This window comes from Enhydra lutris, unplaced genomic scaffold, assembly GCF_002288905.1.
Source record: "Enhydra lutris kenyoni isolate GAN:26980312 unplaced genomic scaffold, ASM228890v2 scaffoldscaffold1, whole genome shotgun sequence".
NCBI classification, from domain to species: Eukaryota; Metazoa; Chordata; class Mammalia; order Carnivora; family Mustelidae; genus Enhydra; species Enhydra lutris.
In genome coordinates this window covers 20,114,801-20,186,889 of record NW_019154085.1, presented here as the reverse complement: position 1 = coordinate 20,186,889, position 72,089 = coordinate 20,114,801, and positions in this window count along the sequence as shown.

Here is a 72,089-nt window from a genome sequence, read left to right as displayed (position 1 = left end):
CTTTCTCAACCTCAGCACTATTTGACCTTTTTGACCACAACACTCTCTGCTGTGGGTGGCTGTCCGACATTGTAGGTGGGATATTTAGCAACATCCTGTGTATTACCCACCAGAGGCCAGGAGCACTCCCTTCTTCCTTCCCCACATTATGACAATTGAAAATATCTTCAGATACTGGCAAACATCCCTGAGGGGGGCAACCTCACCCCCCCCATTGGAAAGTACTGCTCTAAAAGTGCCACGTGCTTAACATTCTCAGTATTGGTTACCCCACTGCATTAATGGGATGGTTTGTAGGCTGTTGGGAACTGTAGAAATTCCTCAGAGATGATCCAGAGTCACTCAGACAGCCAGTATGAGAGAAAGGCAGTCTTATTTCCCTGCTGCAGCCAGATCATTTTCACTTGTATCTATTTTATATAAACTTTATTTGAAAACAGGATTTTTTACCAGGTAATAATAATTTTAAAAAATATTTCAAAACCATTGATTTTAGGTATTGTGACTCCCCCAATGCCTTTTAAAATGCAAATGCCTTACCCACTAACCACAATACATAATAAAATTGTCATTTTTTTATGTATTAGCATTAATGAATTTCCCAGGACAGCTAGCTAATTTCTTGTGAAAAGATCTTGAGAGAATGAAACATAGGCCTGATAGATTTTGCTATGATAAAGTCTGGAAACATTGGATCATGGCACCATGCCAAAGAGAACAAGAATGAAGTGAATACCACATGGAAAGTTCTGGACAACCAGAGATTAGCTTATGAAAAGTGGGCCCAGGAAATGGGGTTTGAAGAGCTGGCAAAGAGAATGTGCTAAAAGTGGGCTTGGACAAATTCACAGTCTGGTCCAGAAGCAGATTTCAGTTTGGAGCTCCGGTTTGAAGGACCATTTGTAAATGGTCCTTTATGCTCATTACTTGAAAATGAAATTAGGGATTTATTTGTTTATTTTTCTTAACTCATTGAGGATTAGTTCAGTTATTCATGATGCTTTTTAAATTTCAACTTTACCCTCTATCTTCTGACATATAAAGCTTAGAACTGAGTAGATTCCCTTTTAACTAAAACTTTCCAGGAGCCTGAAAATGAGTAGCATTAACTTATACATTAGTTAGGAAATCAGGTGAAAAATTTTATTACTGTATGACCAGAAAGACAAATAGTGTGGAAATACTGGACACAAACCTTAGCAGGAATATAATGTTTTTTATACCACCTGCCCCCAAAGTGCTACTAGGCCCTTAAGCATTATCTCTAAGCTCTTGGGCAAAAAAACCGAAACATGAAAATCAGTCCACTAAAAGATAGTGCAGAGTAAAATGGGAATTAAGCCCGTCAAATAAAGCATGCAGTACTAAGTATGGCAAGAGAATATGAAGAGTTGAATGGCCGGGCTCTTTCTTCTAAAGACTTACAGCATGTTTTCCCAAAAGGATCTGGCAAACTTTCTTCCAACTGACTGCTTTCTTATTTGAGCCTTTTGATCAGTGTTTATTTTCCCAAAACAAACATCAAATAATGAATTTCCTAGCAATTGTATTCTTTCCTAAAGTATTTTTAAGGCCTCCTGTGGATTAAATATTACAGCCAACAAATTATAATTCTACTCTAAATCTTAGGCTATACAATGAAATTCTGTAATTGACTTTGTTTCCATAAGAGGCAACTGCAGTCCCCCAACACTGATCACAGAGAGGTACCAAGTCTCAAATGAGCTATGCAGAGAAATACCAAGTGCTGTTAGCCCCAACGGTAATTAGCTGAGGCAGAAGTGACTCTGTCTGCCACAGTTGTCATTTATCAAGATCTTACAAACCATCTGCAATTTAATATAGGTGTTTGCTTTTAGTAAATTTGTAGCATTCATGCTAATAGCAGAACATAATTTAGAGACAATTCACCTTTGATCAGTTTGTGATAGCTGATGTGAAACGCAGACTATACGAAACACGGGTGAAAAAGTCCACCCTTTGTGTCAGCATGCTGAAAGAGATGCTAAAAATTAAGTAAAATTTCCAATTTCAAGTTGGGAAGAAAAAGAAGCAAGAAGAGGTCCATTGCATCCAATGGATTTAAAGATAGTTGAATTCTAAGTACATCTGTGGTTATACAATATATATATATAAAGATTCTGGCTCTATGATGCCTGAGGAGAAAATAAAGTTATGATTAAAGATGTAAGATTATTTTTCACATTTTAAACTTGCAAAGCTATTTTTTTTTGCCAAAGGATTAAAACGTAATACATTTTAAATATCTGATTTCAAGTAATTCAATAAAACCAAGAGAAAAGAAATTTAAAAAATACTCAGGGAGCAAGATTGGTCAATATTTTAAAAATTATTTTTATTAACATATCATGTATTATTTGCCCCAGGGATACAGACTGTGAATCATCAGGCTTATACATTTCACAGCACTTACCATAGCATGTACCCTCCCCAATGTCCATAACCCAACCACCCTCTCCCTACCTCTCCTACCCCCAGCAACCCTCAGTTTGTTTTGTGAGATTAGAAGTCTCTTATAGTTTTTCTCCTTCCAGATCCCATCTTGTTTCATTTTCCTTCCCTAACCCCCAAATCCCCCGCCCTGCCTCTCAAATTCCTCTTATCAGAGAGATCATATGATGATTGTCTTTGTCTGATTGACTTATTTCGCTCAGCATCATACCCTCTAGTTCCATCCACATCATTGCAAATGGCAAGAGTTCATTTCTTTTGATGGCTGCATAGTATTCCATTCTTTATCCATTCATCTCTTGATGGACATCTAGGTTCTTTCCATAGTCTGGTTATTGTGGAGATTGCTGCTATAAACATTCAGGTGCACATGTCCCTTTGGATACCTACATTTGTATCTTTAGGGTAAATACCCAGTAGTGAGATTATTGGGTTGTAGGGTAATATTGCTCAGTATTTTTTTATCAGAAAAAAATTTAGCCATTACCTTTCTTTACCAAAGAGTCAATAACTGTTAAACCAGGAACAACAGCACACTTCAGACAAAAAAAAAAATTAAGGCCTAAGCAAAATAAAAACATAAGTCAATGAATATTGCAAAAAATTCATGATTCCTATCTTGCCTTCCATTTGTTTGTGCTGTTGTCACTCACGTCTAAGAAACATCAGCCCTTTGACAGAGTATAAATAAGAAATCGAATAATACTGTTGCCCGAAGAAATCTTTGCCAATTGTTTTCTTTTTCCTCTAAGAGCTTTTTATATGTCAACATTAAATAGATAGTTATGTAAATAAGCCTCAGTAAAATAGTCTGCATATATTTTCTGAGAAGGAAAGTAAAAAAAAATACTTCTAAAACACAACAGAGGTTTTGTTTGTTTGTTTGTTTGCAATAGGAAAATGCAAAAAATATTGGCTGCTAGAACAGAAACTTCATACCACATTCTTAAATTAAGTAATATTGGGTCCTAAAACCCCACAACAGAATGTATGACACTATATTTGAAAACATTTATGTTGTGATACATAACAACATAATGTATAACTAAAATACGTTTCATTTATAATTAGCTATATGGTAGTAAGTAACTCAGAAGGCCTCTCTGGTTTCCTTTTTCTACAAAATGAGGGTGTTCAGTTTAGAGATTCCAGAAACTTTAGAGGTCACCTGTAACATTTAAAATTCTATTCATCACTAAACAAGAAGAGGTAAGTGTCAGCAAGTGCAAAATAGCAAGACTGGTTGTATGATTCGTTTTTATTTTAAATTGAAAATTAGGATACTGAACAAAAGATACACCAGACTTGTATTTGTTTTCTCATATTATTATTTAGTTTAACAGATAAATTAACTATTCATTCATATGCAAATAACCTTAACAGAGAACTATTGATCCTTAGAGGAATTTATTTCAAAGACTGCTATCATCTTAATGTCGAGACAATTAACTCACCTTGTCTTTGAGAAAAAGAACATAAAGCAGCAGCTAAAATAATTGAATATTTCTTTCCACAGTCCCATTCTAGCTAATACCTAATTTCTAAAATCTGTCTCAAACATTGTCTTCTTCCTATTATTTTTAAATCATTTCCATCAAGACAAAGTACACCTCAACTATTTAAACTGGAATTAAATCACCATCATTATAAAACCTTCTCAACTGAGGAGTTAAACTTTATTCTTTTACTATTATGATTCAGAAAGAAAAGTTTACTCTTAATCAATGTTTATACTATTCTTCACCCAGTACTATTCTAGGTGACTGGAATATATCACTGCACAAAGTACGCAGAGATCCTTACCTTCTTCAATTTTATTGTAGCCAATAGAGTTAGAGTCTGAAAACAGAAAAAAATAAGTGAATTTTTTTTTAAATTTTTTAAGGTTTTTTTTTTATTTATTTGACAGAGAGAGATCACAAGTAGGCAGAGAGGTAGGCAGAGAGAGAGAGAGAGAGAGAGAGAGAGAGAAGGAAGTAGGCTCCCCGCCTAGCAAAGAGCCAGATGCAGGACTCGATCCCAGGACCCTGGGATCATGACCTGAGCTGAAGGCAGAGGCTTCACCCACTGAGCCACCCAGGCGCCCCTGAATTTTTTTTTTTTTAAGTAGGCTCCACGCCAAGTGTGGAGCCCAACACGGGCCTGGAACTCACAACCCTGAGATCAAGATCTGAACTGAGATCAAGACTTGAACACTTAACCGACTGAGCCACCTAGGTACCCCACCAAATTTTATTTTTAAATGTGATGACTTATGTGAAAGCTGGTTTTCCACACTGGATGGCAGGATCATGAACTGATATTGTCCCTCTGGGAGCTCCTAGAACCAGTGAACCTGCTTTTTTGTATAGTTGATTCAGGATTATGAAATATTCTTGTTCCACTCTATATTCTTTTCCTCCCTAGATTCTGGTGAAAAAGCTGCTGTCATTCCTATGTTTATTCCTATGTTTTCTCTGATGACATTTAAAATTTTTACTTTATTATTTTGTTTCAACAATTTGATTACTTTATGCCTTGGAGTGGTTTTACTTTTGTTTATTCTGCTTCAAGGTCATTGATCTTCTTGGATCTGTGCATTAATAGTTTTCATTAAATTGAAAGTTTTAAGTCACAATTGTTTCTAATTTTTTTATACCTCCTATCATCTTTTGGGATCCAAAGAATACACTTAATTAGATTGCTTGATATTGTCCCCCACATTACTAAAGCTCTATTTTTTTTTCAATCTTATGCCTCCTTGTACTTTATTTTAGCATACTTTATATTGCTGTGTTTTTGAATTCATTGATCTTTTCTTCTAAAGTATCTAATATGCTATTGGTCCCATCCAACACACTTTTCATTTCAGATACAATGTGTTAGATCTTTAGAGGTTCCTTTGAGTCTTTTTTATAACTTACATTTTCTACTCTTTATGTTCATTTTTCTCTACCATCTTTAACTTATAATAGCTCTTTTTGAAGTATCTGTGTCTGTAATTCCATCAGTGCTATCATTTCTGGGTCTGTGTCCATTTACTGGCTTTTATTATAATTATAAATCATATTTTCCTCCTTCATAACATGCCTGATAGTTCTTGATTGGATGCCAGACATTGTGAATTTTATATATTGGTGAAGGTTTTGTGTGTGTGTTCGTTTGTTTTGGTTTTTTGCATTTCTTTAAATAGTCCTGTTTTTTGTAGTTATGTTGTATTTATGTTGCATGAATCAGGTATGTTAGAATCTTTAAAGGAAACTTTAAAGGATTACTTTTAAGCTTTCTGAGAACTGAACATCTGCTGTATATTATGCCTTTTTTTTTTCTCCTTTGTCTGATGGGAACAGGAACTGTAACATTCCCTGTGTGATATTGGGAATCCTGTTGGCCCTTAGTTACAACGTTCCTACACAAAAGTTTGAATTCTTGTAGAGCTCAGCACAAACCAAATATTAAGATGCATTATGTGTAAGATCACACTGATTTTGACAAAACTTCACAATTTTTTTTTCATGCCTGAAATTTATGGAACTCACTACTCCCACATCATGATATCAGCACACAAATGCTTTTAACACTTGTATTCTGTGTTTTTGAATGGGGACAATAGAGTGGAATTGAAAGGCAAAACAAAACAAAACAAAAACTACTGATGTATCTTCCCCCAGTTTATTTCCATTCATAGTAGGAAAGGTGGCACATTGCTATGTCTTCTGTGAAACTTTCAAAGAGTTTCTAGAATACTCACTGTTACCACTCAACAGTGTTATAATGTCAAAAAGTAAAAAAATGCTAGAGAAATGAACCTCCCAGGAACAGGTCCACATACATTTAAGAAAATAAATAAAATGTTTTCTCAAGGAAAAAGAGTAGCTTGTCAATGTTTCAATTAAGTCAGCCCATTAATGTCATAGATGTTCTCTTCCACACAAGAAACCAAATGAAAGAAACTTTATGATTATCAAGGGAATAAGAAGTTCTGGGAGCTCCATGTTATTATCTATTTTCCTGGTCCAGAAAATAATTACTGTGTCTTCAGTGGGTGCCCCAGTACAAAAAAGAAAAAAAAAAAAAGCTAATAACAGGAAGGAAATAAACATAGTTGTAATTAACGAATATTCCTCAGAACAGGTGAAGGGCTCTAGCAGGGGCAGATCTTGTGTTTTAAACTGTCTGCTTTAGACAGACATTTCTAGGATTTTAAGTGTCATCATATGGCCATTGAGTACCTCAGTTTCATTAACTATAACATAGATATGGTAATATGATATCAAAAATTTTTAAAATAGAATGCAGACAAGATACATTTGAACACAAGTAATACCTGACTCACATTGGAATAAATAATGACACTTATCTTTACATAAATGTAAGGCACTCTAGAAAAGTATTTCCCTTAGGGAAATACCATACTTTGATTAGCATTAACTTAGGTTCTGGGGTATGGGAGAAAGAAATTACTATGGAACTGGATGAGATAAGAATTATCTTTTCCTTAGTCATATCAATGTTATTGGAGAGGAGTGGATTATTAAATCCCATCACTACTCTGCTAAGAGCAAGGTTGAATAGCTGCTGGTTTTTGTCCATTATAAGTGTGACTATGCCATTACAGGTAATGAGAGTTAAAAACATTCATGGATATTTTATAAAACATTGGCAAATTTAATTTGAATCTTCCTTGAGCTGTTTCTTGTAGATGGTTCAATTACCATACTAAAAAATAATATCCTTTCAAAAACATAATTTTACATTAAAATCCTTTAAATGTCAATCTCCCACACAATGACAGTTACTTATTGTTCCATTATCTTTCTCTCAGTATTAATTAATTAATTTTTAATTTATTTGTTCTGGTGAAAATATTATGCAGATCATAACCTATATTTATTAAATTAAAAATAAAAAAGTAGGATTCATGATTTTTGTTTTTCCTCAAAGTTATTTCTCTTTGTCAAGCTTAACTGAAAATCTAATACGGTAAAATGAAGTTAACTAAAAGACATGAGGACAAACTACTTTGAAAGTAAGCTTCAGATTACCTACAGTTATGCAAATGTTTTCTGCTTATTTAGTATATCAAATATATTGTGTACTATATTATTACCTTATTGCATTATATATTTCTATTTATAATTTCTGATGATTATGGTGTAGGGGACTAATGAAATCAATTAGAACACGTTATCATCACTCTTTAGTTTTTGTTTTCCTTGAAAAACTGCCGGAAAATATTATTCATGGAAGTTTGCAAAATTACATTTGCAGCCTATGGAATGTACACATATGAAGCAGCTAAAGAAGTGAATTTTGTTTTTCTAAACTTGAGTTGTATTAAACAGGTCAGACTTCTCAGTTATCCTGACTCTCCTAAAAATGGAGACTTTACTGAGCATGTGGGTAGCCTAGAAGCAAAGCAGTAGGAACAAGAAAGGTATTAGTGGGCAGCCTAGTCATTAGGATTCTACAGATCACCCAGGGAAGAGTTCAAATTCAGACCTGCTTTTGTAAATAACATTTTTTTTAAAAGATTTTATTTATTTGATGCAGAGAGAAAGAGAGATCACAACTAGGCAGAGCAGCAGGCAGAGAGAAAGGGGGAAGCAGGCTCCCCGCTGAGCAGAGAGCCCGATGCGGGGCTCGATCCCAGGACCCTGAGATCATGACCTGAGCCGGAGGCAGAGGCTTAATCCACTGAGCCACCCAGGCACCCCTGTAAATAACATTTTATAGATAAGTGTTTGTGACTAGAGCTTTGTAGTCTACAGAGTTATTTAGCTATTCCCACATTAGTGCTTATCCTTTTTATTACTTCCCCACCAACCAAGGTTCAGATGCTTTTATTCTTAAACCAAAAGCAGAAGATATACCCTTCAGGAATGGCTTCTCTCTTTTGCTGCTGAGGGCTCCAGGAACATGTAGACTTAACTCAGAAACCACAACATAATCATAAGGCAAGAAGGCAAAGAAAGAAGAATCAGCAAATTATCTTGAATGGATATATTTTCTAACTTTTCCTTCCCGATAATGTTTTTTTTTTTTTTCCAAAATTCTCATTTTGAACTTCAGTTTGCCAAATGGTGTCACCTAAATTTTAACATTTCCCCACATTTTTCAATGTAACAAATAAAAAAGAGAGCAAATAAAACCTTCTACCACAGAGCACCTGGTGGCTCAGGACCCTGTTTTGGTCCCTGCTCAGCACAGAATCTGCTTTGGATTTTTTCTCCCTCCTCCTCTCCCAACCCCCTCTGTTCTCCTAGCTCGCACTTATTCTCTTCTCTCTAAAATAAATAAAATCTTTAAAAACAAAATAAAACCCCACAAAAAACCCAAAACAAACAAACAAAAACACCTTCCACTGCTATGCCTTAGCCAAACTAAGAAAGGAAGTATATTACTTACTTTAAATTACCTCTAAGCGGTAAATCAAAATCCAAAACCCCAGATCTCATACCTGCACAGAAAGTCTTCAGAAAATATACAGCATGTTTGGAAAAGAGGAGTCAGGTATGGAATTGCTGGGGGTGGGTGACAGCAATGAAACACAGGTACAATCAACCCTCCAAACCAGCAAGTGCAACCCTGGGAAAGAAAGTGCTCAGAGAAGCCTGGGCATGTCAGAGCCTTGCGCATGGGGACAAGAAGGAGGTGGAAATGCACAGAGTTTGATGCATGAAGTGGTGCCCTTGCTTCTGGGATAGAAAGACATTTTAACAAGGAAGGAGGAGAAGACCTAGTAGAGGTGGTCGTCAAGGAGAACTACATGAGATGGGAGAAGTACGTGATGGGAAAATTAAGGATCCTGCAGAAATGGAAGACAATCACCCCACCACACAGAAACACACACACACCCATAACAAAAAAAAGCACCCAGAAGACATTGCTGTGAACAAGAAGCTTAGCCTTAAAAATCTGAGTCAGCTGTCTCTGCATACAACTGTTCTGGGCTAGTTAGGAGGGATGGGGATACAAAATGAGGAGGAAATACAGACAACATTCATACAAAATTATTAAGGAAACAGACAATGATAATCAAGAAATTTCAGTGATAACAATACTGCAACAACACATACCTTATGAAGAAAACCAAATACATCACTCAATTAAAATTAGAGACTGACAAGATATTGGAGATATAAAAATAAATAAAAATACTTTTAAACTTGGAACATTAGTGAACCAAATTTTCGGGTTTGTTTTTTTTGTTGTTGTTCATAATGATACTCAGTTTTTAAAAGTTGGGGAACAGAGCTGTAAATCTTATGTAAGTGTTTCCAGGAAGGAAACTTTTAGCAGCTGTGTCCTGCTTTATTAGGTCCCCAGTGAAGCTAACTTTCCTTTTTTTACACAATAGTCAAGAATGGGTAATCGCTCAGAAAGTTGCTTTAGATGCTAACACATCCAGGACCGAGCTGGAATTTCTGCCCAGGAATAAAAGAGGCAAAGGAAAATCTGAGCTGGGCATGGTCCTCCAGCGAAAACTGATTGAATCAAGTTGACTAAATAGCTATCAGGCTAGGAAACCATAGTTGAAGGTATTAGAAATGTCTAGCACACAGCAAAATACAGCAATGCATGATCTCATAGCTGTGTTGAAATGTTGTAAGGAATGTCATTATTATGAATGAGCCCAAGTGCAGAACTGACAATATGACTAAAGAACAGGGAAACTGATTTCAGCTCAAAGTAGAGCTTCTAACAAGTCAGGTTGCCCAGAGCTGGCATGGCATACTTTATGAGGGTGGGAGTTCTTCCCTTCCAGGAGAGACGAATGAACATACTTTGTGTCAACAATCAGCATGAAGAGATGGATGGGATTTGTGTCTGACAGATGGCTAGACTATGTTGCTTTTAAGAACTCTTAACACTTTGAGATGCTAGAAATTCCAAGAATGGTTAATTAACCCAAGAAAATATGTGAACCGCTCTGTCCTAGTTCCAGAGAAAGGAGAAAATTATTCTGTATTCTTCAAGGTACCTAAATTCAAGCTTATAAGGGACAACTGGGGCCAACTAAAGAAACTAAGGCAACTGTATTGTGTACAGAGTTTTTAGTAATTCATTTCTCGGGATAAATTCTCTATCAGCAGAATACTCTTGAGAATTGTGAAGTGGGAGAGAAGGTTGGAGGTTCTGGAGAGACAGAAAATGAAGCCATGACTCCACTTCTGCCCAGTGAGGAGCACAATGTCATGATTCCAGGGCTAAAGCTTTGGAAAGATTTTGGTCTCCCCCAGTTAACAGCCCCCATCTCATGCTCCCCATCTTTATATGTGAAGTTCAAATACAATTTTGTTCCTACAAATTCCATAAACATATATATGGGCTAAAAATTAAGAAGTTCTTTTTAAAAAAATATTTCTAACTACAGAACTTCTGGATAACTTTACCAAAGTTGAATTGGCCTTGTGTGTGTGTGTGTGTGTGTGTGTGTGTGTGTGCGCGCGCGCGCACGTGTGCATGCGCGCACACGTGTATGTGTGTCTTCTTAGCGGCTTCCCCAAGCATCACATGATTCCTTTAGGTTTTGTCGGAAAAAGGATATGTACTAATTATTTAAAATAATTTTTAAAAATAATTCTGTGTATCAGTCTCCTTTTCCTGTCTTATATAAAAGCAATGTTTATCTCAGTGTAAGGTATGCAGACTCAGGTCTATATAATAAGAAATATTGTTTTGCTCAAGCACAAAACATTAATACATGAAGGAGGCTAGCTGTATATCAGCATAAGCTAAGGTGCCTGCACCACAGAGCACCTGCTTAGTGGCCTTGCTTTTCGAACACTGTACAGGCCTATAGGACCAAACTGAATACTGAGGACTGGTTGACCCAAGGATCACTGGTATGCCACAAGATGGTTTCTAATATATCTTTCCCCCTAAAAATGAAATGAGGAACTGCTTAGCAAGAAAAATTTTCTAAATTTCTCCAAGGTGGAGGAGTAGCAAAAAATCCTCAACAAAAATGGCTGGTGATTAAAAGGCTACATGAGCTGCTGTGGCTTTCCTCATTCAGCTGCCTCTGCAGTTCATGATCTTGTGCTCTGGACTGTGCAGTGATGGTCTTGGAGTGTTGCAGTAGAAGGGGATTTGGAGATGCACAGACCAGAAACCTCCATGTGAGGGGTCCTCACTTTTACAGATTCTGCTGGAGCCCAAGTAGCCCAAGTAATTCTGAGTGACATGTGCCAAGCACCTAAGCAAGTTCACAGCAGGACCAGGTCTAGAAGCTAATTATCATGTGCCTCAGAATAGCTCATTATTTGATATTAGAGGCTGTCATATCAATTCACTCTTGCTTTTCTTCCTACCAAAAAGGAATTCGCTTCAGGGGAGTGAGTGTCTATGAAAATCATTAAAAATCCACTTGGGTCCTATCCTTTTTGGTCAACTAGGAAGAGAACATCCTTGCTGGAAGCTACTTGAAATTAGAATTTCATTCGGTCTGTTGGTAACGGGACCAGGACATTAAATAAGAACCAGGTGGTAATTTTGGTAGATGCTGGAAAACAGGGAGATACCTTTTTCTTTGTTTTGTTTTGAACGTCTACATAAGTGTTTTTGATGCCTTAGGGAAATATTATACCTCTGACATTTTTGCCAGATACAGGCAACCTCCGGCAATACCTGTAACCCTAACTTCCAGATGGTTCTGTAGTCTCTTAGTCAAAGAGACTATCATTTAGTCTAATTCCTGGTAAGATTGTCCATGGAGTCTGTATGTTCCCCATTATCTCCATTGCCTAAATTAATGACTTTTACTTTTATCACAGACACTGGTTTGATTAAATATTGTGTTTTCTTGGGGTGCTGGGTGGCTCAGTGGGTTAAGCCTCTGCCTTCGGCTCGGGTCATGATCTCAGCGTCCTGGGATCGAGCCCTGCATCGGGCTCTCTGCTCAGCCGGGAGCCTGCTTCCTCACTCTCTCTCTGCCTGTCTCTCTGCCTACTTGTGATCTCTCTCTGTCAAATAAATAAAATCTTTAAAAAATATATTTTGTTTTCTTCCATTATTTGTTGCAGAATTGCAAGATCCAAAAAAAATAAAAGGCTTTCTGTTAAATTGTATAATCTCCATTTACTAGAGCTATCTCTCCTGCCAATTCATGATGAAGGATATTGTTGTGTCATTGATGAATATTGATTAGATTTTCTTACACCAGATGCCAGTAAGTTACATTATGAAATTTATAGCTGAAAGTTTAGGCACTAGTCTTAAGGCATGTAGATTTTCTAAGAACAAAACTCTTGCCATTACTTAGGTCTGTTATTTCCAGTTGCCACTATTCATTCACTCATTAGTTCTTCTCCAAAGAATTTAATGCACTGAAAAATCACATTATGCTTCTTTCTAGAAAACATTGAAAATATTTAAAACTAGGACTGTGCATGTGTTTTGATTTAATTAAGACCAACTAAACTTTTATTACAGTTGATGAATTAAAAAGGCTTCAGACTTTCATCTGTTGATCCTGGATGATTTTATAACAATTTTGTTAAATAAGAAAGCTTCAGAAACAACTGCCCATATTAGATTCAAAATGTATCAGACAAACATCCTCAACTGTGGGGCATATTGTAAAAAATTGTTCCACTAAAAACAACAAAACATCCTCTCTACTGATGATGTGCTCCCTGTTCAGGATTCTTCCACTGAGAAAGTAGCAAATCAAAAACAGAAAGACAGTGTAGCCTGCACATGGTCTGCAAGGACCTTGGGGGTGTGAGAACTTGTGGTTCCTTGCTGTGCAGATCAGGGCTTGGGGCAGCTTAGAGTGGAAACACATTTTGACTCTTTGCAATCATTTTTATATCTGCTTTTCCCTCCAGACCCTAAATAATTATGTGAGCTTAAAGGATAATTAAGGCAACCTGTTTCATTTCCTTCACATACTTTTAATAAGATATTAAGTGTCTCTCTAAATTATAAATAAACTTGATGCATGTATTAATTTGTTGAGCTTTTATCTGATACTTAAGTGGGGACCATTCAAAGCTAAACGTTTTTCAGCCAAGAGAGATCTCAAAACAATCTAACCCAGCCTCAGTATTTCATTAAGGAGAAACTCAAAGCCCAAGAAGTGACATAACTTTTCCAAGGTCTCACCATTAGTGTGTGATCTAGCCAGGAGCGGTGGTCAGGATTTTTCTTTCCCTCTTTGTTGTGGGTTTTTGACAAATCAAACAGATTCAAGCATGGGCTCTGTCCTCTTGGAGATCACTATTTATGGAAAAAAAAACCCAAAAAACCAGAAAAACTAGAGAGGCCACTCTGTAGACACATAGTGCATGCAGTGGCATGCCCGAAACAATTTTTCATTATTTCTCCAGCGGAGTATGGCCAGAGGCTTATTCTACTTTTCTCTCATTCCTGAAAAACATCAGAAATCCTAAAAATATTTTGTGTTTACTGTGCTCATAAACTATGCTCATAAACTGTATGAGCATAATTCTAAAAACATGCATATTTGAATATCAAAAGTGTAAACTTCATATGGCTCTTGTGGTTGCAGTGAGATTATGCCCTATACACCACTAACTATTGAATTATTGGCTAAGGGCCCACCTGCTACACTCTGAAATTTTTCTCTCTGTTCTGTAGAAATCTTGTTTTCCACTTGATGACTGAATGCAGCAGGACTACTCAAGCAGGCCCATCCACGAAGGACACAGGAGTCCTATGATGACTGAATTTGGCCATGGACACCCTACTGGTCTTGCTAAATCTTCCTTAGACTATATGGCAGTGTAGGGAGCTACATGCTAGCTCGGGTGCTTCCATTCATTCCTCTCTCCCCATTTCCTCCAGTCAGGGTCAAAATCCCTTCACAATTCGACAGACCTTCTTGTCTTTGTTAAGCATCTTCTTCATCTTCTTTCCCACGGGAATTTCTTCTAATAAAATCTTTGCACATTTCAATCTCTAGGTGGGAGAGTTTTAAGAATCCTCTCCAGGGTTGCCAGAAAATTTCATTCAACTCCTTTGCTGTTGTTCAGTGTTTTTGTTCTTCCTACTCTTTGCCTCTGTTGACTAGCTAGCAACTTTTATCCCACTGACCTGCAGCCCAGTGACGTTCCTGTCCACACCTAATATACCTCTGTAGTACATACATCAGTAGACCTCAATTTTGCTACATAATTCTGTGTTCATCTGTCTTTTAATGGAAGCAGGAAAAAATGTTTTCAGGCTGTTCCAAATTAGCAGCCATCTTCAGCCATAATTTGGAAAAAGCAATTACATTTGATAAATAGGAGCCTTACAGATCCATCTTCATATTAGACGTTTGGATTTGAAATTATAATAAGAATCTTGGAAGTCCAACAATAAGAACAGCATACAGTGTAAGGAGCTTGGCAGTATTAAAGATATTATATGAATACAAAAATCTATTATTTACTAAATTACAGGAACAGGAGTGAGTCTCTGAGAATAAGAATGAAATGTGAAAGAAATCAGTGCCCACTTGGTGACTACCTAGGGATGGCCACTGAAGGCGTCATCAGGGAAATAAAATCACTAGGCTCCAGCAAAAAATAGAAGTGAGACATTATGAGCAGTTGTGCAATTTCAGAACAACCACAGAGGGAAAATAATGGCACTCATGTCTATAATACCCCAAATTATTACCTGGAAAAGGAGAAAATAAAAGACTTGCCTGTGAGACTGAGGGAGGTGCCTTATGTTAATAACTTGCTATCAAAACATGGGGAAAATAGGCGTCCATAATCCCAGCTTTCTGCCTTATACTGAAAACAGGAATGGCATCACGTCCCTCTGCATTGCTTTTTGTGCAAGATGCTCTACATTTTAAAGATCACTATACCCACAGGGTAATAATTGCATCCGAATTAAAGGAAGCAAAGTAGTTACCAAAGGAAGGAAATGATTCCCCACAGTCATCAATTCCAGCATCTATTCAACTTCGACTGAAAAGAAGGACATTCTTACTTTTTCATAGGTACTTGGATTCTCCACTGGCCTGGCTTTTCTCCTCATTCAATCAAAGATCAGGTTCAGTTCACAGGAGCTCCAGCTACCCCAGTTTTTTCTTTGCAAAAATCCTCTTAGGAATAGTAGGGATTTTTTGTGTGTGTGTGATTTTCTATGAACATCAAGCTAGTATGGGTCAAATATCAAATATCATTACTAATAACAGCAAACTAATACTGGGAGGTACTGCCTTAATGTCTTTATTTGTATTTTCTCATATATTCTTTGCAATAACTCTTTAAGATATTACCATTATGTTCATCCTATAGAAGTGAAATTGACATATAGGAGGGTTAAAGAATTTAATCAAAATCACACATGCCACTTGTATAAAATCACATCTTATGTGGCATTCATAAAATGCCACATGGGAGGTGGCACAGCCAGAAACTGAGCAATCTTATACCAGATCTCTCACTCTTGGCTCCTGGACTCTAGGGCTCATGCTTTCTCATCATTGTTGCTTTTTAAAATACCCTCTTTCTCTAAAATATTATTCAAGCTTCATTTCCAAACGTTGCTTCCCATCTGATCTCAAATAATCTCAATTTTCTCCAGTCCTAAAAAAAAAAAATGTTCATTTGAATCCACTACTTATATGTAGTCTGCCCCTTATTGCCCTCTTTCCTTCAAGTGCAAAACTCCCTGAGGATATTTTCCTCACCAGCTACGTCCACTTCTTACCCCTCCCTACCCCATCTCCTTCTAGACAGATCCTGTCCATTCCTTCCTTGAATACACCTCCCCTGCCTGCAACTCCCCTTGACCTCCGGTTTACCAAACCAGGGGATTTATCCTTGAGTTAACTTCTAGCAGCATTTGGCACTTTGCTGTCTTTGTTCAGAGATTATACCACAAGCTGTTCTCTCTTGTATATTTTTCTCTTTTCTTCTAATTTCAGTTTTTCTTTTTTTCTTTTTCTACTTCCTCCTTGTGGGTACTTTCAAATGCTCTCTCCTTTGCCCTGGGCATTTCTTTTTCTTTTTCTTTTCTTTTTTTTAAGATTTTATTTATTTATTTGACAGAGATCACAAGCAGGCAGAGAGGCAGGCAGAGAGAGAGGAGGAAGCAGGCTCCCGGCTGAGCAGAGAGCCCGATGCGGGGCTCGATCCCAGGACCCTGAGATCATGACCTGGGCCGAAGGCAGAGGCTTTAACCCACTGAGCCACCCAGGAACCCCTCCTCTGGGCATTTCTTTCCATGGTTTCACTTTCTCTGCATGTTCTCCCAACTTGCTCTTCCCCAAATCTACATCTCTACAAGCTGCAACTAAACCAGTTACAAAGCAACTAGATCAGAATCTTTGGGGAGGGCCTGAGCATCATATATTTTAAAAGCTACCCAAGTGATTATAATGTACAGGCAAGGTTGAGTAACACTGACAAAGGTCTACATATCAATATTTTAAATCAATTTTATTGCTAAGAGAGCCAATCATTACACAGATGATAATCAAATCAATGTTATAACTAACAAGACAACATGGGGAGAAAGAGCCTCTGTGGGAGGAGTGACTCCCGTAGTTATTGGTCCTTCCTGTGATATGCCACAATATTCATCATTTTAGTTCAGTAAATATATGATCTCATCACCCAATGAACAGTGTCCCTATTGTGTATTGTCTTACTAGAGAGAGGAAAATTGTCTGTTTACTTGATTTTCACAGACAGAGACTCTCAGAATATGTACTTTCCTGAAACTTTGGGGATATGGGTGTGGTTTACCATGCCTAGTAGAAACACTTATAAGGAGAATGTTTTATATATAAAATATCATATAGTAAACTTTCAGTTCACCCTACAGTCATGTTTCATTGCTTTCTAAGACCTTCATTTATCTCCTTTGGGAAACTTCTTCCTTTGGCATCATCCAAATGTTATCCTTTCCACTTTATTTTACTGGGCAATTTAGTGCTGAAGTCCCTTCTCAGCTACAAGCCTCCCTTTGCATCCTGAAAGGCTCTACTGTGTCCTGCCATCCAGGCTTCTGTCTTTTAGTAGGTAACACACACACACAACTGGAAGAGGGTTAGAAGTTTTCATATTCTCCCACCAGTGCCTACAGGAAAGTGACTTATATTGTCCATTAATACAAACCACATGATTTGCTTTAGAATAAAAGGAGTCACAGGTGTGCCTGCGTGGCTCGGTCTGTTAAATGTCTGACTCTTGATCTCAGCTCAGGTTTTGATCTTAGGGTTGTGAGTTCAAGCCCCACATTGGGCTCCATGCTGCATGTAGAATCTATTTTTTTAAAAAAGAAGAAGAATAAAAGGAATCAATCAAATTTGGTTGAAAATATGAATCTTTCTCTGACAAAGATTTGTTTTCACACAGGCATATAGAAAATGTGAACACTTTTTCTCTAGGGAAAGGAGTGTGGAATTTTATGCTTTATTACATTTTTAGGTATTTTCTAAATATTTTATAATGCATAAAAATTCTATAAGCAGAAAAAAACCCACATGAATGCAAAATATACTCTCATCCTATTCTGTCACCTCTTAGTTGTCTATTTCCAAACCATTGCCAGATTGTCCCACCAGACTAATTAGAACTCATCCATCCCCCAGACCTCCCAGGCCTGCTTTCTCTCCCATCACTTCCTGTGGGCTCCTTCCATATTTTGCTTATTTCTCACTTTCTCATTTCTCATTTTCTCATTTCTCACTTTCTCATTTCTCACTCATGCATCTATCCCTATACCCATTTGACAGAGATTCCTTGAATTTCATTACAATAGACACTGGATTTAGCTATGTAGCCAGTCAGTACAATCAATAATTTTCTTCTTTTTAAGTGTCTACCTACAATTAAAAAAGAAGAAGAAGGGGCACGTGCACCCGAATGTTTATAGCAGCAATGTCTACAATAGCCAAACTATGGAAAGAACCTAGATGTCCATCAACAGACGAATGGATAAAGAAGATGTGGTATATATACACAATGGAATACTATGCAGCCATCAAAAGAAATGAAATCTTGCCATTTGCGATGACGTGGATGGAACTAGAGGGTATCATGCTTAGCGAAATAAGTCAATCGGAGAAAGACAACTATCATATGATCTCCCTGATATGAGGGAGAGGAGATGCAACATGGGGGGTTAAGGGGGTAGGAGAAGAGTAAATGAAACAAGATGGGATTGGGAGGGAGACAAACCATAAGTGACTCTTAATCTCACAAAACAAACTGAGGGTTAATGGGGGGAGGGGAGTTGGGGGGGTGGGATTATGGACATTAGGGAGGGTGTGTGCTATGGTGAGTGCTGTGAAGTGTGTAAACCTGGCGATTCACAGACCTGTACCCCTGGGGATAAAAATATATTATATGTTTATAAAAAATAAAATTTAAAAAACAAAAAAGAAGAAGAAGAAGAAGAAGAGTCTCTGTGTTCAAATTTCAGCTCCTTTGCTTTCTAGCTATAGAAACTTGTAAGGTTACTTAATTTGCCTGCAAAATAAGGGTGATGTTTCTCGACTTAGAAGGTGATGACAAGGATAAAATATATTAAAGTATATGAAGCGATTAGAAAATAAAGTAGTGCATAGTAAGAACTCAGAGTTTTACCTTTTAATAATCACAATATATTACTTGCATTGTGCTCTTATTACTGGGTCTCTTTATTTCATCCAACGTTCTCCTGTGGGCTGATGACCTGGTCCTCTGTCCCAGTTGTTCTTTGGGCTATGGCTTTCCTGTCAAAATGCAATGTTGCAATGTCTGCCTTTGTTGAAGATAAATACCATTTGTATAATGGTATTTGTCCCTTATCCTCTCAAATGCTTCACGTATACAACAGGGCAGATAGTACCCACTCTGCAAGTTGTTGGGGTTGTTGTATGTGGTAGGTATGCAACATATGAGAGCTACAACTTGTGCTCAAATCCTTAGATGTTACATTTGTTCCTCTAGAATAGACCCCTTCACAGTGCCTCTGGCCATGCTCATTCCCACCCACCTGGAATACACATTTTCACCTTCCCTAATCTGTTCATCTACTTGAAATCCTACCTAAATTATTGTTCTATGCTCACTGATACCTCTCTATTCTGAATCCCAATGCTTTTGCATGTTACCTTGAAGATGGGGTGCCTGGGTGGCTCAGCTGTTAAGTGGCTGCCTTCGGCTCAGGTCATGATCCCAGCATCCTGGGATCTAGCCCTGCATTGTGCTCACTGGTCAGTGGGAAGCCTGTTTCTCCCTCTTCCACTCCCCCTGCTTGTGTTCCCTCTCTCACTGTGTCTCTCTTTGTCAAATAAATAAATAAAATCTTAAAAAAAAATAAGATAGTCTTTCTAAAACTTTATTTTACCCCGTATTCCCCTGCACGTTAACAATCCAACTCTAATGCCGAGTTAGAGAAATAAAGTTTTTGAATTGTTTGTCTACTACCACATTCCACAAAAACGAATGTACAAAAATTTGGAAGGTATATTTGGGATGATCTGATTTAAAATCTGCACGTGTAGTTAGGCCCAATCAATCAGGACACCTTGAGACAGCCAATTTTAGGACATTTACCACTGACAACAGAGTATCTTAAAATGTGAAGAATATTCTTGGTGTGATATCACTTAAAATTGGCCCTATGGCTTATAGCAAATTCACTTGAGAATTTCTAGTGAACATCTCACTTGGATTGATACTGAACTACTGAAATTAAGGAACAATTAGATACCATTCAGTATTCACATACTACAGAGAGAAACCAAATCAAACCAAACAAAAACCAGTGTTTTGTTTTGTTTTTTTAATTTGACCTATCATAAGAAGTCGCAAGGCCAGAAGGCTTGGATTGTTAGTGTTGGTTCCTAATCAACCTGTTTGTAACATAGACAGCTCCTCTATGTAGTACAGTCTATAAAAATAGAAGTGACTTTTACATGTAAGTTTGGTTAATGATTTCCCCAAGTGTTATTAAGTAAGCAAATTGATTAGCATATAAAACATTGATCTCTCTCAAAGGATGCTAGAAAAAAAATTTAAGTCTCTAAGCACTAGTGCTCAGTGAGTCAGTTGTGCATGTTTTGAAATAAAGGCCCTAACATCAAAGATTTTGATTCAGCAGATCAAGAATGGCACCTGGACTAGAGCTTTTAAAGAAACGGTGAAAGTAAGACATATGGATAAGATCTAATTACCAAGCTCCTTGAAATAAGTAAGACTGCTGCTGTGTGAATTCAAGAAGAATTCAAAATTCTTCTCTTTGCCTCAGAATCAGTTTGTACATGCAACACTAAAATTATTCTGGTATTTATTGCTTTTAAAAGAAAAAGGTTTTTTTTAAAATACATGTTTCACAGCAGAATTCTTAAAATTGAAGTATGTAGAGAGATATTTTTAAAAGAAATACACCAGAAGAGGAAAAAGAGTCTATAATGCCATTTTAGTATAAACTCCAAGGATTGAGTAAAAAAGTCAAGGGATATGGTTCTATTTAAGTTGTGCTGACTGGTTACATTCTCTAAGGTGGAGACAGAGCCTGAACTACTGGTTAAGTACAATCCTAGGAAGGTCTCTTGCTGGAGAATGGTAAGAAAAGCCAGTTGAATTCTCAGGTGATTGTCAATAAAAGCCTGCCCATCAGTCTTCAGAAAATATCAATTAATATCTTAGCCAGAGGTTTTTATTGTTTGTTTATCTTTTCCCCCTCCAATTACAGAGTTCTCTCCCTAGAGAAAAATAAAAACAGAGTTGAGGATGGATATTTTTCCCCCAAAATTCATATCTAGCAAAGGAGTCTTAAAAACTAAAGATGGCTAATAGACTCATTTTCCCCCACACACGGCTGGCCCCATGCCCTGTTCAATACCTCTGCCCACATGATGTGCATCTGTTATCTGGGTAGAGGCTTTAGATTTCTGAAGAGTTCACACTTTCCTCATGGGGAAACACATGTGCTCCTTAAAATCCAAATGCTGAAATTTTATAAAGTAGTCTTATCTCTGGAGTGCTTTCACAGAGCATCTGAAGGTCTGCTAATAGGAAAGTGATCTTTTAATCCTACTAACAAATTGGTTAATTCTCAGAAGCAGTTACTTCATTATAAATAAGCAAAGGATATATTGTTGTGGAACTTAGATATATTTTCAACACATTTTTCATACTTTTACTTTATGAAATCTCACTGAATATTTTTATTTGGTACTAATCATCAGTGAAGACAAAATGTGTCTCAGAAAATATTTGTTACTCTAATTTGCTCTCATCCCACAGTGGAATGAAGTATGCTCAATGTATTTTGTATTTTGACTTTTTGCATCTGACTTGTTGTCATATGAGACCATTTGCTACCTTAGTGGCCACCACTGGTCTACGGATCCATGGTTCTGCACTAAGGGGACTTGTTTGTTTCCACATGTAGATAGACCCAACCATTCCTGATATGTTTTCTCATGGACAGTGACATTTCCAAGATATTTTACTAAAAGTTACCATCAAAAGATTAATTCAGAGAACATTTTTATTACATGCTTAACTCAAGTTCACAAAAACACAGAAGAGTAAGAAGAAACTGGGAAATGAAGGAAATAGCCCATCATGTGAAAATGTATAAGAGAAAAAATAATTTCCAGTTCTGAAGGGCTGTACTGCTCCATAGTTACCCTACCGGCCTTTAAATCAGAACACCTTACATGCAGTTATGACTAGATTGGGAGTGAAGAGAAAAATTAAACCTACTTCCCTTGACCACAGTTTTTTTGAAAAGCCCTCTTAGAAGTATTTAAAAATCCATTGATAGGTTGTGGTGCCTGGGTGGCTCAGTTATTAGAGCTTCCAACTCTTGGTTTTGGTCTCGTGATCTCAGGATCTCAGGGTCAGGCATCAAGACCCAGAGCTTAGTCTAGAGCCTGCTTGTTCCTCTCCTTCCCCTTCCACTCCTCCCCCCAACTCCCTTCCCCCACACATGCATATGTGCCTGCACTCTCTCTCTGTCTCAAATAAATACATAAAAATTTAAAAATCATAAAAATCCGTTGATATGAAAACATTCACCAAAGAATACCTTTTATTTTCTTATTAAATTAATACCAGCGTATCACTGCTGGGTCAGGAAGAGAGCAGCAAAGGGCATGACAGTATCTGTTGATGGAGCAGGTGTACCTGATATGGGGAAGCAGAAGTGGTTTGAGGTTATCAAAAACATACAGTCTCCTCGAATATCAGGGTACCTGTGAAATCTCAGTCTTTCTGCCCTGTCTAAAATAAACTTTAAAACTGGGTGGAATGACAAGTTTTCTGAAATTCGTGGATTGCCTGAAAAGATATTTTATCGATTCTATTTTGCTTCCACATAAAGTCTAACGAGCAGAAAGTGAAATGATGCAGAGAGAAAAGCACTGATGATTGTTGATTTCCAGGGCTGGTTCATGAACTGTGATTTCACAAATCCTGACCTGGAAATCTTGTTATCCCCAGGGCCTTTTTTCAGCTGTCTGTCCAAACTGCCCTCTCTCTGGCTCCCTGACCTCACAGGTCCATTGTAGCTGCCCTTGCCTGTGGTTCTGTGACTTTCAGGCAGCGAGTCCTCTTTTATCCTTTTTTGTTATTCTTTGCTGGTATACTAGTGAACCCTCATTTTAAAAAGTTAATCATTTTTATTTTTGCGATTGCAACGTTCGTCTTTCTGATCCGTGGGAAACGAAGCTTTCTTGGGGGGTAAGAAAAACACGATACAGTAAGTGCTCTAAAATTTACTTTGTTTACTTAAAGAAAATATGGACTGACACCAATGTTAAAGACCTTACAGCAACTAAAGTTACCATACCATCTCTCTGAGTGCAGCAATTGTCCCTGCATCTTCTGTGTTACTTAGAGAGTAAAGGAGAGACCGACATTAACCCAGATTGAACACAGGCAAGGAACTCTCCAAGGTCACTTACATTTGTGACTCCCAGTGGCATAACCCATGATAGTCCATTATAAAATGTTAATATGGAATTGCATATTTTACCAGATCCATTTTAGCCTCCATCCACCATGAAGTAACCATGACATGAAGTTCTTTTCAAGTAATCCAAATCATATCAGACCTCTAAAAAAAAGAGAAATCGCATTTTAAATGTTATGCAGCTATTCTTTTGATTATGTATTTCATAAGCCATTCCGAAAATGTGTTGGAAGTTTGCCACGATATCGCTTTATGCTCACAGAAGAGATTATAGTTAAGGTCAGTAATTTAGGCCTAAGCCATGGCATCACAGCGTGGGCCAATTTTCAGTGTGGAAAAGGCAGTTTTGAAAAACTTCCTAAGTGTATCTCTCGACTCTGTTTCAATGTTAGAGAATCTCCTGTGATAATAAAATGAATGACTGCGAGTTCTCTTAAGGAAAAGGGTTTTTGCTTATGAAAATTACCATTGTTGGTAGATTACACACCTGGAAGCTTTAGATAACTTCTCACAGCTAGGCTCATACTCTCGAACATCACTGTTCTTTGCACATTGATTTCTCCTGAAATAGAAAAAAAACAAAACACTGTTTTCAAATCAGCTGGATCTGAGAAATACAATCAAACAAACAAGCCACGGGACAACAGCAGTCACAGCCACGTGGGCTCCCTCAACAAGGCCGCATGAAGTCCAGCCTGGGGAACCACAGAAATCTCAAAGGTTCCCTCATCCTCTTTTATTTCTCTCACAGCTGTTTCTAGCATGGCCACTAGGAGATGCTACTCAAAATGCAAACTTGTTCCCTCTGCTAACTTAAAATTCTCCAGTAGCTTTTCATTTCCTTTAGGACAAAGATCAAATTATTTCCCAGAACAGCTAGTTTTCTGCAGGTCAGCCTCCCTCTCTTCTTGGCTTATCACAGCCTTCTCAATTATTTGTTTCTAGGTTCTAGTCACTTGCCTTCTTTTAGCATCTCAAGATTACGGTCCTTCTGCCACAGGGCTATTGCACATACATTAGTCCAGGCCCTTGGCACCCTGTATGTAGAACCATTTCCCAACCATCCTCTGTTCCCCATCCTTCCTCTGTTTATTCTTTGATCTCAACTAACATTATTTCTCAGAGACTCTCTCTGTGACATCCCAGTCTAGACTGAGTCTTTTGTAATAAGCTGCCAGAGAATAACCATTCTCTCCTTTCTTATGCTAATTTCAGGTGTGATAAGCTTACTCTTTTTGTTATTTGATAACTTCTCTCTCCCCCAATGGATATATAAGTTCCATGAGTCCCCATTGTATAAGAGTGACTGACACATAAGTGACACTAAATTAATATTTGTTGAAAGAAGACAGAAACTAATAATTGGCAAATATCGCAGCTAGACAGATTTCCCTGGGTTTATACAGGTCTGAATTAAACAGTGCTGGTATTTCCTGCTTCTACAAAATACCACTTTGGTAGAGGTAAGGCTTTCCTCAGGAAGTTTCCAGCAAGAATAATGGGGTTAACAAATTAATGTCATACAGCTCATCATTAGCACAGGGACATAGTTACACATTTTAGAGAAAAAAACTAGAAGAAAGGTAAAAATACCTCATTTTGTTCTCATTTATTACATGCATTATACAAATTTAAAAATCTACACTTTCTCTTCCCATAAGAAATGAACATTGCTTTTTATTATCTAGTTTGGAGATTACCAAATTCCACTTTCAGAGACCCCAGGAGGCAAAGAAATTGTCCACTGACAGAGTCCCCTTGTGCCATAGTGGTGAAGATTATCAGTGGAATTTTATGGCATTTTTTTTCATTAAGTTTTGTTTGCCTCTCCCAGACCTGCACCATGAGGAGATGTTTTCACATGATTCTTGCTAATTGGTGGACCACTTGCACACGGCCCTCATAGCTTTTTGTCTTCAGAGGCTCCATCTCCTCCCAACATCACACACCAGGCCTCCAGATTAACTGTTCTAACTGAATTCTTGCTGTATCTAGCTGCACCTGCTCCTGATTATTAGAGGTTTGCCCCCCTTTTCTGCCTGCAGATTTCTGTCTCCCCTTAAATTTTGGTTTCGATCATTGCCCTACAACCTCCACTCTCAAATGGTTTCAAGAAAAATCACAAACTAGCTGATTGTCCAGATTTTTGTTTTTGTTTTTATAAGGATGAGAAAAACATTCCTTTTTTCTTCCTGCATTCCCATGTGAAAACTGGAATTCAATAACGATTGTTTGAATGTAAAACAAAACCTAGTTTCAGGAAAACCTTTACTTGACCATGATGCATTATTATTATTTATGTATTACTGTACTTGATTTACTTATATTTTGTTGAGGACTTTTTTGTGCCAATATTCCTGAGGGATATTGGTTTACATTTTGCTTTCTTAGAAATGCCCTTTATAGTTTTGACCACAAGTTTACCCTATTCTCATAAAATGAGTAAAGGATGTCCTTTTTCTTTTTTCTGAAGGAGTTATAATTTGGATATCGTTTATACAAGTTTTATAGAATTCATTAGTGAAGTAATCTTGACCTGAAATTTTCTTTGTGGGAAGAGTTCTAATTACCAATTCAATTTCCTCTTAGATACAAGAATTGTGTCAATTTGGTAAATTATGTCTCACCATTCTGGCCTTTTCTATGCTCCAAGGGCTTTGCCATTCAAGTCTTGGGTTGATTTCAAACAGATTTTTTTTTTTTTACATTTTCCCTTAAATTTTCTCAATTGTTCTTGGTAAGAAAATTGGTCTTGATAGGACAGTTCACCCTTGATGGAATGTCAATAGCAGAAAAATCTTAATATGTTAAACTCTCTTCTAGTCCCTACTCTGTGTTTGTGTGTTGTGTAGGGGTGTGTGTGTGTGTGTGTGTGTGTGTGTGTGTGTGTGTGTATTCAAAGATTCATTTGGAGATGAATTAAAAGGTTCACCCAATATTAAAGTTTTGGATATTTACACTAAAGATGAAGATAATTTTACTATATTTCTCTCATTTGTGGGGTGGAATTCAGGCCTCATAAATATTATGCTTCATGAATACCTAGGAAGTTTCCTGTCAGCCTTGTCTACATGATCTGTCACCAATTCACGGGAACCAGCAAGATTTTAAAATTTGGCTGGAATGTGCCAATTATTAATTATAGAATATCTGATATCCTGTAGTTGAGATTAAAATCCACTTCTACAGTTTTCCAAGAAACTCAGAAATAGAATAAATGCGTCAAGAATTATCAGAATGTGGCTACTCCACTACAGTTTACTTGAACCTTATGAGTTTTATTTCCATCTGTTTAGAAACTGAATATGTATTTCGATGGATCTGGCCTTTGGATGCAATGTAAAAAAGAGTAGGGCAATTAGTTAACTGAAGATTAATGTATTAACCTTCAATTATGATGGTAAAAATAGCCGTCCATATTTACCACTTAGATACACAGGACCTTTTGGTTTTATAATTTAAGTTATTTTAGAGTAATTTATAGATGTAAGGATAGAGTGCAAACAACTTTTCTAAAAATTGTGATAATAATTAATCATAGCATCCAAAGTTTTATTCTACATCATCTTGTCTTAACAAGATGACTTTAATGTAATTAATGCTTTTCATTTGAGATATATCCATCTTATAAATATATATTTCAGATTTCAAATGAGTCTCTAATAGTTTCTAGTTTATGTTTGCCTCAAATTCTCCTTGTATTTGTGTGTCATCAAAATTCAACATCTTTGAATTTGTTGTCCCCTTATAATTTTGTTGAACAGATGGCAACCATTTCTGGTCCATAATTACAAAACATTTTCATTTTCAGATTTAGAAACTCTAGTTAGAATGGTCAATCTACTAATTGTTTTTCAATTTCTCCGTCTTCAATTTCCTTCCAATCACCTTTGTGTGCATGCCTGCCTTTAACTTCTGGCCATCTACAAACAGTATCAAGTAAAGTTTGGAGGACAAACATTATAAAAATAAAAGGATATGGTCACATATTTTTTGAGCAAAATGGGAGGTCTAGGTTTTGGTCATAAAACATTGTGTGAACAAGTGCTAACTATAAGACGATAATACAATATTATCCTTTTCTGCTTAGAAATCTTTTGCTCATCCATCAATTCTTGACTTTGAAAAAAGTTTGGGTGCAAAAGTTGTCCTGTCCATTAGACGGAAATGTCCCAGTTCTGATATACCTGTCATGCTCAGTTATCGCTGGGAACTGCCTGGAGAAAGTGTGCCCTTGACGTGACACCTCAGTGGCTCATATGCATGGCTTCTGGATGCTGTCAGTCAACTCTGTTTTCTGTAGATTGCTCTCAAGGGAAGATCAGGGTGGCCCAACTCCATGGCCCCCACAGAGAGGGAAACGATATGATTTCCTTCCTTCCTTCCTTCCTTCCTTCCTTCCTTCCATCCTTGCATGCCTGAGCATTTTGTACTGAATACCACAGAATGTTTATGAAAAATTGCAGAGATAAATTGAGGCTATGGGTGTTATTTCCCTACAAACAAGATTTCCTTTTGTTTCTGGACACCGAGGACAGTAAGAATAGGGTCAAACCAACCTAACCCAATCAGTGATTGAAGGGAGTTGAACATTAACTACAGTGTCGAGGGCTGGTCTCTTTCAGTTTCTTCCTTATTCTTAGTGCACAATTCCTGGGGAGGCCCTACTGAAAGCCTGGCATCTTTCTCATGGCACCTCCGACTTCACAATTTTGAATGTCCTTTTTATCCTAGCGGCTCCATAAGGCTGCTAAAAGTCCTGTTCATACTTTCTGTCTCTCAGTTGCTAATTTCACAGCATTAAGTTTCCCCGAGGAGAAAAGCAATGCTAAATACAATACTTTGCCCCCTGGGTTTTCTTCCACTGCAGGATTCCCGGGCCCTCTGGTTTTCCTGGACTTCAAACATTTCTTTTCAGGTTTTCTCCTAGATATTCTAATTGTCCTTTATTGAAAATAAAATTGGCCCTAAACTAACCAATGAACTTTTGTTGGAATGATATTTTTAAAAGTCTGCTAATATTTTGTGTTGGAATGTATGTATGTATTTATACACATATATATGACATACGTATAAATATATGTATAAAATAAACCAATCATTATATATATGTGTGTATATATATATATATAATGTGTATGGTCTATGCTTGTATATATAGAGTATATATAGAGAGAGTATATATATATTCTATACTCATATATGTTGCATATATATACTTGGTTTGTAATATGTTATATATACCTGATTTACGTATACTTGAATCCATTTTGTGCTTTTTTGGTCAGACGTTGCTATTGTTATAACCATTTAGTATACTTACCCTGCTTTTAAAAATGAGTTTAAGCTGTCTCTTGAAATCAGAACATTTAAAAATGTATGATAATAATTAGGGGGAAGGTAAATTTCCCACAAATTTCTCAATAAATTATAACAAAGTTCTCTGCTTCAGTAATGTTTTCTTGATCTTTCTCAAAGACCAGTTGTATCTGTTGTTGCTTTTTCATTATTTGCTCTCCATAACTAGTGTTTTTCTATTTTCATTTCTTTGTCCTCTACACTGACATATGTTTAAGCGTATGTTCTATACCAGTATTTAAATTACTATACTACACTTTCTGCACATTTTTCTTCCTTTTGCAATCTAGGTTAATTCAATGATGAATTAAAATCTGTTTCATTTCATTTCATTCATCTTCTATTTCATTTGTCTTTGCTCCCCCCACATTCTATTGCCTCTGGTTCCATCCAGTCACTTCTATGTCATTTTTGCCCTTACTTAAGGATTATCATTCTTTTTTTTTTTTTTTTTGTAAATTTTATTTATTTATTTGACAGAGAGAGATCACAAGTAGACGGAGAGGCAGGCAGAGAGAGAGAGGGAAGCAGGCTCCCTGCTGAGCAGAGAGCCCGATTCGGGACTCGATCCCAGGACCCTGAGATCATGACCTGGGCCGAAGGCAGTGGCTTAACCCACTGAGCCACGCAGGCGCCCCATCATTCTTTTTATTTATTCCCCACATCTGAAAAATTGTGTCCTCTTCTGAAGATGCTAAAGAACTCTGTAATCTGGGGCACCTGGGTGGCTCAGTGGGTTAAAGCCTCTGCCTTCGGCTCAGGTCATGATCCCAGGACCCTGGGATCAAGCTCCACATTGGGCTCTCTGCTAGGCAGGGAGCCAGCTTCCCTCTCTCTCTGCCTGCCTCTCTGTCTACTTGTGATCTCTGTCTGTCAAATAAATAAATAAATAAATAAAATCTTAAGAAAAAAGAACTCTGTAATATGTCTTCTAGATTTACAGTTTTCTTTTTCATATGCTTGATTTCATCTCTTTTCCTGATGCATTTCTCCCTAGATTCTTCTTTTGCCTTCATTTTATTCATTCTCCATCATATTTTCTGATCCTGATGTTGACCAAAATATAAGGTAAATAAGTATCATTCTGATCGACAGATTGATTGCATTGCACTGGGCTCAAAATAGCACTTTTAGATGTAAAAGCATGTGGGTTGCTACTCAGAGCTCCCAGTAAAATTATCCACTTTTAGCATCTACTCTGCTTAATTTCTCCCAACTTCATATTTTAATTCTTTGGTTCTCTGCTTCCAAACACTCATTCTTAGCTGTATTCATAAGCTTCTTTCCTCTTCAGCAATATTGTAACACTGGTATATTCAGATCACCTCAGTACTATTTCTTGATTTTTCAGGCACATAGAAATCATAGAATTCTCCATCACTGTTATTCTTGACTGTATCTTAGAGCTAATTTGAATTCTGAGTGCAGAACAGCTCCGTCCTTCTTGGTTCTAATTTGGTTCAGCCATCTGTATTGCTTAGATTTTTCTTTTTCCTTTTCATCCCCCTGAAGATTTGCCCTTTATATAATTCTTGTTCTCAGAATAAATTCTAGAAAATAGATTGTCAGGCCACTGCACTTGAATCTGGCAAATAACCTACTCAGCAGAATTCAAAGGAAAAGTAATTTATTTTACTGAATGATTCATATGGCAATTTATTATTCTAACATTAATCATTTTGAGTCTTATTTTTAAATAAATATTTAGGTTTAGATTTATAGAACACTGACAGTGATAACATGGACGGTCCACAAACCCAGTTTTTTATATTACTAACCTCCTACATTTGTGTGGTACATTGGGCACAATTAATAACATAATATTAGTACATTATTATTAACTAAAGCCCATACCCTGTTCGGAGTTCCTTTGTTTATATCTGTCCTCTTTTTTCTTTTCTCTTTTTTTTTTTAATTTTAAAAGCATTTTTAAGTAATCTCTACACCCAGCATAGGGCTTGAATTTACATCCCCAAGATTAAGAGTTGAATGCTGCAACAACTGAGCCAGACAGGTACCCTATTCTGTCCTCTTTCTATTCCAAGATGCCATCCAAGACACCATGTAATAGTAGGTTTTCATAGCTCCTTGGCTTCCTCCTGGTTTCTCAGACTTTTTCTGTTTTTATGACCTTGATAGTTTTGCGAAATAATGGTCAGGTATTTTGCAAAATGTCCCTTAGTTGGGAATTGTTGACGGTTTTCTTGTGGTTGAATTGGGTTTATAAGTGTTTGCAAGGAAAACCACAGAAATACCATTTTATGAAGGGTACTACAATTAACATGACTTATCACTGTTCATGTTGATCTTGATCCTCTGGTTGAGGTAGTGCCTGTCAGGATTCCCCACTGTAATGTTACTCTTTCTTTGTTTCTCCCTTTTCATACTGTACTTTTTGTGGAAGTCATATGTACATCCTGCCCTTAGGGAGTTAAGAGATATGCTCTTCCTCGTTTGAGGTTGGAGTTCTTAAATTATTTGGAATACTTCTGATTAGGAAATTCATCTCTTTTCCTCTGTTTATTTATTCAATCATTTATTTATACCAATAAGGATTCATGGATATTTATTTTATACTTTGGGTTATAATCTGATACTGTTTCTTTTATTTTGTTAGTCAAATTATTCTAGCTTTGGCCATTGGAGTTTCTTTAAGTTGGCTCCTGAGTTCCTTTGGCATATCACTAGTCTTGTGGGTTTTTGTTTTTTTTGTTTTTGTTTTTGTCTTTTTTTCCTTTTTATTCTCAAAGTACATCTTTTGTTTCAGGCTAGAAAATACTCAGGCTCATCTTAAATATAACTTACCCTTCCCTGGAATCAATTATTTCCACAAGGAGCATTGATTCATTTGATTGGGAAATGCCATTAGAAACCACTATTGGGATGCCAGTTGTTCATTTTCACTGAGGTGTTGTTGCTTGACCTCTCAGCTAACAGAGAAAATGTTGGTTCCCAATCCTCTGAGGAGCTTCCCAGGTATAATATGAAACCAGATACAGAATAAACAGGCCACTCCAGGGTGGTAGTTGGCAGTTTTAATCAGCAAAGGGAACTTACAGGTGAGGCTTGTCTTGGGTGCCAACAAGATGACTGGATCCCCATAGCTTCCCTCCAAATCATAGAATTTAATAAAGAGGCCCTAACTGGGCTCAATCAGGTATACCATGCAGATATTTTCAACATCATATTGCCATCTCAAGACTATGTCTTTGGAGCAGCCTCTGGAGCCAGAAGTCAGGTGGAACCCACATTCTGAGGACAGGAGAGGGAATAAGGAGCCTCTGAGTATCTGGGTCTAACTCACAAGTCAGTTGGAGGTCACATCTTTTATGACATTCCCCAGCAAGAAGGAAATATATACATTTTATACCAACCTCTGTATAAATGCATAGCTCTAAACATTTCTAGATATATATTCATCTCTATCAGCATTATGCTGAATATGAATTCATACTGATAATCCCAACTCTAAGCTTTCTTTCTTTGCTTCTTCCTATGACCTCGCACTCCAACAGTGAGAAACCTAGGTTTCACCAACCTCCATCTACTTACTCCATTGTTCAAGTATATATGGGACGCATTATCAGAATTATTAACCTGTACTCTGTGTGAAACAAAGTTTTTTTTTTCTTAAGATTTTATTTACTTATTTGACAGACAGAGATCACAAGTAGGCAGAGAGGCAGACAGAGAGAGAGGGGGAAGCAGGCTCCCCGCCGAGCAGAGAGTCGGATGCGGGGCTCGATTCCAGGATTCTGGGATCATGACCTGAGCCGAAGGCAGAGGCTTAACCCACTGAGCCACCCAGGCGCCCCTGTTTCATACATTTTTAATAGATTCTTCTGTCACAGTCTACATTCAATATTGGGGTACCCCAAACCTCCTAAACACTTTTAAAAATTGCACCTATTAATTAAAATAAATATATTATATTTACTCTTTGTGCTATAAAGTTCTGTTTCTGTGGGGTTTGACATATGCACAGCGTCAAGCAGAATAGTTTCACTACCCTAAACAATTCCCTGTGTTTCACCTACCCCACTTTCCTCTCTCCCTTATAGCCCCAACAACCACGCATTTACTTACCGTCTTTACAGTTTTGCCTTTCCCAGAAGGCCATATAAATTGAATCATACAGTGTATAATCTTTTCAAACTGGCATTTTTCACTTAGAGACATGCATTTATGGTGGAGAAATTAGAACCCTTGTTTGCTGTTGATGGGACTGTAACATGAACAGCTGCTGTGGAAAATAGTGTGGAGGTACCTAAGAAATTACAAGCAGAACTACTGACTGATCTAACAATTTCACTTCCAGATATGTGTCCAAAAGAACTGAAGTCAGGACCTAGGAGATATATCTGCACCCCATGTTCATTGTAGCATTATTCACAGCAGCCAAAATATGGAAACAACCTAAATGGCCTTCAACAGATAAAAGAAAAGGGAAAGTTGAGCTTAAAACAACATAGGTTTGAACTTATATGTGGATTTTTAAAAAATAAAGTACAGCACTGTAAATGTATTTTTCCTTACAATTGTCTTAATAACATTTTCTTTTCTCCAACTTACTTTATTGTGCAAATACAATATCTAATACATATAACACAAAATATGCGCTGGTCAACTTTAATGTTATCAGTAAGGCTTCTGGTCAATAGTAAGCTATTATTAGTTGTTAAGTTTTGAGGGAGTCAAAGTTATACACAGATCTTCAACTGCATGGGAGTTGATGCTCCTAACCCTCTCACTGCTCAAGAGTCACTATTCTGCCTTAAAAAAGAAAGAAATCCTGGCATATGTAGCAACATCTTGGATGACATTATGCTAAACGAAATAAGCCAGTTGCAGATGGAAAAATACTGATTCCACTTATTGGGGTGTCTGAAATAGACTCATAGAAGCAGAGAGTAGAATAGTGGTGTTGCCAGGGGCTGGGAGGAGGGGGAAATAGAGGTCGTTGTTCAATGGGTCTTAAGTTTCAGTTATGCAAGACCAATAAGTTTTAGAGAACTGCTCTACAACACAGTGCCTACAGTTAACAATAGTGTATTATACACTGAAAATTTAAGTGGATAATCTCATGTTATAGGTCCTTACCACAATTAAAAAAATAAAAGATTCAATCATGTCTTTGCAGTCTGCCTAGCTTGCAAGCTCATTTCCTTTTATTACTCAATGCTACTCTGTTCTATACCACAACTGATTATCCACTCACCTATTTAAGTATACCTTGGTTGCTTCCAAGTTTTGGCAATCATGAACAAAGCTACTATAAACATTCACTGATGGGGTTTTGTGAGGATACAAGTGTTTCAAGCAGTTGGAGAAAGCTTCTAGGTGTGCAGTTGCTGGATTATGTGGTAAAATTGTGTTTAGATTTGTAACAAATTTCCTGTCTCCAAAAGTGGCTGTATCGATTTGCAACCCCTCCCCCCCCAACAATTAATGATGATACCTGTCGCTCTGTAACCTCACTAGCCAATTCATTTTGTCAGATTTATTTTGTTTTTTAGCTATTTTTTCTTTAGATGTTATTTATTTATTCGTCAGAGAAAGAGAGCACAAGCGGCAGGCAGAAGGAGAAGCAGGCTCCCCGCTGAGAAAGGAGCCCGATGCGGGACTTGATCCCAGATGAGAGCCAAAGACAGACGCTCAACCCACTGAGCCACCCAGGTGTCCCTGTTTTTTAGCTATTCTGATAGGTCTGTAGTGGTATATAATTATTTTTCTTATTTGCATTTCCCTATTGACAAATGATATTGAGCATCTCACAATCCTTATATGTCATGTGTCTGTCTAGGTCTTCTGTTGATTTTTAATGGGGGTGTTTTCTTATTGTTGGGTTTTGAGGTTTCTTTGTATATTTTGAATAAGTATATTTCTCAATCCATGACTTGTCTTTCATTCTTTTAATAGTATCTTTTATAGAGCAGAAGCTTTTCATTTTAATAGAGTCCCATTATGTGATTTTTTTCTTTCAGAGATTATGCTTTGATGTTATATATAAAAATACATCACACACACACACAAAATACACCACCATACCTAAGATCGTGCAGATTGTCTCCTGTTTTTTTCCTAGAAGTTTTATAGTTTTGAATTTTTATATTCAGCTTCATAATCCATTTTGAATTAAAATTGGGATAAGATGTAAAGACAACATCTAGGTTCATTTTTTTGTTCCAGCACTGTTTGTTAAAAAGCCTATCATTTCTACCTTTAATTCCCTCTGTTAAAGCTTAGTTGACTGTATTTGTGTGGGATGTTTGTGGGTTTCTTTTCTGTTTCATTGATATGTATCTATTCTTTTGCCAATATGCATCTATTTTTTTTTTGCCAGTATCAATTGGTTGATAGTGCATAATGTGAGATTTCCATCTTTATTCTTTTTAGTATTGTGTTAGCTACTCTGGGTTTTTTGCTTTTCCATATACATTTTTTGATCAAAGTAACTTACTAAGTTTGATTGGCATCCTGTGTATCAGGTTGAGAAGAACTGACTTCTTAACAAGTTTGAGCCTTGCAGTCCACGGTCATGGAATATATCTCCATTTATTTAGATATTCTTCGATTACTTTAGTCAGTTTTATATTTTTCTGCATACAGAACCTTTACAAAATATTTTGTTATATTACATATTTATTTTATTTTATTTTTTTCTATTTATGCTTAAATGCTTTCATTTTCTTGGTGCTATTGTAAATGACACTGTTTACGAAAATCCAAAAACCAATAGTTCATTGCTGGAATATAGGAAGATAATTGACCCTGTGTATGGACTTTGAATCATCTTAGCTTGCTATACTTGCATGTTTCTAGGAGAGTTTAAGTAGGTTTTTTGGAGTTTTCTATATAGACAACTATGTCTTTGCTATTAAAGGCAGTTTTATTTCTCCCTTTCTAAGCTGTATGACATTTTTTTCCATTTTTGTTTTGTTTTGTTTTGTTTTTTCTTTTCTTATTGTACCAGCCAGGACTTCAAACCATGATGTTGAATAAGAGTGATGAGAGAGGATATCCTGGCCTTCTCCTGATCATAGAGAGAAAGAACCTAGTTTCTCACCATTAAGTATTATTTTAGCCATCTGTTCTTTGTGGGTGTTTTTATAGGCTAAAGGTGTTCCCTCTCTCCTACTTTGCTGAAAAATACTTAGAAATAAATTTAACCAAAGACGTGAAAGATCTATACAATGGAAACTACAAGACTTCAATGAAAGAAGTTGAAGAACACATAAACATAGAGAGATATCCTGTGATCATGGAACAGAAGAATGACTATTTTTAAATGTCCATACTACCCAAAGCCCTCTATAGATTCAGTACAATTTCTACTAGAATTTCAGTGGTACTTTTCACATAAATAGAAGAATATCCTAAAATTTGATGGAACCACAAAAGACCTTTGGATAGCCAAAGTAATCCTGAGAAAGAAGAACAAAACTGGAAACATCACACTTCTTGGTTTTGAACTATATCACAGAGTGATAGTAATTAAATTATGATATTGGCATAAAGATAGACATATAGACCCATGGAACAGAATAGAGAACATATAAATGACCCTCCACATATATTGTCAACTAATATTTGACAAAGGAGTCAATGACACTTTTCCAATGAGGAAAAGATAGTTTCTTCAACAAATGGTGTGGGAAAACTGGATAACCACATGAAGAAAAATGAAATTGAACCCCTATCTTACACTGCTCACTAATAGAAGTAAACATTAGATGGAAATGGGCTAAGAGAAAAAAAAGACTTAGTGAGACTGGTTGAAAAGGCACATATTTAGATTAATTGATGTGCTTGGTATTTTATTACTGGTAATTGTGAAAGAGGGAGTCTAGTGGTTTTCTGATAAGAGAATTTTTGAGAAAAATTTAATATTTATTATTTTATTATTTATTACCCAGAAAACATGTTCATCCCTATGTATTCAACAAGTTGTTCACAGATTGTAACTATGGATTGACAGCCTTGTTAAAAACCAAGTCATTTCTAATATGATGGGAACTTGTGTCTCTAGGGTGACAACTTCTGCACTTCTAGGTGGCATTCCTGTCTATAACAACGCTGGCAACAGAAAATGTGTGAAAGATGATACCAGGAGACAGAAAGTTAATATGACAAAAAATAGGAAGTGATACCTAGTAATACATCTGTTTACACATTTTAAGATAGTGATAAACACTCCAGAAATCAGAGGATAAGTTAATAATTAAGACTAAGCATGTAAAGAGCTTGATATATAGATTCAAATGCTTTTGAGGTATTGCTTATGGATCATGAATTTCTTTTGACCCTAAATGGATTTTTATCACTTACTACTGAACTGTCAAATGTCATAAGCAGGTGGATTATGCTAATGAGCCAAATTATGCACGCTTGTGAACATGAGTTTGAAAGATAAGTTAATTAACATGTTAATTTTGGAGTGAATTGGATTTCTAAGTGTGTGAGTAATAGATAAAGTCTAGATGACTAGTCTTCAGAGGAAAAAATAGAAATAAATTGACTATTACTACCTCAGAAACCTATTTAGAAGAAAATAATCTGATTTAAAGAAGAGAATTTAAGTAATTTATCTTTTATAGTTACTTCTCCCTTTCCTTTGTGTTTGAATGATGACCATTTTGTATCTCCCTAATTTCTTCAGTAGCCAAAAGGCAAATTGAAAGCTGTTTTTTATTTTTAAATGTTGAGGTTAATTCTCTTAGGAAAACAGACAAACTTGTTCTTATCAGCTTAAATTTATCAATTTCTTTCCTAAATTTGTCATAAGAAAATGACATTTCTAGAAAAAGTTAGAATTACAAAATTTAAACATTAGTAATTGAGGATTTGACTCAGAGATAAATGCATTATTCATTTAACTAACCAATAATTCATTTAAATTTAACAATTGTATATAAATAATACACCACAGAAGTTAATCGGAGTTCAACCTTAGTTACCTTATTTTGGGGACAGTTGTAATTTATTTGCATCTGTTGATAACAATTTTATTGCAGTCATGACTGTTCTACTTCAATTTAAGGAAAAATATGAGATGAAAGTTTTGATACAAAGGATATATGAAATACAATGTGTCTTTTCGTCAATACTAATGCCAACGACATTAGAAATGAAATTACCTCTTAAAACAAAGTAGTTTGCCTTTAATATTATTTAATAATTATATTTTTATTAACTCAGTGAAGAAAAAATAGAGCATCTGTACTCATAACACTAACTTGATGAGTTCTTAAGGAAAAAGGAAGTCTTCTTGCCTTTTAACTTGTGACTTTACATTCCATTTTTGTGAAATTAAAAAAATACTTAGGGAACGTCACCAAGATAGTGAGATAGGAGGTTCCAGAATCTATCTCCTCCCACAGATGCACCAGATATACGGCTACACACAGAGAAATCCAGAAACCAGGTGAGTGACTCCTACACTGAGTCATCAAAACCCTTAGGAAATGCTGAGATGCATGCTCACCATCAACCCCACCCAAGGCACAGTGTCTTACAAACAGGAAGGAACCCAAGTTCCAGGTTCTCCTTGAGGAAGGTTTGGACCACACATATAGCTCCTCAACTTTTAAGGCTGTCACCTGAGGAATGGCCCCCAAATCACATAACTGTAAGAGCCATCACCTAGGCTGTAAGAGCCATTGGGACTTTGCATAATGAGTCCCGTAGAATGACAGCAAACCAGAAGCAGTTGCTCAATGGGCCCATGAACTCTCCCTACCACTAGCCCCCTGGCCTCAGTGCAGAGAAAACAGGCAAAAACACCCATCTCCCAATTTTTTTCCTGGAGGAGGTTTGATTGCATCTTCTACCAGCTGCGCCTGAGGGTCCAGCTTCTAATCAGCCTGCATTTCAGGTTAACTGGGATCCTCCTGAGAGCCTGAAAGAACCAGTGGGCCGTTCCCTTCTCTTCTCCCTCTTGCTCACTCCAGTGATAAAATCAACTTGCCAGCATTCCCTGGGAAGAGGTTGTCAGCACAGCTAACATCCCAACTTTTACATCTGCCACCTGAGAAATGAGAAACAGGCCTCCTAATCACCTAGCGCTAATAGTCAATGGGGCTTGTATTCACAAATTCTGCAGGACTTTATAGCAAACAAAGAAGCAGTTTTTAAATAAGCATACAAGTACTCCACCTGGCTATACACCAGGGCTCAGCACAGAGGAGCAGGCAAAAACACTCATCATCTCCCAGTCTCTCCCGGGAAGGGGTTTGATTGCAGGAGGGACCAGCTTCTAACTAGTCTGCATCTAGGTGCTAATGGGGATCCTTCCAGGAATCTAAAAGAGCCTGGAGGCTCTTCGCCCTCTTTCTCTCCTGGCTTACTTCAACAGTAAAATCAAGTCTCTAGTTTCTCCCCAAAAGGAGCTTGTCTACATACCTAGCACCCCAACTTTCAAAGCTGCTACCTAAAGAATAATCCCTCAAATTACCTAGCTTGGATAGCCAATGGGACTCAGCATTTACAAGTCCTACAGAACCATCTTGAACAAAAAAAAAATGTTGTTTCCAAATGGGCATGTAAGCACTTCGTGTCGATATCCACCCTGTGCCCAGTGCAGAGAGAGCAAGCAAAAATGTCCATTTCCTAGTTGTGCCCTGGAAGAGATTTGACTACAATCCTTCCAGCTGCTGCCTATGATTCAGCTTCTAATCAGCCGGCATGTGGCAGCTGGCTGGGATTCTCCAGGGAGCCTGACAGAGTTGGCGGTCAGCTTCCCAGCTACTTCTTCCAGACACCCACACTCATTCCAAGAGCAAAACCAAGCCTCCAGCTTCTTCCTGGAAGCAGTCTCCCTACATCTAGCTCTCCAAGTATTTCAGCTGCCGCTCCAGGGAATGGCTCCCACATCACCTAGTTTTTGCTGATGATGGCTTGACACGAATTCATGAGTCACCTGGGACCACACAGAAAAAGATGGTGGTAGTTGGGTGCATAATCACTACGAGCAACCGTTCCCTCTGGGCTCAGCACAGAGTGAATGAGCAAAAACAACCAGCTCTTGGCCTGTCCCTCTTAGGGACTCGATGGAATACTTACTATCTTGAGCTTTTCAGTTGCCGCCTGAAGGTTGGGTCCCTCCCGCAAACATCTTATTAATTTAACTTTTTAAAAAATTTATTTTGATAATGATGTGATAAATACCTCTTAGAGAAATTTGAATTTGATTGGTAGTAAGCATTTTGGTTTTTGTGGGGGGAGGGGGGCTGGCCAATATGCAACTTCCACTTCTATATCAAGGAAATTCCCAGTTATGGGGTTCGACCATGTGAAAGTGGGCTGAGTTGCTGTTTGTGCCCGGATACATATTTCCCTCTTCTAGGCTCTTCTATTTACCACAAAGGCTGGATATTTGGGAACTACATTTTCCAGAATCCTTTTCCAGTTCTGCCTATATTCTTTTTTTTTTTTTTTAAGATTTTATTTATTTATTTATTTGCCAGACAGATCGCAAGTAGGCAGAGAGGCAGGCAGAGAGAGGGGGGGAAGCAGGCTCCTCGCTGAGCAGAGAGCCCGATGTGGGGCTCAATCCCAGGACCCTGAGATCATGACCTGAGCCGAAGGCAAAGGCTTAACCCTCTGAGCCACCCAGGCGCCCCCAGTTCTGTCTATATTCTAACAATGAAGCACTCCACAAGATTTAGAAAGCTGAAAGAACCCAGAAGCTCTTTTCCCTCATACGGCTGTGGCAGGTCAACAATGAGCTTCAGCAGATACTGTTCTTAGGACCATCATCTAAGAATTCCACCACAAATTATCTACCCAAATACTTTAGGCAGCTGCCATTCCTGACCTTGAGATATTCGGTTTGTCTTACGTGTCTGAATGGTGGAAGTAAATGTGAAAGCTGGACAACTTCCCCACCTTCTCAGCTCATGCTCTCCAGTGGCTCCCTCAGCACTTAAATTCTTATCCAAGATACCATCCTATTTGAAGGGCCAAGAGTCAGTCCTGTTTTGCTGACTATACTCGGACTGTATAAGTGATTCCTCACTTTGTGTTATGGTAGTACTGGCAAATCCTACTTATCCCTGTATCCTTATAGACAGACTTAAGCACACGAGCTAGTCTTGTCTGATGCTCCTTCTTGGAAAGCAAAGATAAAGGAGCAGTATCCAACTGTTAGTGTGGTATCCCAGCTAGACCATTACTGATTCTTTTTTTTTTCTAAATAAAAGGCATGTTTGTGCTGTTTCAACTTTTTATATCTACTTAAATTTTGATCATTTTTCCTGGTTTTCTACTCTATCATCAATTTCATGTATTTCCAATAAATTTCTTTTCTTTTTTTTTTCTTGAGAACCCAGGAGGCAATTGCTTTTGCTTACAACCAGATTTTGTTGCAAAAAGAGACAGAGAAGTCAAGTCATCAGATTCATTGTTTAATTATACAATTTCTTACAGCAAGCTTTAATTTGTAAGTATCATGTTTAGGGGAATTGAAAAATGAGGATGGATGTTTCATAAGTGGTTTTCAGATTACATCAGATGAATATGGGCTTAACTATTTGCTGTGCTTATATAAAAGATGGTCTCTGTTTCCAAGATATTAAGATCATAGTATCAGTGTTATTTTTTTCTCCTAGAGAGAGAGAAACTGCCCGTCTTTAGACTCTAGCCTGGGAATATTCTTGAACCAAAATTGGCAAACCTATTTTGGATGACAATAGTAGAACTTGTGTGATTGGTGTATTTTAAAGAAAGTTTCAAAGCACTGGAAGATAAAACATGAAATATGTCATTTGAAAACTCTCTAATTCTAACTTGACAGTATTATTCAGTATATTTGCTTTCAGCTCTAAATTCAGAACCCATCTATTATTTAACAATAAAATAGTTACTGAAAATGCTTTTCAGAATTGGCTGTATTTTTATTTTTATCATTAAAATATGTTATTTTCCCATCCTTCCTAAAGGAAAAGAAATCTAACCAATTCTTTTCCATCCTCACTGTAAACTATATAGTGGAAAAAATGTTACTTACTTTCTCAAACAGAATTCCCTATAACTATAATATAGTGCTGCTTAGAAGATTTTGTCCTGCTTCAAAGTAGGACAAAAGAAGTCTAAATCAAGGTTAATTTGTACTACCGTATATCTTCCTGTAAGTTTGACTTATTTTTCTCATTTTTCTAGATATCGGTCTAATATTTTCTTTCATTTTCCCTGAGTTTCTTCTTCGGTTTTTAGCATTCCTGCAATTTCTCTTTTATCTTAACATCTGATTCATTTCATACGTAATCTCTGCATTATAAAGTTTTCATATTTTGTCTGTATAGATACTCTTAATGATCTGGTAAATGCTTGGGATATTCTCTCCCCTAAATTTTCGTTACATTAAGGCATACACACAAGCATTTGCACATTACTAAGGTGGCTCGATCCCAGGGAAGCAAATACAGGACTCTAAATATCTTAGCTTAAAATTCCAGCTGTCTCTCTTGTATTTATCATAAATATTACTTCTGGACATTTAACACTCCGGAAGCCATTTTGAAAGATAATTTTGAAATGTCACTGATATTATTTAGTTAATTCTGTTAAGTTTCCAACTGGAAAACCTGACGTATGTAGATTTATCAAGAACCCATTATGTCCATCATATTTAACCAACTTGTTCCAATGACAGCATATATTTTTCGCACTTTTATGACTTGTTAGTCAACATATCTCACTTCATTGGCTATCAATTTGAGCCCAGCATTTCTCACAAATAATTCTTAATGACCACCTGGACGATAAACTTTTTCCCCTAACTACACTGGGATATCATGTAGTGCTCTAGATTTGTTATTTTTAAGTGTATATTTCTTTCTGAGTTGAGTATCATGCAGTTTCCTTTTTTAGAGTTCACCAGCAATAATAACCTGTTCTTGAGAAGTTCATGTGGCATTTTATTACTTAGCCTGTTATAGCCAGTTACAAGCCAACTAGATTCCACCTTGTTTTGTATTATTCAAGTTAAAAGTGAATCTAACTTTGCCTTGTTAATTTCTCTGCAGTGACACAAATATACAGTATATAACTATAAAATTATTTTTGTTATTACTATTGTTACTGTAATTATTACTACCAGCTAACATGTTGAATGCATCATGACTAATATTACAATAATCTGCAATGCCCATCTCATCAATGCTCTCTCATCTAACTTCGGAATAATATCATCACTAATGAAAACAGGGCAGCTGAATTCGCAATTGTACATTCTAAAAATATTGTTTACCCTGATGTCTGCATTTATTGGCTGTGTCATGATAAAGAACATTACAAACAAAAATGAAAAGAAACCACTGAAAGTAGATACTGGAAAAGGAGAAGCTGGTGATTGTATTAATATTCTGCCCTTGGAAAACTAATTTGTTTTGGAAAAAATAATTAGTTCTTGCATGATCAAGAAAGTTACTAGGAGAAAATATTTAATAACAGCACAAGAATACCCCTTTTATTTTGTGTAGGGATTATCTTTTTTTTTTTAATTCTTTAATGGTATTAGCAGACTGGGCTTTGCTCCCTTTATTCTCACAATTAAATAAAAGTCACCACCTTCAATAAAAAACAGGCAGAAAATTAATATGAATCAGCCTTAGGAAGTTTTAGCACTCGTTTAAAGGAGCATTTAATATTGCAGGCCATGAGAGAGATGGCCAAAATTACTCTTAATTTATGAATTTGGATTTAATCAGGAGTTCGAACAGGTATAGAAAAAGCTAAACATAATAGAGATCGTCAAAAACTATTCAAAACTTACTGATTTAAGAAAAAGACTATAGAGGTATATGTCATGGTGAAGAATTTTGACAGACGACACTGACCTTGGAATAAGGTAAATTGGCCCATACTTATTGTGGTTTGAGGTCTGGTATCTTCCTAAACAGACTAGTCATTTAAAACTCCTGAATCAGGTTTATTTGGCCTATAAGACAATTCCTGTCCATTTAGAAACTGTAGTGGGACCAATAAACCTGAGTCAGCTTGGATGTGGCTGCACTGTTTTGCAGAAGGAGGAAGTTGTGATTAAAAATATGGAGGTTTGGGGGCACCTGGTTGGCTCAGTCAGTTAAGTATCTGATTCTTGATTTCAGCTCAGGTCATGATCTCAGGGTCATGAAATCAAGCCCTTCATCAGGCTCCACACTCAGCATGGAGTCTGCTTGTCCTTCTCCCTCTCCTCTACTTATACTCCCTTCTCTCTTTCTCTCAACCTCTAAAATAAATAAATAAATAAATAAATAAAATCTTCTAAAAAATATAGAGGCTTTGACAAATTGTGAACTACTGATAGCAATCACAATCGAAATGCAGGAATAATTCATTGCAAAGAGATTGTCTCTTCTGGAAAACTGTATGCAAAAGAGTGCAGGAGGGACACCAAGGTGACTCACTCAGTTAAGCATCTTAGTCTTAATTTCTACTCAGGTCATGATCTCAGGGTTGTGAGATCCAGGACTGCACTGGGTGTGGAGACTGCTTAAGATTCTCTCTCTCCCTCTCCATCTGCCCCACTGCCCCCATCTCTCTCTTAAAAAAAAAAAAAAAAAGTTAGGAGTCCATCATATCACTTTTGAGATACTAAAAACATTTGGGGTCATGGACTCCAATTTTATGAATGATATCTGGAACTTGATTCCTTTAGTCCTTTCTCTGGTAGTTTTTTGTTTTGTTTTGTTTTGTTTTGTTTTGTTCCATCCTCTTCAACCCATCAGTCATTCAGTCAGTTTCTTATCTTTTACTTTGCATTATGATGTTTGATTATTCTAATTTATTTTTATTCAGATCTCTAAGTCTTGCTCCTCTATCCTTAATTTGAGCCTGAATTCCTAACTGCATCTTAGTCCTCCTAAACCTGGAGTACTGTCTTCCTTCGACTCAGTCTTTCAGAAATCAGGGTCCGTTTTTGAAGATAGTCGTAGTGGCTACACCATGACACTTCTCACCAGATGTTCCTGATCCTAACTGTCTTCTTGATTTTGGCTCTTGCCTCCTACTTAATCCCTACCTATTGCCCACTTGTTTTCTGACTTATCATTGTTTTTTCCCCCTCTAGGTTTATTGATATATAAATAACATATAACATTTTATAAGTTTAAGGTATATAATACCATGATTATATACATATATATATGTGTGAGTATATATACATATGTGTGTATACATATATATATGTGTGTGTGTATATATATGTATGTATATACATAATATGTATACACACACACACACACACACACACACACACATATAGTGAAATGATGATCACAATAAGGATAGTTAACATATCTACCATTCCTATAGTTATGTTTGGGGGGTAACCAGAACACTTAAGATCTACTCTCTTAGCCACTTTCAAGTATACAACACGGTACTGTTAGCTATAGTCACTTTGCTGTACAGATCCCTAGCACTTATTCATCTAAAAACTGAAAGTTTGTACACTTTGACCAACATCTCCACATTTCCCATCCTCCAGCCCCTGGCAACCACCATTTTACTCCTTGTTTCTATGAGTTCAGCTTTCATTAACAGTCAAGACGTGGGAATACCCAAATGTCCGCTGGTTGATGATGGATAAAGAAAATATTACACACACGAACTTGAGGGCATTATGCTAAGTTAAATGAGTTGGGCAGAAGAAGATGATAAATACTGTATGATCTCATTTATATGCAGAATTTTAAAAAGCCAAATTTGTCATTGTTCTTGTGGTCTTTCTCAGTCATCTATCCTTCCCTTGCAGAGACTTTCATTCTGACCAGTCCCAAATTGTTCCCAAACCAGTCTGTCACATCAGTTAGAATCTGAGGGCTGCACAAAAGCTGTGCATATCCCAACTCTGGCCTGAAATCCAGACAATGCACCAGATAACATGATATAGTGGGTAAAGTGCAATAAATTCCTGCTTCATCTCAGATTCCAATCTAGGCATCTCCTTGGAGAACCCTTCCGGCATCCTCTGTTGAGTTAAGCATCTCTCCTATATATTCTCAGACTAGTGCTGACTTTGATCCTAATTCCTTATTAGATAATTATGTGATTCAACTTGCTTGTTTTCCCACTTTAAACTAAGATCCTACAGGGAAGACATTGTTGTGTTTGTTCATTCTTTTATTCCCAGTGTCTGACAATGCACATGACACATATTAAAGAGATAAGTAGACTCAATTCTAAACTCTCTTCTTTAATTTTCCTCTCTTCCTCCTTCCTCTTTCTTGGCTCCTGTTGCAGACTCATTGTAGGAATCAGGGGAGATTGTTCAACTCTCTGAGCCTTAGTTAACTTAGTTGTAAGGGCTAGCCCATGGTGTTTTGCCCTTATAAGGAAATCAACAATAAGGTTGACATGCTTAGAATATTGGTTATTGCAGTAGACACTTAATAATTCTAGCTGATTTCCATCATAAAAAATGGTGATAAACTTTCATTGCCCACTGTTGGTAAGAAGGGCAATTATGTCCTGTTTACTAAAATCTTTACATACGTTCTTACATTTATACCTTGAAACACTCGGAGGCAGGTACTGTAATAATCCCATTTTATCTATAAAGCAGTCAAGGCTCTCAGTGGTTAAATAAAACCCAGGACCTCAGACTCAGTGATAGGATGAGACACAGAAGATTTTCATCATTGGACATCTTACCTCATTCTCATCTTCATTCTCTCCTTTGTTGCAGCTTGTCTGATATTGGAACCTAAGTGTCCAGATACTTCTACATTTTGACAGCAGCTCCTACCATAATAAATGCTAACGAGCCCGTGGTGGAAAATTTTAGAGCATCGGAATCCCATCTTCATGACTGAGGATGCCATTGCTTAATTGACTCATTTTTGTGGGTCCCTAGCATTGTCAGGCTCTATGTACAGGCATCTTTTTGCTAACAGCCTTGGCAAGGAAGTTGCTATGATGCTACCACATTAACAGAAAACTGAAAAGAACATGAGATTTTTAAGGCTTTCACTTTTAAATCTTTATATAGTCAGCCTGACATATAAAAGTTATATTTGGACATTATACTAATAACCTGTGGTAAGAAAAAATAATTGCATTCTGGAAGATCAATTACATAAGCCTCAAAGAACCAGCTTGTCATGGTGAAAACTACTTATTTCTTTCCCTCATATTTATTTTTTAAATATTCTATAAAATACACTTAGCTCTTAATGGCAATACTTTTACTACTTTCTATGGTAATTTGTATATATTACTTAATTTATTACATGACATTTTTATAAAGGTTGCAGATCTCATTCCCATATAAGAATAAAGCATTATCATGTGAAAATAAGAAAATATAAGTGGATTGAAACAAAAACTCAGCTTCTGGGCTCAGCTTCAGGGAACATACTTTTCCCTATCCCTCCTTTTAAATATGACTAAAAACCCTGGGCGTTATACATAAACATAAGAAGACTCTGAAAGGTGAAGACAAGCAGACACTCCATCTAGGGACCTCAGAACCTGAGGAATGACATACTGGCAAGTGCTTTTTAGCTTTTCTTTTTGCTTGCCTATCCCAGCCTCAGTACCAGACAAGTGGGCAGCATGGAGCCACTAAGGGGCTCAGAGGAAAGAAACCTCAGGAAAAGTGTAATCTTACCACTAAAGACTCAAGTAAAGGGCAGGCTAGCAAGACAGAAAACTTTCACATCATAATCAGTCTACTCTGGCAAGCAAAGTAAAAGCAGCAAAAATGGAGGGGAAAGAGGAGATTTCTGTCCCCCACCAAAATATGTCAGAGAGAATCAAATGAAAAGACAGTTCTCCTCTCCCCCAGCCAGGTTTCCAGGGTAACAGTGGACTTTTGCTGCTCCCCATTTTTGCTGGGTTGGTGTCAGAGGTGGTGTAGAGGAGAGGCAGAACTTTCTCCAACATTCAGTGACAACAAGGCCACCCAACTACACTGGTGGTAGAGACGGTGATGAGAAGCAATAATGAGGTGCCCCTCCCCCTCCCAGCCAGGACAGTTTCAGCAAAAGCCTAGTGGAGAACCTTATCTCCCAGCCCACCTTCGCACCTTTCTCATTTATATGTAACACCATCAGGTGTAAGAGAAAGTAGAAGAACCTAGATGTCCTTACCTACCTCAAGCTTCTGTTTGATGAAATTCCTGCTGAGTATCTGTGTGCAACCTCAGGGCTGATCACCACACAGATTCTCAGGGCACATCTTCTAACATATGACTTTCTTTAGAAGAAATCTCTCTGGTACTATATCCTAGCCCCTTACAATGATGGGGTTTTGGAATATAGGTGAGGTTCGGTGGGGTGAGTTCTGGATCCGAGGACCAAGAAGGAATTCTTGAGACATCTTTGGTGGAAATAGGTGGTTTATTAAAGCCCCGGGACAGAACCCTTGGGCAGAAAGAGCTGTTTCACCGGAGTTGTGATGGGCGGCTGATTATACACTATGGGGTTGGGGGTGGGGGTAAGGAAAACCCAAGTTTTCAAAAGGATTGTCATATGTTAAAGAAGACTCACAGGATACCGAGGCCTTGCCTTTGTCAAGTGAAGATTATTTTTCCATCTAGCAAGATATTAACATGAAGATAGTTGGGAGCTTTCCGGAGGAACATTACATTCCACCTGCTTCAAGTATCTGTCAATGGGCTGCAGGTTTTAAGGATATTTAGTTGTACCTACATTTCCTTCTGGAAACTAGGCCATTGATAGATGTTTTGTTCCTGTAAATTGCTAAGACATCTGTAAAACGAGAGAGACTTGCAGGATTGTGATCTCTGTAAATTAACTATTTGTTTTTCCTTTCCTTTGCTTTAGGGCAGCCAGGAGTACAGGAGGAATGTCACATATATCCCATGGGGGAGGGGGTTGTGGGGTGTCAGCTTCTGCTTTGTCCTCAGCTTGCCTCCTGTTCCCTCATCAACAATATGACATCATCATCATGGCCAACAATATCAGTCTAAGGGAAAACATAGAAGATATTGCTAAATAAAGAACTAATTCTTATTAGCATGATGGTACATGGATAAAGGAAGGGGAAACCTCACTGATCCCCTGTAACGGCCTCGTTCATATCCTATTTTGGCTGCTGACACCAAAGTTTGGGGACGCCACTGTGTGATTCTTAGGCTCACGCCAAGTCACATGGGCAGTGATTGCATCCAGCCTGATTTTAATGTCACTGGACTAGCTACGTTGAGGGAAATAATCAGACCGGCAAGAAACCAAGTGACACTCAGAGAAGTAGGAGAACTCGGGTTTACTTTATGCTGTCAGACCCAGATGAGCCCGTGCTCAAAATTCTGGGCCCAGGGCAACTGGGTTATAGGGCTTTTATAGGGGACTGTGGGCAATCAGGTTCCAAGGGCTATGCTGACTGCTGGTAGGTGGGTTTAAATTTTTAAGCCAGGGGAGCTGGGGGGTGAGAGGGGGCTCCTTTAGGTGGGAACAGTAGCACAGGGAGCCTGTGGCCCGGAAGCCTATTTACAGAAGCAGAAACAGCTGGTTGTCTCTTGCTCCCAGTGGGGCTTCTGGTTATCTCTTGCTCTTTCTATCTACTGGGGCCTGCTCTGGGTAATTTTTCTCTTCAGCTATGCAGAAAGGATATTGTGGCTTCTCTTTCTATCCATGAAATCAAGTGAAATTCAGGTGACACTGTAGGACATGGACAGGCCATCACAGAAACCCGAGCTCCACTTGTAGTGGAAGGTGGACCTTCTTATTGCCTGTTAATGGAATGAATTGTGTCATCCCCAAATTCTAATTTTAAAGTGTTACCCTCAATGTAGTTATTTTTAGAGATAGAGCCTTTGTAGAAGTAAATAAGGTTAAATGAGGTCATGGGGGGGGCACTAATCTTGGTGTCCTTACACGAAAAGGAAAAGACACGAGAGATCTTGTCTGTCTCTGCACATACACAGAGGAGAAACTTTGTGAGAACACAGTGAGAAGACAGTTGTCTGAAAGCCAGGAAGAAAGGTCTTACCAGAAAACAACCCTGATGGTTGATCCTGGACTTTGAGCCTCCAGAACCTTGAGGCAATAATTTCTTTTGTTTAAGTCATCCAGCCTGTGGTACTTTGTGATGGCGGCCCCAGCAAGCTAATACACAACCCTATAGAGCTGGATACTGCTAGAAGCAGCCCTGGAAATGTGTTTAGTTACTTTTAGAAAACATTTGATATGCTGTTGGCAGTATGATTTCAGTAGAGGAGGGGAAAAGGAAAAGAAAGGGGGAAAAAGGAAAGAAGGAAATGGAGGAAGGAAAGAAAGGAGAGAAGAGGAAGGAAGGGAGGGAGGTCATGAGGGAACAGAAGGTAAGCTGAGGACAAAGCAGAAGCTGACACCCCACAACTCCCCCCTCCATGGGGTATATGTGACATTCCTAGGCATTCCTGGCTGCCCGAAAGAAAAAGCAAATAGTTAACTTCTAGAGACCACAATCCTGCAAGACCTGAGTCTCTCTCCATTTACAAATGTCCTAGTGATTTACAGGGAAGAGGCTTTCTTATCAACAGCCTAACTTCCAAAGACCCATAACTCAGTTCTTGAAGCCCTAACATCATCTTCCCCTCCATAAAATTGAGGAGGCTGAGGCAGAGGAAAATGAAAATAAAGTTAAATTTATTCTAAACCTAAAGCTCATTGATAAGGATGTGTGATAGCAGGAGTGTACCATTCCTCCAGGAAGCTCGCAACTATCTTACTGTTAATGCCTTACTAAAAGGAAAACAAAAATAGCAAAGCCTCTGGCATCCTCTGTGTCTTCTTCCTTCAAACCCTCCCTTTTCCTTACCTCTCCCAACCCCGTAGTATATAATCAGCCGCCCCTCAAAACCCCAGTGCCGCAGCTCTTTCTGCCCACAGGTCCTGTCCCCGTATTTTAATAAGCCACCATTTTGCACCCAAGATGTCTCAAGAATTCTTTCTTGGCCATTGGCTCCGGACCTCACCCCACTGAACCTTACTTATATTCTGAAACTTCATCAGAGGGAGGAAGGAAGGAAGGAAGGACAGACAGAAGGAAGAAAGGAAAAGTACAGAGTTTCTGTAGAATATACCAACCACAACTTAATTTCTTAGTTTCACTGCTGGCCCTCAATTATTTTTTGATTCTGAAAAATGGCCCTGGATGTGTGTGTGTAAGTGAAAGTAAACATATGTATATGCAAATTCAAAGAAAAATCGTAAACATGATGCATATACCTTGCTGATTTTTTAAACCATGATTCATTAAGCAGAAAGGAAAATTTTAGTATAAAAGAAATAATTTCTGCTCAAAACATATCATTTATGTATTAATATGCATAAACTATGGGTTTGGAAATGTGCGTATTTGAATCATATAAGCAAATGATACATGTTACTCTAGCAATCTTTAATTTCTGTGTACTAAAATTTTTGTCTCATACTATTGGTCAAAACATTCTACATCTAAATTTATGTTCTCTATCTATCTGTACATTTGATGGATTTTAGGGAGACAAAAAAAATATTTAGACTAAGATGATCCTTGTTAGATTAATTGTAGTTTCACGAGAAAATGTAATTATGCAGTTTAATGAGAATTTTTATGACTAATATTAATTGAATATATAACATATATCAAAATGTAATATAAGAATATCCATTGTACTAACTGGATAAATTTTATCTACAATAAATATTTCCTGTTGCTATGGACTGATTTGTGTACCCCTACAATTTATGTTGAAACCCTGCCCCAATGTCATAGTATTAGGAGGCAGGTCCTTTGGGAGGTGATTAAGTTTAGAAGAGATCAGAAGGGTTAGACCCTCTCGTTTGGATTGGTGCCTTTATAAAGAAGAGACACCAGAGAACACCCTCTTTCTCCCTCTCTCTCTTCAAGCCAGGGAGACAGCTCTTACCAGGGGCCAGCACCTTTTATCTTGGACTTCCAGCTTTCAGATAGCGAGAAAACATATTTGTTATTTAAACCATGCAGCATATGGTGTTTTGTCAGTACCCCCAGAAGACCAACACTATTAATTTCATGCCCCCTCCCAGTTTTTTCTTCCGTGTGATGTAGTTTTAGAATATAGGTGAGGTTCAGTGGGGTGGAGTCCAGAGCTGATGACCAAGAAAGAATTCTTGAGATGTCTTTGGTGCAAAATGGTGGTTTATTAAAGCAGGGGGACAGGACCCATGGGCAGAAAGAGCTGCTGCACTGGGGTTTTGAGGGGCCGCTGATTATATACTAGGGGGTTGAGGGAGGTAAGGAAGGGGAGGTTTCAAAAGAACTTTCCTATGTTAAAGAGGACCTACAAGATACCAGAGGCCTTGCCATTGTCAGATTAAGGTTGTTTTCCCCCTTTAGCAAGGCATTAACATTAAGATAGCTGAGAGATTGGGGAAGAATATCACACCTGTCCCAGCAGGAGTGGGGGGTGGGGGAAGGTTGCAGCGTGTCCCCTTATGATTTGTCTTCAGCCAGCCTTCTGCACCCTCATCGCTTGTCACCTGAATTAACTATTCTTTGTGTGCAATTCATCCTTCTCACTTCAGCCTCTGGATGGATATTTCTCTAAAAGTTACTGTTTGGGTAATATAGTAAAAACAAAAATCTCTTAATCGTGAAAATCTCCCTGGAAATGTAGAAGAAAAAAAACAGTTTCATTATTGAATTACCCTTAAACCAGAATGTGATGGACATCACTAGGAATCTGATGAAGACATGGCAGAGACAGAAAGAAATCTCACCTTTTTAGATAACCAAGCAGACACAGCCTATTATATACATGTTCTTAAGAGAAAAAACAATCCTCAAGTCCCCAGGACTTGGTAGCACCACTTGTCCTAAATTCACCTGGAAACTAGGATCATCCTTTGTGTTAGTTATCCAAAGGGAAATTTAACATAATGCATCTTTATAACAGGAGATAATTTTACAACTGGGAGCAAGATACACACTGAAGCGAGGCTCTTACCCTCCCCCAGAGGCTGGCAGATAGCAGTGTCAACTTCTTTGGCGATTACATTTCAAAGAGCTGGTTCTTTGGTTCTTGAGAAAGACATTTCTGGGTTGTAAAGTTGACTGATTTCACATTTAAACTGACTTATGTATATTTCAAAGAGACAGGGAAAGAATTTACAAGTTTTCTGAAGTGGAAAAGTAGAAAAGTTTTTCTAAACATGGGCCGCATTCTAACATGGGATGGTTGGGTGGCTCAGTTGGTTAAGCATTCCTTTGGAAACTTCCTTTATCTCTACCCTCCAAGATACCTGTGGCAGTCATCCTCCAAACATATGTGCCATTGACATATATCTGAAGAGTCTCATGACTAAGTTTGTTTTCTTTTTCTTATTTTTTTTTTTTTAAGATTTTGTTTATTTTTTTGATAGAGATGAGAGCAAGAGCAAGAGAGTACAAGCAGGGGGAGCACAGAGGAAGAGGGAGAAGCAGGCTCCCTGGTCATCAGGGAGCCTGATGTAGGGCTCCATCCCAGGACCCTGGGATAATGACCTGAGCTGAAGGCAGACGCTTAACGAACTCAGCCACCCAGCCACCCCATGACTGAGTTTTATTAGATAGTAATAATTGACCTTTTCCTAACAATAGCTAGCCCTCTCAGGGTCTTGGATACTTTACTTCCAAAATTCCTTAGAGACTTATGCTCTCCCTAACTCCCTCCAAATTTATATAATCACACAGTTTAAAATCAGTCACCATCACAACCCTAGTGCAGCTCTTTCTGCCCACAGGTCCCGTCCCTGTGCTCTAATAAAACCACCTTTTTGCACCAAAGATGTCTCATGAATTCTTTCTCCAAACCCCAACACTTTCTACATCATAACCATCAACCAAAACCAGTATGTAAAAGTCTTTCATTACTGTGAAAATTTCCTTCTCTCCCCTTTTTAGTCACACCCCTTAATTTAAGCAATGGTGTTTCCTGCCTCCCAGTGATAAAAAGTTTTTACTCCCTAAGAGAGAAAATAGGGCAAGGATGGGTTGGTGCATTACCAGCCCCGCCTCAGTCTTTATGCCCCGTCCCAGCCTTACTTGTGGCACCTGGCAGACTATGTACAATGGTCCCAAGGGAGTGAGATTTCCTCCTCTTGTTTGGGCCACTCAGGGGTCCTACTCTATTCTGGTAAAGTAACCCACACTTGGCCTCTAGCCACATGTTAACTTTATATGCTTTCTGCTTCTCCACTCATATGCCTGCTGGAATTTCTCTCTCCATGCTCTGCCACAAAGCAGAGAACTTGCTTAGTTCCTCCGTCAGCTGTTCCAGACAACTAACCTTAGCATCAGCTTAAATACTTTGTTCACACATCCATCCTTCTAGACATCACCTAAGCATTTGTAAGTGTTCATTATATGTCAGACATTCTAGACTACAAAGACACAGCTGTACAAAATAGTTTTCCTGTTGTCATGAAGCTGGTAGTCTTGTGGTTGGAGAGAATGAAGAAATTAGTTTCTGGTAGCGCTAAGTGCATTGAAGAAAGTGAAGCAGAATAATAATCGATACTATAGAGAATGAAAGAGGAATGTGTATGTGTTTCCATACAACATGGTGCCTAGGCTGGGTCTACCAAAGTTTCATGGGTTGTTTTGTAGGTATTTTGGGCATCCTTTTGCTTAACAGCAATTTATGGTGTTTTCTGCATAGGCTACAAACTTTTTTCATTTGTGGGTTCTTGTCTTCTTTTTGTTCTGTATTTCCTTCGTGGTCAATTCCTTCTGTGATGTGTTTTTTTAAATACATAGTTTCATGTACCAAATTTTGTCAGACTTAGTGATATTTTTAAATGACAATTTTATTTGTTAAAGTTGATAATTTTGTAACAATTAAGAGAGTACCTTAATAAAAATTGCTCTTTTTTATACACAACTGTAATATCACTCATCCCTTTAGAATATTTCTATTCACAAAATTGGAATAGGAGGCCATCATGGAGGAATTAAAATTAGAAAATAGTTTTGGGGCTCTTATGGGATTTTGATTTATTGGTTTTTTTTTTTTTTTTTCATTTTGAAGTAAATTATCTACTGGACATGTTGTATGTTAAATCTCTGCCAGATGTCTAATATTGCTCCTGCAATGGTGGAATTTTGATATAATTGTTGATATAAATCAGATTATGTTACTCTTTAAGATATTCCAATCTCTTCCTGCCCAACTCAGAATCAAATTTACTGTGCCCTATATTATTTGGTGGGCAGGGGTCATAATGAGGAACTGGATTTACAGGTCTTCTTTGACTTATGATGGGGTTTTGTTCCAATAAACTCACTGTAAGTTCAAAATAACGTAAGCTGAAAATGCATTTAATACACCTAATTTACTGTGTATTACGGCTTATCCTGACTTTCTTTAAACATGCTCAAAACACTTATATCAGCCTACAGCTTGGCAAATTCATTCAACACAAAGCCTATTTGGTAAAGAAATTTTGCTATTTCATGTAGTTTATTGAATACTGTCCTGAAAGTGAAAAACAGAATGGCTGCCTGGGTAGGAATGGTTGTGGGGGTATTGGTTGTTTACCCTGTGATGGTGTGACTGACTGGGAGCCATGGCTCACTGCTGCTGTTCCACATCCCAAGAGAAGATCACATTGCATATAACTAGTTTGGGAAAAGATGAAAACCCAAAATTCAAAGTATTGTTTCTGATAAGTGTGTTTCATGTTTGCACCATTATAAAGTAAAAAAAAAATCACAAGTCAAACTGTCTTAAGTTGGGGACCATCTGTATTTTATTTTTGGATTCTGCTTATAAAATATAAATATATTGCTGTTCATTTGGCACTCTTTCAAATTTCACTTTTTTGATCTCTTATAAACTTCAATGTTCTATAATCTTAAACTGTCGATAGCTTTCATGGATATAGTCTGACCTATAACTTTACCTTAAAAAAAATATGAGAGGGAACTAGCATTCAGCTTTCTAAATAATATTACTACACATGTCTTACCTTGGAAACACAGCTTCTTCTGACCTAGATTTCCAGTGAAAATTAAGAATTTTCCCTGCATATTGGTACTTTAGAAAAAAAAATCAGATCCAATTTGGGAGGATAATTTAAACTCCATTGAGAATCTAAATGAAGTTGCTTCCATCTCTAGAATTCTTTCAAAAATGCTACCTGATCAAGCTCACTAAAATAAGTAAGTAATTAGATTAGACAAATAAGTTTCACACATAGGTAATTTTATTCCTCTTTCTTACTTTCTTACATAAGAAAATGCATGAGCTAGCTTATTGTTGTCCCCCTATCCTCTTTTGAACAGGATATATTATAGAGATTCTGGTGAATGTGGGGGAAAAAAGCTCTTTGCATTTTGAGCTACATTTTTTTCCTCACCATCAACCAGGAATGGTAGACCTGCAATTTTTAGAAGAAAATCATAAAAATGCAACCTCTAAAATTTCTGGAGCATGTCTATGCGACAGCCAGGACCATGTCTGCTCACCTTCCACATACTTCCATAGGAGGTCAATTGAAGAGACAACACAGAGCTCCCTCAGAGAGGTTCGGTGATCCCACCAGGGAAAGAATGCACCCTCCTTGCTCTGTCTTGTAACAAGACTACTGTCCCATAGGACTACCATCCAGGTCTAAAACTTCACTGACATTTACACTTGTATCTCTACAGGGGTCAAACTGCCATTTACAGAAATATGAATGAGGGCAGTTTTTGAATTATGCTGTTATATGTGGCATTGGTCAAAATGGCTTCAGCTAAGGCAACTGAAGAATTAAAAGAAAAGGTCAATGGTATTTTCTTAAAAAGTCTAAAATCTTAGTTGCTTCACTTCTATCAAAGGTAAATTTGAAACTTTTATGTGTAACACCAAATAAACCTATTTTCACGTTTGAAAAGATAGCCAGCTTTGAACATCTTCGAAGAACAATTATTTGAAGTGTTAGAATTATATAATTGAGACTCAGTAACTTTAAAGATAATATCAGTGTGTCAAAATTTTAACAGAGCAATGTATGCTTCTACTGTATATCCCCTAAAGAAGAAGAACTTAGCTAAGGTATTACAAAATGTCAAAAACTGAGAAGGAAAGATGAAAGCCAAGAGCTTTGTAGCTAGTGAATCAATGCTCAACTTATAATCACACAAAATAAGCCACCTTCCACTTTCCTTAGAACAGAAAGCCTTTCCAGTAAAGTGTAGTACATGTTCTGCATAGCTGTCATAACAATGTCATTTATGTTACTTGTATAGTCTTGAATAATGCAAAAACAGGTACCTATATATAACTCTAGGCAATGTACAATAATGAGCAAGTTTCCAATTTCAATGATTTTTGCTTTCATGTTCATGAACTTGACAGTCAAAATCAGTTATTTAAAATGTGAATTTTATATTGTCTTGACAAGACTGGTGCTTTAGCATATGGTCTGTTTCATATAACTTTGGTATAATTTCCATTGTATATTGTGCAGCTAGGTTTTAATGTACCTATATGCAGAGATAAAGAATATAGTGTTAAATGAGAAAAAATAAGTTGCAAAACATTGTATATGTAGGAAAGGGATTGTTCTGAATCTGTAGTTTTGTTTACTAATCACTATTTTTTTTACTAATTACTTTTTTGTTTACTAATTAATTAAAATTTAAAATTTAAAATTTAATTTAATTTAAAATTTAAAATTACTAATTTTTAATTTTTAAAATTAAAATTTACTATTTTATTTTAAAATTTAAATTTACTAATTTAATTTAAAATTACTAATTTTTAATTTTTGCTTACTAATTACTAATTTACTAATTACTAATTTCTACTACATGTAGAAATGTTGGAGGATATATGAAGAACTAATTAGTAAAAATAGAATGAAAATCATACAGGTGACAGGAACAGGGAGACTGAGACATCTTGAAGTATGCCTTTGTACACAATTTTGATTTTTTAAAACATGTAAGTACTACTGGTTTAAAGGTTAAAGTATATTTTAAAATGATTTTTCAATATTTTGGTATTTTAGAGCCAGTTCTACTGTGGGAGGGAGGTGGTTTCCCTACACACTATCAAGCAATTCTTGGACACCAGTGAGGTGTCGTACAATTCAGCTCAGGTCTGACACTATCTACCCAGATAGCATCAGATTCCACAGGTGAAGGGTTTAGTGCTGCAAGACTGCCCTTATACATTTCAGATGCCTGTCACAAGCCTAGCTTTTTACTGGTACTTCTGACCAACTGACTATAAATGAAAGGTTCCTACCAGTCCTCCTTGGGTTCCATTAATTTACTAGAGCAGCTCCCTGAACTCAGAGAAACATTTCACTTACTTGTTGCCCATTTATTATCAAAAGATATAACTCAAGAGCAGCCAGATAGAAGCTTTGCTTAGGGAAAGATACAAAAGAAGGAGCAGAGCTTCCATGCTCTCTTCAAAGTGCACCACTCTCCCCAGATCTCCTTGTGCTCACCAATTCAGAAGCTCTCCAAACCATGCCCTTTTGGATTTTTATGGAGGCTTCATTACATAGGTAGGATTGATGATATCATTGGCCATTGGAAATTTATTTCAACTTCCAGCCCCTCTCCCCTACCTGAAATTTGGAGGCAGGACTGACAGTTCCAATCCTCCAATCTCGTGGTTGACTCCCCTGACAAGCCTCATCTTTTTTTTTTTTTAATACTTATTTATTTGTTTGTTATGCTCATTCATTTTTTAAAATTATTGTGTTCAGTTAGCCAACATAGAGTACATCATTAGTTTTTGATGTAGTGTTCAATTCATTCGTTGCATATAACACCCAGTGCTCATCATAACATGCCCTCCTTAATACCCATCACCTGGTTACCCCATCCTCTTAACCCCCTCCTTTCTGTAACCCTAGTTTGTGTCCCAGAGTCCAGAGCCTCTCATGGTTCATCTCCCTCTCTGATTTCTTCCCATTCAGTTTTCTCTCCCTTCTTCTGTGGTCTTCCGTGCTATTCCTAATGTTCCACATATGAGTGAAACCATATGTTAATTGTCTTTCTCTGCTTGACTTCTTCTACTTAAAACCCCCCATCCTTAAGTATAGTTCAAAAGTAACCTCCTTAATACAACAAAAGATCTTTTATAGCTCTCATCACTTAGGAAATTCTAAGGGATTTATGAGCTCTGTGCCAGAACCAGGGAAGAACACCAAATATATATTCTTTATTATAAATCACAGTATCACAGATACTTATTAATAATGTGACCCATCTCAAGGCAAAGATGAAACACCCTTTTGTCATTAACACTGAGTCCTTTTTGATAGATATATCAAGAATTAGAAAAAGAAGAAAAGCATGAATTATGTCTATCAATTTTATCTTATAAATTCTTCTTTCCTTCTTTACTTTTAGCAGTGTATCATTATGAACAATGGACTGATCTGCCAAAAAACAAACAAAAACAACAGTAAATGCCCACATATGTCTTTTGACATATACATTATATACACATGCGTGTGTGTGTGTGTGTGTTAATTTCTTAAGAAAGAGAATTCATTTTTCAAGATGAATTAAGTATCTACATAAGGATACCAACTCCATGCTATTTATTACAGTCTCAACCTTAGTATTTACAGCCTAGATAGAGACTGGTTTATGTTTATAGTGAATTTAATTCAATCTAGCAAATATTTTTAGGTCCCCTACTATATGCCAATGAATACAACCTACAGATAACCCTACCCTTGTGTAGATAAAATTCTATGTGTCTGAGAAGGATAGGGAGACAGACCATGAATGAGAAATATACTTTGATAAATTTTTATGGTTATTATTATTATTATTATTAAATTCTACTATTAAAAAATCCTACTATTGGGGCGCCTGGGTGGCTCAGTGGGTTAAGCCCCTGCCTTTGGCTCAGGTCATGATCTCAGGGTCCTGGGATCAAGCTCCGCATTGGGCTCTCTGCTCGGCAGGGAGCCTGCTTCCCTCTCTCTCTCTCTCTGCCTGCCTCTATCCCTACTTGTGATCTCTCTTTCTCTGTGTCGAATAAATAAATAAAATCTTTTAAAAAATCCTAATATTAAAAAATAGAGCTATGTAAGGAGGATCCAGAGTACCACAGATGTTGTTAGGGTTTAATTCTAAATAAAATAGTCAGGGTGTACTTAATTTAGAAGGTAGCATTTGAACAAAGACATAAAGGATGCGTATTAGTTGTGCAGATATCTGATGGAAAGTATTCTAAGGAGATGCAGTAGTTAAGGCAAAGACCAAAAGCTGCAGCATGCCTAAACTTCTTCAGGAATAGCAAGAAGGCCACTGTAGAACAAAACAGAGAAAGTTAGGCTCAAGAAATAAAATGGACTAGAACATATACATCATGTAGGCTTGGTTTTTATCCTTGGTGACAATGGAAACCTCTGTAGAGTTCTGAGCAAAGGAATTGCATGATTTAACTTATGGTCAAAATAATCAGTTATCAGGGGCAAAGGTAGAAGCGTAAAGAACATATGTTTATGACGTTATTGGAGTAATCCAGGCTAGAGATATACTGACTTGGCCCAGAATGGTAGATAGATGGGGCAGGAAATGTTTAGATTCTGGAATTATCAAGGTACAGCCAGTATGATTTGCTGGCAGATTTGCTCTGGGAGAGAAAGAAGTCGAACTTGACTTCATATCTTTGGCTTCAGTAACAGAAAGAATGAAGTTTCCTTCAAGCAAGACTGGAAAGCATTGTATAAGAGAGTCACAGGCACACATCAACAAGAATACAAGGGAAGAAACAACTCAAGGTTCACTACGAAAAGCTTCCAAGTAGGAGAATGAAGACCAGAATAAAGTAGTTCTCCAGCTATCTGTGATGATACTGTGCTCCGTCATGTGTGATCATCTCCTTGCTTCCACTCTACTCACCAAATCTCTTGGAAAACAATGACTTCTGCTATTATTTGTTTTGGAAACTGAAATTCTAAGCACAAATTTGTCCCAAACATGAGTCAGACCTGTTCCATTGTTCTGCTAAACTAAAGGTAACAACTACAATGTAAGCCTGTGATATTTGTAATGATAATAATCAAAAGGAAATGAATGGCCCTAATACCTTCTTAATTGAGCTTATGGTAAAGTGTGGAAATTTGTGAAGCAGATTTACTTCTCTAGTTATTTTTCCAAAATTTATGTCTAAGGAACTTGATTTCATATAACTAAATTAACCATTGTTTGGGATGGTGAACTGCATTAACTCTGAGTAGATCTAAAACAGCTATTAGGTCTATAGTTGTAAAAGTTGAGAACAGAATATCTCTAACAACAAAGGTGCTCAAGTATATGAGACAGAGATAATCTTTTTATGGGGGAAATGCCCAATTGTAGGAACAGTCTTTTTATTATGCAATTCTTATTTTGGTGAGAATGTGTATCTTTGTTGTGGATCTGTGATCTGTATATGAAAATGATGATACAATTTTATTTAAGCATGGCAATATAATAAATATTGAGAAGGCATTTAAGATTTCTCCCATTGAAGGCAGTTTACTGATTTTTTAAAAATATATTATCATATCCAGGAAGTGTCCTCTAGATGTCCCCTGTGGTATACTAGAGTTCAGGACCCATGGTACAACATTAACATAGGTTAAAAAATAGGCTTTTTCAGAACAAAGTAAACTTCTAAGACTAGTGTCAGCCATCAGAAAAGAGAAGGCACAGTTTCCCCACTTCCCCATCATTCCACAGGGACACATGTCAGACATGGGCCACTGCTGGAGCCACATCTCAGCTTGAGGGAATGCCTCCATTCTGTGGGTCTCCAGCCCCAAAGTTCCTGTCTTCAAAGGCGTCCATGGGAAAGTAGCATTGTCAGTGAGCAAATATACATATTTCTTGGTGCCAGAGTCTAGATTTGGGGCACTAAGCCTTAACAGGGGTAACCTTGGAATCCAGATATCCAGCTCCTAGAGATGTGGAGGCCATCCTTCCAGAGTCCCAGGTCTTTGATGTTGGTTCTAGTCCCTCCCTGTTCATTGTTCAGGCAATCCAGAGTCAGCCCCCAGGGTCACTTCTAGACAACTTGGCTTGTTTTAGCATGTAAACTTCCCAGGTGTGTCTCTATGTAAGTGAAATAAAATATTTTGTTTTACTGAATGCCAGATATTTCTATACATTTCTGGGACAGTGATACTGAAATAGTTTCAGGATGGCAATACAACGTTAATTTTATTCATGACTGAGTCTATGACATTTCATATAAATTTCTGAGACAAATTTAAGCTTCTTGAGTGTGGGAGAGCCTTTGCTTATCAAAAATTTTTTATAGTATTTCTCATTCCAGTGATAATAAACAGCTTTACAACTGCATTGGGTGTAAACTCTTTATAATTTCCCCTGTGGCTCCAAGAACTTTGTTTTAACTCTTGTCAATATAAAAATCATCTCATCAATAATTAAAACAATACCCCTGTTCCCATGAGCTAGCTAAAAGAATAAAAACCAGGCCCCATTACAATGTTTTATTAACTAGAAGTTTTAAAGCCAGGCTTTGTCCTATTTGTTCCTTCATTAGCAGCCTGGGAACAATTGCATGGAGTATTTTAGGAAGTCTTAAAGTACTCCCTAATATTTACTGCTTATTTGTAATTATGAAATTCCTCTATCATGTTATAGATGCTGGGAAGTTTGTGCTCAAGACAAATAACTACTAATAACTGATAAAAACTGAGAGATTCTAATAACTACTCATAACTTCTAATAACTACTAAATTCTAGTAACTACTAAAAATTGAGAGAATTATTCTAATAACTACTAAATTCTAATAACTACTAAAAACTGAGAGAAATATTTCTTTTTTTCCCCCCAAATTGTGAGGTTCTCCTGTATACAAAAATATCTGAAGGGAAGAGTACAGAACATTGTTAGTGAAAGGAACCAACAAAAAGAAAACTCATGTAGAAACCCACCCTTTAATCTGCTAGCACTGGGAACCAATTCCTGGGATTCTAAAACTCTATAACATACAGAGAATATACAGCAAGGAGTGGACCATGGCAGCATGAAAATGCACTGTTCCTATCTTGTGCTGTCACCCTTCAACAACTACCATCTGTTTTCTCTGAGGCCATGCTTTCTGCACACTGTCTCCAGCCAATGACTGAACATAGCAAGTGGTTTTTTTTTTTTGCACTATTTTCTTCATATTTCTTCATATTTTTTTCATATTTTCATATCTTCTTTTTTTCTCCCATGTTACTTTTTTTCAACTTTTTATTTAAATTCTAGTTAGTTAACATACAGTGTAATATTGGTTTCAGGAGTAGAATTTAGTGATTTTTCCCTTACATATAACACCCAGTCCTCATTGCAAATGTGCTCCTTAATGCCCATTGCCCATCTAGTCTGTCCTCTACCCACCTCTCCTCCGTCAACCCTGTTTGTTTTTTTATTGTTAAGAGTCTCTTATGGTTTGTTTCCCTCTCCTTTCCTCTTCCCCTCTTCCCATAAGTTCATCTGTTTTGTTTCTTAAAGTCCACATTTGAGTGAAATCATAGAACATAGCAAGTGTTAATTCAGGTCTGTTCTCTTGAACCATGGACTTCTGTGACAGATAATTTTGGCTCAAGGATATTCCATCAGTCTGACAGAAAACTTCTTATAACGGTTCCTACCAGGTCTCTTTTCTCTCCAGACTCCTTCACAGATATTAGACCTGCACTATGGTCTGAAGGTTCTCCTATTCCTGTTCCTCTCCTCCATCTCTCATATTACCCCAACACAACTTTCATGTCTCCTCAACAGATCTCTTATACCTTGTACACTGGATAACTAGTTTGTGTCAGCATATCCAAATGCCCCCATAAATCACTATCCTGAAAATATAGAGCTCCTGTCCTCCTTCTGCATTCCCATCAAGCAGAATGTGTAGCAGAATGTGTTGTTTAGTGCTCAAGGTCAGGGGCTCTGGGGGCAGCCAAACCAGAGTGTTCCTTGTAAGGAGAAGTGTCCAGGTGGCAGGCCTTGATCTTCTTGGAAATGTTGGCCATGCAAGGAGGGGAAAGGCCACTGAAAGTTGCTAGGGTAAGTTGCTATGATACAAAATTTTTTGCATGTAGAGCCCAGCAGCAGATGCATTGTCCGGTTGGCTGCTCCTGGATTTTGTATACATAAGTTCCCCCATAAACTTATGTCTCCGTTGGTGAGTCTGGGTTTTTTTTTTTTTTTTTTCCTATGACTTCACTGGATCATCACCCACCCTAGATTGAGAGTCTTCTGTGGTGTGGTTGCACATACTTTAATTCCATCTTGGCGCACGTTTCTTGGAACACGTTTCCTCCTCCATTCTCACGTTACACTAGCCCTCTCATTTACTCTGCCTAACAACCCCCAGTGGTCTTCACTGATTTCTTAAAGCGTGATAAATTGTTTCTACCTCACAGTCTTTGCATGGGCTATCCTAGTATACAGGATAAACAAATATACATATAAATATACATAAATAAATACAACCTTTATATTATATTATATTATTATTATATATTATATATAATATATATAATATATTACATATATATTATATATTTATTTCAGTGTTTTGTGTAGATTTAAAAAATTATTTTCCCAACTAAGTTTTGACTGTAAATTCCATTCATAGATATTGAGTCATTAAAGTTTTTGGCTATCTTTACCTTGCGATAGTTTTATGGAATAGCTAAGGCTAAGTGGAGACTACAGTGTATTGAAATGTACTGCATTGTTTCTGACAAAATATTATAACCACTAAATTATTTTGAGGTGTTTCTCAAAATGAATACTCATAGAGAGGAAGATACAGTTGATTCTTGAATGGCACAGGTTTGAACTATGCATGTCCACTTCTTTTTTTTTTTTAAGATTTTATTTATTTATTTGACAGACAGAGATCACAAGAAGGCAGAGAGGCAGGCAGAGAAAGAGGGGGGGAAGCAGGCTTCCCGCTGAGCAGAGAGCCCCATGTGGGGCTTGAACATGAGCAGAAACCCCAAAAGCAAAAGTTTAACCTTAGTCCTAATAGCCTTCAACACTATCATGATACCTGCCACAGAGTAGAGCTCAGTAAATATCATCAAAGAATAAAAGGTTTGCCTGGAATCCAGAGTTGATAAATTGAATTACCAGATAAGAAGTATGATTCTGCATGGGTTATTAAAGGAGATTCAAAATACCTTGTTTCTCTTTTTATGAAGCATATGTGTGTATATGAGTAGAAATTTCTGGAAGAGAATATATCTAGAGAGTATATCTAGTTGACTGGTTGCTCCTCAGGGCCCTCACACTATAAAACAATTAGATCCTGTGTAAGGTATACACTCTGCTATGGTGCTGAGATCATAGGGCCAGAGCACCAACAAACATCTCTGGCATGGGTGGGGAAGGGGTGATGATCAGGGAAGAGGAAATAATAAGCAAACCAAAAGTGAGGTTGTCATGGGAGCAAATGCCAGTATCAACATTTCAAGCACTTCAGGTTTTAAGTGTGGGTTTAACATCTAGTTGGTAAGCTCAGCCTGAAACTCCCAAATTAAACTGGGACCAGGGAAAGAGTTAGTGTACTCAAAGGTCCACGATGCTCCCAACTATAGCAGAAACTATCTTCACATTAGACTTCCATGATTTCCAGTTTAAAGTCAGTGGGATATGGATCTAGAGATCACTAAATCTGTAAGGACATGACAGCATAGAGCACAAATAAATGATGATAACAATAGCATGTTTTCAACACAGATTTATATCCTTAAGGACTTCAATAACTGGAGCTGTATTATGAAATAAGTTTGTACGAAACTTTTAAAATAATTAAAGATGACCAGCAATACCATCTTTTTTCAGACTGACAAGATAGATTTTTAAAAAGGAATAGAACTTTGAGAAATGAGTTCAAAGCTCTAAGTGCTTTAGGATCATTCATACCAAACGCTCATTTTATTGTAGAACAGGGAGGCTGTAACACGCCCCTGCTGACTAGGCCAGAAGTGAGCCAAGGACCCCAGCTCCACAATCCAAGTTCAGTGCTCCTTCCTCTGGGCTGAGGTGCAATAAGTCAGCAAGGACATCATGATCATATGAACAAACACTACAGCTTTGCTTACCATGTGCCAGGCATAGTGTTAAGCCCCTAACTCACTTAATCCTAACAAGAATCCTATGAGGTTAGTACTATTACCATCAGCATTGTAAAACTGACAGGAAGAGAGCTGAAATAATTTGCCCATGGCCCACTGCTAGGAAAGGTGAAGCAGGGATTCCATGATCTATAGCATTTATAACAGAAGCTAAAATGCTTGACAATCCTCAAAAGGTTCCATTCAGTCGTATCACACACCTCAGTCACTATCTAGAGGCAGTGGCCTTTTTAATTTGTCTAAGCTGGCTAAATGGCTCAGAGCCACTCAATTTATTTCTTTCTCCCCCAGAAAGGTTGAAATGCTCTTCTTTTTATTCCTCAAATTAAATACATACTGGAACAAAGAAGAGATGAAATAAAATATATCCAAGTACAATTATTTCTGAATTGGTTCTCATATAGAACTTCTTAGTCTATTTCTCTGGGCCTGCTCATTATGTAGAAAGGGAAATTGAAGGCACACAGATAAAGGTCATCCAGCTAGTGTGAAAAAAAAAAAAACCCACAAAATCAGACAATAAAATCTGTTTTGATTTTAATATGGTCTCTTTTCATTTGCATGTAAATCATGTCAAACTGTCCCTTAGATGTTTGATGGTATACACATATGCCAAAATTTACTGAATTATATAATTGAAATTTGGCACTGTATTACATGGAGATTATACCTCAATAAAAGTGTCGTTTTTTTTAAGTAGGTAGAAATACTAAGTGTATGCCACCAGCTCACCTTAATTATTCTTTTATATGTTAGGTGGTATTTGCCAAGAAATTCCATATTTGGTTAGCTATTCCCTTTCTCAAATGCTGGAAAACAATATAATCATCAAAAGAAAATAAATCAACAAATTAACCATTTTATTAATTCAATTCAAAACTAACACTGAAAAACAAAGAAAGGCCATCCTAAACATTCTAGCCAGTAATAACCTAGTACTATGACCAAGAGACTGCTTGAAGACAAGATAGGAAACAAAAGAGAAATCTCAGGTTTTGGCCAAGTCCAATTGGCTCCTTTTTACTTGTACGGTTTTTGTTATTATTGGTTTGCTTTTTTACAGAAAAGAGAAATTACTTCATTTGTTCTGCCAGAAACATGTTCCCATATTGTATACTCAAATTTAAAGAATCTATATATAGACATGCTTCCTCCTGAGGTTGGGCAAATATCAGGTGGCAATTAGAGAAAATGAGCTTCTTCTGGGCATCATTTATAAAAGTTAATATAACAAGAACAGATTATATCAATGTTTAGTTTAATATAACCTCATAAAACCCAATGAGGCATATGTTATTACAACACTGTCATTAGGAGTTTGGTGACCTTTTAAATAGATGTTTTTTAATCCTAAGTTAATTTTTTTCTGCTTCAGAGTTATTTTACTTCCTAAAGGTAAAGAAACTGTTGTGATAGAATTTTTAAAGAAAAATTGAGTCCTACTTAATGAGGATTGCGATTTACCGTATTTGCTAATTGGAGTCTAGGCCTCACCTAAGTTTTTAGGAAGAATAGACACATTTCCCACAACAAGTGAAAAGTAAGGGCCTTAGACACAGAAACCAATAAAAGAACTGTCCCAGGTGATATTTGATCCAAAGTAGATCAAAGAGATAATATTTAAAAAACCTGAAAGGCATATGGAGAAGTTGATAACATCATGCTGAAAAGTACCTCATGTTGCCAGAAGAGAAATCTTGGGTTATTTCCTTTCGTCAAAGAATTTTTGGTTAAAAACTAAAATGACTGCTGTACAAACTTCAGTATTTATTCAACAAGGAAATATCAAATGTTCATTTAGCACATGCTATGTGCTAGGGATTGAGCTAAAGCATGAGGCATACACAGAAGGATGTGTATGTTACTCAAAGAGCTTGCAATCCACCAGAAAAATGAAGACTGACATAGTTAAAATAATTAGAGAATAACGAAGATAAGAATAATCAAGTGTGTGATGGTTTTAAACTTTAGGGTACTCACGAATAATCTGGATTTCTTGGGCCCCAATACCAAATATTCTAATTCAGTAATTCTGTAGTGAAACCTAAGAATATATATTTTTAAGTTATCCCAGGTGATTTTATACAGGTGGTCCAAAGTCTTGCACTTTAAAAAAGAATAACAGAATAAATCTAATGGAAAGAATTTTTGAGCTTATAGCAGTCGGTAGAGTTCTTCTGAAGAGAACATGACTTAAGATGGTCATCATACTACATGTTGGGTTTGATTTTAGATCAGTTTGTAGTATATGATATTTTGCTTAGGGGCACCTGGGTGGCTCAGTTGGTTAAGCATCTGCCTTCTGCTTGGATCATGATCTCAGGGTCCTACAATCGGACCCCTACATCAGGCTTCCAGGTCAGTGAGGAGTCTGCTTCTCTCTCTCTCTCTCCCTCTCCCTTTAACCTCTCCCTGCCCCCACCTCCATCCCTCTAGTGCTCTCTTTCTTGTTCTCTCTCAAATAATAAATAAATAAAATATTTTTTTAAATTGTTAAAGAAAATTAAATAAGCAGCAGACAGAAATTTTTTTTTTCTAGAAACACTTATTGCCAGAAAATTCTAATATATAAGAATCCATCCACTTCAATAAGGTTTAATCCTTTCCTTATTAGGTGGTATAGTATGTGTACAGAAAGACTGCTTCTGATCCACATGTGGCCATGATAATATTTTAAAACCATAATTTTACACAATGAAATCAACAAAGTTGAATGCTATAATCAATAATATTTTTAACATCTAAATAATGAACTAGAAAAATAAATAGGAGGTCAATGAGGCATGGAATTGTAACTCAAGAAATAAATTAAAATGTGTTATGTATGAGCTGCTAGTTTCCACGCTAATCTCTCCCACACCCTTCAGTGAGGGATACTGTTCAATATCAAGCATGTTATCCATGAGTAATATGGAATGAATATGCAGTAGTTTTAATAGCAAAAAAGAAAATTCTCAACTGTGAGACAAAACGTAAATGTAAAAAAATTTTATATATTTTTCTCTCACTTTATGCTTTATGTAAATATATGTATTTATGTGTGTGTAGTGGGAGTTAAAGTTAAAAGATTTAGACAAATTCCTCAAATTATCTGTCATTAAGAAATTAATTGAAACAGTAGTACGTTAAATTCAAAATCAAGCACACACAGGAATAAATATGTTTACTTTTAATCAACAAATGTTACATCCAACAAGAACATTAACTTCTAAATTTTCACATATATTTAAAACATCTAACCTATTAAAAGAAGTCACATGTAACAAAATACAAAAGTATCATGTTGGAAAATGACATATCATAATATAAGTGTGTATTATATTATAAACATAACTTATTCAGTAATGCCACTAAAGAAAGAATAAAGATGTTCAGTATTGGTACACACCAGGACACTTACATATATATACATATATGAATCCATAGAAAATTGGACTATTATTCCTGAAAAAAAGAGATATGTTTGGCAAAAACATTTCAAAATGGTGAGAATCTAGTGGACTAGTCAGTTGCTTCTTTTTATGTTATCTCTATTTAAGAAAATAAAGAGAATTTGGTGAACCGTTCAGAATTGAATGGAGAAAAAACACATTTTCAAATATAACAGGTGCAACCATTACAGTGTACTTCCCAAATCCCCTGAGTTAGATAGTATGTTTATATTGAGAGAGAAACAAGACTCATTGGATTAAACTTGGGGATAATGACTTTTGGTCCAGCATGTCAGGAGCTTGGAAGTCACCACTCTAGCCTAACAAGTAAAAACCTGAAGAAACTGAAAAATCAACAATGTTCTAGATTTGTTAAGGGCAGTGAGAGAGCTGGATAAACTGCTGCTCCCCAAACCAAAGACAGGCAAGGAGATACAGAGAATTATGACCTACCAGAGCAGAAACCCGGGAGCAAAAACCTCCACATGAACCAGTGGCAAGGTAGGAAAACCTGAGCTGTGATGAATGAATTACTGGAGCCTCAATGTGGACAAGTCAGAGAGATAAAATCTTCAGGGGACCCCATGACAGAGGACCCCCTGCATTTTTTGTGCATTTTTTTTTTCTTTGGGAGCTCTATAACACTCTGACAGTGAAGATCAGAAAATAATCAATCCCCTGGTGCTTCCTGTAGGGGGAGAAGAAAAGTAGTCATTTTTCCCCAAATTTTTATTTTAATTCTAGTTAGTTAACATTCAATGTAATATTGGTTTCAGGAGTAGAATTCAGTCGTTCATCACATATACATACATACAACACCCAGTGCTCATCATACCAAGTCACCTCCTTAATGTCCATCACCCGTCTAGCCCATCTCCCACCCACCTCCCTCCATCAATCTTCAGTTTGCTCTCTGTCATCTATCATTAGAGTCTCTTATGGTTTGTTTCCCTCTCTCTTTTTGTCCTCCCCAACTCCCCCTATGATGTTCTTCCGTTTTGTGAAGAAAAACACTGTTAGAATGTCCATACTACCCAAAGCAATCTACACATTTAATGCAATCCCTGTCAAAATACCACCAACATTTTTCACAGAGCTAGAACAAAGTAGCCATTTTGAAATACCCCAGAGTGCTTTGTTCTTAACTAGGTTCCCCCTCAGGAGAAACTAAAAATCAGAGGTTAATCAGAGCCTAACCTGCTGGGTATTGTCAGAGTCTAATTGACTTAAGGGAAGGGAAATGCACAACTCTAGCCCATTCTAGCCACCCTGGCCCCTCAAAGGGTTGAGAAATACTCGTGAAGTTCATGGTTCAGTGGCAGAGACTCACTAAAAGACTAGGACCTAATCATAGGACTGTAAACTTTCCCTTCCCCCACACTTCACCCCTATGTTACTAAACTGCTATTAACAACACTTCCTTTTATCTAGTGCATCATGGTCAGCTATCCAGAAAAAAATTACAATACTAAAAGCTAAAAGTGGGGATTATTTTTATTGGCATAAATTGTTCAGTTATGTTGAATTTTCACATAATAAAATTTTATGCCATGTAAACAAATGGAAGTTTTAAGTGGATTACTGCAAGATAAGACAAATTATTGCATGTTTTCAGATCAACTTTCCATGAATACTATTATATCCTGTCCATCTCTATCGTAAAATAAATATTTCTAGTTTTAAAATTAATTAAAAAATAACTTTACCTTCTAACCATGATGAAATAACAAGGACCAGACTTAACTTCCCATCATAAACAACTAGAGAACTGGATAAAACACATGAAGTAATTATTTTTAGACATTGGATAACATTCAACATACGAACAACCTCTGTGAGAATGGTAACCTGGATAATATATAATAACCCTCAGTTGCTGACTGGAGGCACATTCTAGATCACTCTGCAGGCAGGGGAATTACAAGGGGTCTCACTGAACTGAAGAGATAGTGATTGGATTTCAGGGAGATTGAGGTTTTGTGGGATTGTGCAAACAAAACACAAAATTTGCACAAAAGCCCTTTGAGTCTCTGCTGAGAGCTAGACTAAAAATATTTACTTATGAGACTCTAGGAAACAGGCAAAGTAGGGCTCTGGCTGTAAACTAAATAATTCTTTGAACTCACAAAGAATGATGTGTACTCAAACCTTGAACCTTGTGGAGAGGTCTCAGTACTCACCTGGGCATTCAGTGCTCTCAGAAATGTGAGCCTTAGGGCAGATTAAAATAAGCTGTTGAGTAAAAAGGACTCCAGAAACAAAAACAAAAACATAAATATATCGTGGTATGAAAAATATCCATTACAAAATATATGCTAAGCCCACAAACTGAAAACTCTAAAACATTGCCAAGGGAAAGTTAATAAATAAATGGAATGATATACTTTATATATGGTTTAGAAAACTGAATGGTGGTTTTTAAGTGACATATTTCTCCAGATTCATTTATAAATTCAGTGGACTCCCAATCAAAATCCAGCAGGGTTTTTTGACAAGCTTATTCAAAATGCACATAGAAATGCAAACCTAGAAGAGCCCAAACTATTAAAAAAAAATAACTAAGTTGAAAGACTTAAACTCTGACTTCAATATTACTGTAAAAACACAATACTCAAGAAGGTGTGAGTATTGGCTTTAGATGTAGAGATTAGAGTGAAATAGAATAAAGTCCAGATTTAGACCTGCATGGTGAAATCAATTGATTTTTTATTAATGTACATATACTTAGCTGAATATTAATGTACATATTCTTAGCTTAATGTCCATATACTTAGGAGCTAAAGATATTAGCTCCTAAACTCTGCAACCTATAAATACTCCTATATAAGGAAAAAGGGTCTTTGTAGTTCTGATAAAGATCTTGAGGTAGAATGATTATGCTGGGTTATCTCCATGGACCCTAAA